At 34.8% G+C, this 72,089-nt stretch overlaps 2 protein-coding genes across 6 annotated transcripts in view; both read left to right on the top strand.

Moving 5' to 3' along the window:
* LOC106063875 (BCL2/adenovirus E1B 19 kDa protein-interacting protein 3-like) overlaps positions 1-9,244 on the top strand; it is a 27,955-nt gene extending 18,711 nt beyond the window's left edge. The window contains exons 2-6 of the mRNA XM_013222352.2: positions 3,012-3,198; positions 5,016-5,076; positions 6,953-7,011; positions 7,209-7,373; positions 8,218-9,244. Coding sequence (XP_013077806.2) covers positions 3,012-3,198; positions 5,016-5,076; positions 6,953-7,011; positions 7,209-7,373; positions 8,218-8,281 — 536 coding nt within the window. The 3' untranslated portion in view covers positions 8,282-9,244. The remainder of the gene's footprint in view (positions 1-3,011; positions 3,199-5,015; positions 5,077-6,952; positions 7,012-7,208; positions 7,374-8,217) is intronic.
* Positions 9,245-17,056: 7,812 nt separating this feature from the next.
* LOC106063876 (galactocerebrosidase-like) lies at positions 17,057-42,879 on the top strand. 5 transcript variants are annotated; one of them, XM_056037262.1, is made up of 20 exons: positions 17,370-17,578; positions 19,441-19,543; positions 23,973-24,151; positions 24,277-24,345; positions 24,981-25,044; positions 25,521-25,609; positions 26,343-26,507; positions 26,815-26,853; positions 29,742-29,869; positions 29,961-30,078; positions 30,350-30,387; positions 31,187-31,311; positions 32,280-32,419; positions 33,072-33,161; positions 33,349-33,441; positions 34,569-34,710; positions 37,050-37,230; positions 38,484-38,653; positions 39,293-39,372; positions 39,733-42,879. In XM_056037262.1, the coding sequence occupies exons 3-20, from the start codon at positions 24,026-24,028 to the stop codon at positions 39,931-39,933; spliced, it is 2,058 nt and encodes a 685-aa protein (XP_055893237.1). In that variant the 5' UTR covers positions 17,370-17,578; positions 19,441-19,543; positions 23,973-24,025; the 3' UTR covers positions 39,934-42,879. The 5 variants fall into 5 exon arrangements, with proteins under 5 accessions (XP_055893228.1, XP_055893242.1, XP_055893254.1 ...); XM_056037253.1 differs by lacking the exons at positions 17,370-17,578; positions 19,441-19,543 and adding an exon at positions 17,057-17,209; XM_056037267.1 differs by lacking the exons at positions 17,370-17,578; positions 19,441-19,543 and adding an exon at positions 17,060-17,182.
* The last annotated feature ends 29,210 nt before the right edge of the window (positions 42,880-72,089 follow it).

Consider the following 72,089-nt stretch of genomic DNA (forward strand, 5'->3'; position numbering starts at 1 on the left):
TGATATCTGACTTTTATTTATCTCTATTTTATGACATCTGAATGGTGATTTCTCTCTATTTATATCTGACTGTTATTTCTCTCTATTTTATGATATCTGCATGTTGATTTCTCTCTTTTTTATGATATCTGACTGGTGATTTCTCTTTATTTTATGATATCTGCATGTTGATTTCTCTCTATTTTATGATATCTGACTGGTGATTTCTCTTTATTTTATGACATCTGACTGGTGATTTTTCTGTTTTATGACATCTGACTGGTGGTTTCTCTCTTTTTTATGACATCTTGTGATTTCTCTCTATTTTATGACATCTGATTGTTTTTTCTCTCTATTTTATGATATCTGACTTGTTTTCTCTCTATTTTATGATATCTGACTGTTTATTTCTCTCTATTTTATGATATCTGACTTTTATTTCTCTCTATTTTATGACATCTGATTGGTGATTTCTCTCTATTTTATATCTGACTGTTATTTCTCTCTATTTTATGACATCTGACTGGTGGTTTCTCTCTATTTTATGACATCTTGTGTTTTCTCTCTATTTTATGATATCTGCCTGTTTATTTCTCTCTATTTTATGACATCTGATTGGTGATTTCTCTCTATTTATATCTGACTGTTGACATCTGACTGGTGGTTTCTCTCTATTTTATGACATCTTGTGTTTTCTCTCTATTTTATGATATCTGCCTGTATATTTCTCTCTATTTTATGACATCTGACTGGTGGTTTCTCTCTATTTTATGACATCTTTTGTTTTCTCTCTATTTTATGATATCTGCATGTTGATTTCTCTCTATTTTATGATATCTGACTGGTGATTTCTCTTTATTTAATGATATCTGCATGTTGATTTCTCTCTATTTTATGATATCTGACTGGTGATTTCTCTTTATTTAATGATATCTGCATGTTGATTTCTCTCTATTTTATAATATCTGACTTGTGATTTCTCTTTATTTTATGACATCTGACTGGTGATTTTTCTGTTTTATGACATCTGATTGGTGGTTTCTCTCTTTTTTATGACATCTTGTGATTTCTCTCTATTTTATGACATCTGACTGTTTTTTCTCTCTATTTTATGATATCTGACTTGTTTTCTCTCTATTTTATGATATTGTTACGTATTTCTGAATCTTCTGGCTAGATGTATTAGTTGGCACACAAATAAAAACACTGCAAAGAACTTGACGACTAAACTTTCAGTTTCATATAACTTTAATGACTATTAACTCTAACAATTCGTTACTGTAACATGTAGCGTAGAAGACTGTACAATATCTGTCTGTTTACAGTTAGCTATACTTCGTTGCAATTCATCTCTTCACTTCGTTGCAATTCATCTCTTCTCAACTTTCCTCGAGCCGTATTCCACAGAACAGACCAACGACACACTTCCCAGTGTCGCTCCAGGTCTCCCAAAGCTGAACCAAGTCGTACTCAAGTCTACCGAATCAGAGCCGCACACGTCTTACATCGACTGTATCGACTGTAACGGCTCAAGTCCACTGCAGTTCGCTGTATAGACTTTAACGACAGTAGTCCACTCCAGTTAACTCTACCCTAGTTAACTTGCATCGAGTCGTACACATTTCTCTTCCACAGAGCCGCACACGTCTTACATAGTCTGTCTCGACTGTAACGGCTCACTCACGACTCCATACGACTGACTTTCACATTAACTCTCTGGCTTATAAAGAGTCCCTAATCGCTTGTCCAAAGTTGCACAAACACTCCTAGTATCCTCTGGAATAACATGTCAGGAAACGTCACATCCTGTCTTTATTTATACATGTAGATTCCAGAAAACACTCGCTGCAGTGTCATCAAGTCGGGGTCACACGTAGTGACCTTTATCTGTCACTGTTCATTAGTAACTGTCCCCCCTACTTAGATCTGTTCGTCCCCTGGAACAACACGTGTGGACACGTCACATCCTGTCTTTGTTTGTACATGTAGATCCCAGGGAACACTAGCTGCTGTGTCATCTCGCCGGGGTCATACGTTGACCTCTACCTATCACTGTTCATTTGTAACAATATCTGCCTGTCTGCCTGTTTATTTCTCTTTATTTTATGATATCTGCATGTTGATTTCTCTCTATTTTATGATATCTGACTGGTGATTTCTCTTTATTTTATGATATCTGCATGTTGATTTCTCTCTATTTTATGATATCTGACTGGTGATTTCTCTTTATTTTATGATATCTGCCTGTTGATTTCTCTCTATTGTATGACTTCGTCACCAAACTTGTTTCTATTGAAAATGAAAGGTTTAAAAATCACAGTCAATGTATCACTGTATTAACCAATGGAAACAAAATGGCTGGCACAAATCCAATGCATATTTGTCTGATTACAATTCCCATATTTAAAAAAACAAACTTGAAAAAGAAAATGATTTCTGATGGATCTAACATTTATGTATAGACAAATATAATATAATCCATGAGTTTATTGTTTGATTGCATGCATTTTGTGTTGTGTTTAGATTATTAGATTATTAGAGGTAGTCAATATAACAAATAATGTAAGACACCAGCTGGTTTATTTTTTGTCTTTTCCCTTATATTATTCTACTATGCACATGCATATATATATATATATATATATATATATATATATATATATATATATATATATATATATATATATATATATATATATGTGTGTGTGTGTGCGTGCGCGTTATAAGCCTATCCCATCTATCATGTATCTCTATGTGGTAGCCCAGTGAAAACTGCACCTCTTCTGTCATATATCTTTGTGTGGTAATTCACTGAACTTAGGTTTAACTCCATCTATTGTGGTGTGATGGTCCTGTGAATTGTAAAAATACTAAGAGAAAAAATTCGCTGTAATCCACAGCATGGGTAAAAAGATAAATGAGGGACTTTCCAATATTTCCCACAATGCACCAAGACTTTTTTTCTTTTCTACTTTGTAGTGCAGTTAAAATTTTTAAATATTCCAATTTTTTTCCTTTAATTTTAATTTCAGACTCATGGGTTGAACTTCATTATGTGAATCAAGATAGATATCAACCCATGGAATCCTCAGCATCGACCAGCACAGACCCTGTTGTTGCTACCTACATGAGCACCATGGAGAAACTGTTGATAGATGCACAGAGGGAGTCACGTACACCATCTAGACCCAACAGCAAGGAATCTTCCTATCGAGGGAGGTAATCATATTTGTCTGTTTATCGTTTTAACTTAAATGTTGATATTTTTGCTATTTAATTTAATCAAACTGAAATATGACTTACTGGGCTGTGAATGCTTATTATTGTGATCCATAATTATTGTATTATTTTACCCTAGAAATAAAACACAAGAATCACAATTTACAAATCCTTTTTAACACACATCTCTCTTTACCAACTTCCTCATACTAATGAAAAGATTTTTGATTATTATCTTCTTTAAAGTAATTTATTTTGAACCTTTCATATTATTAATTATACCTGACTTCTATCAAGCTATCTGTCACTCATACAAGGGTAGTGACCTTTGATATCCTAGTATCCAGCTGGTTTTAACAAGTTAACCAAATTTGGCTGACTCTTATTCTCAACCAAGGATTGACAACTTCTATTGTTTTGCTATTCTAATTGTATGCTAATTCTGTAGCTTGAATTATCCATTGTTCTCTCCCCGGAAACATTGCCAGATTAATCATTGCTTTATTTGAGTTAGCAACATCTCTAAAGATTATATTTGTCATCCACATTATTCTGAAAAGCATTAGGGTTGCAGTGCTGTATATGTCTTTTTCATTAGTATCAAGAAAACAAAGAAACATAATTTACTTGCTGAGTCCAGTGGAAGACTCTTACAAATATACTTAAAAGTTTTCCTGTTTATTACTCTTACTTGATCTGCATGTGTTAGAAGCTATGTTTTTATTTATTTTCATTTGATGTACTTGAAATAAAGCAAGAACAAAATTATCACCTTTAAATACTCCTTTGGTACCAATCAATAATTTTTGTGTGTGTTTTGATGACCTGCTGTTTATTATTATGTTTATTTGTGTTTGGTTTTGGTTCAGTAACTAAATCCTGTTATATCACAGTGAATGCTATCTTTGTTTTTTAAGCCTGGTGCTAATTTGTTCTCTCTTTGTTTTATAAGCCTAGTGTAACAGTCATGTGTTCTTCTGCTCTACTTACATCTTTACTTAGTGTGTGTGTGTGCAGAAGTCTTTTTTTTTTTTTATTCTTCTATTCAGCGTCCAAATTCATGGGTGGAACCAGGTTTGGTAGGTGAAACCTGGGTGGACACGGTTCTTGAAAATGACTCTAGATATTCCTAGATATTTGACAGTTGATGTATATCTTTGGGAAAAGAATGACCAGCTGATTGGCCACACTGGAAAAAACTTTAGTTTGACTGTTATAATTTTTCAAAGTATAGTAAAAAAAAAACGATTAAATTTGGATTGAGGTCTAGACAATCTTTATCATGAACAGACATATGTCAGCAGTAAGCCCAATTCATTAAATAGTTTGACAAATAAATAGATGTTCAAGATATTGTGCATTATGTCTTCTATACATTTGCTTAGCCAGGATTATTTGTGTGGGTAAGGGGAATTGGAGTGGGATAAAAAAAATGTTCCATTTGGTTTAAAGGTATCAGTGTCAAATAATCACTCTTACCAAACAGTCATCAGATTAAAAAAGGAGAATATTGTCTTTTTAAAAACACTTTTGTTTCTGTTCTCTCGATGTGTTTCTTCTATTTTATGAATATAATTTTTTTTAGTTACATGCAATTTAAAGTGATCCCAAACTTTAAGTGTGAAAATAAATATTAATATATCTAATTTGTTTAACATATTTTAATTTGGGAGTTATAATGTTCAAATTAAAAACAAACAAACAGTAATTTGTTTTAAGTTACAAGCTTGCTGCCAATGATGTAATAATAATAATAATAATAATCTTTATTGTCCATGAGGAAATTTGTCTTAATGTATCTTTATCTCCCCTAACAGTCCTAATGGGCCTGCAAGTCCTAACACAGAGTGGACAAACCAAGAGTGGAAACCCAAACAGGTCAGTCAATATTTAAAATCATTCTATTTTTAGTTTTATTCCCATCCGTCTGCACAATTTTTTTTTTATCATTTGAGACAAGATTTTAATTTCATGTCCACAAATATCTTTTTACTGACTAGAAAAATCAATTCGTCAGAAAATTTCTCTGGCTTTTTCCTGTTAGTTCTCAGCTGACTTGTGTGACAGTACTTTTGCTCATTCAGACATGTGATTCCATTGGTCGCCCACTTTTCTCTATGTATCCTATTTCAGCTGTTATTGATTACTTTTTTCAGGGCTGGCTTCTTTATATCATTCTTAATTTTTTTTTTTGTAACAGTCATGTGTTCTTCTGCTCTACTTACATCTTTACTTAGTGCGTGTGTGTGTGCAGAAGTCATTTTTCTGCCAATGCATTGAACACCTGTTAGTTTCATTAAAACCAAATTGATTTTAAAATCTGTTGCTGCTAACACACACCTGGATTATGTGTTGCCGCTTATGGAGATTTAGGCTTAGCTTACTTTCTTCAAAATTATTTTTGCTTAGTGCCTTATACTTCTCAATAACATGGTGATTACTTGTGCTTCATCCCTCTTTTAGCTCATAACACAAACTCTCTTTGTATCTTTTTTTTATCATTGCTATTCTCTTGTTCCCCTTTAAAAATATCCATTGGCTTTGAGAGTATCCATCTCTCTCTCTCTCTCTCTCTCTTTTTATGGCAAGTTTCCTACAAATAAATATTTCATTACTACCTAAAATCAAATTTGATTTTCTAGTTCAATTATGGAAAAAAAAAATCTCTGAAGAAATTCAATACTTACACTTTTTATCTCCCTTAACATTGATCTATTCAACATCCTACAGCAGCTTATGCTTATAAATTATTCATCTAGTAATATTACTTTTTCTGAACTGAATTTCTCTTTGATATAATGGTTATACACTACAAATAAGACTTTGAGCATTGACATCTCTTCTAGGAATAGAGAGAAATTATGCAGAGCCTACATGGGTTAGAACAGATTCTTTTGAGTAATAGCTTTAAGAAGTGTTTGGTCTCCTTAAAATACTTGATTCTGCTTCTAATCTCAAATATGTATAATGCTCATCCATTGAATTCCATGATAATCAATTTTGTTATCCAAACGGCAAAGGGCTTGACTCTGCATTTTTGATCCTCCGCATATGACTGGTGATGCCTATATGGGCCCAGAATGTTTTATAGCAAACTATTGTAGCTGGAGCCCATGTGAATTTCTATAAATTTCTGCTTGAATGCTTTTCTTCTGCCATGACTTTTATTTTGTCTTCAGCAATTTTTCTCTCCAGTGTTAAATAAAGCACATCTTCATGATGTTGTATTGTTTGCTCTTGTCTCCTAAGAGATACAGTTTATGTTGAAACCCTCTCTACGATGCTTCAAAGGTGTCATTGAATCATTCAATTTTTCTACCTTGGGCTATCTTTTCATTTGTTTGATGGGCGAAAAGGAGCCTATTAAGAATGTGGAATTCATTTCCTCTGCAGACATGGTCTTTCCATCATCATTGAGAGTGCATCAAGGTTGTGTCTGTTACACTTTAAAAATCCACTCTTTGAAAACTTTCTGTGTTTCTGGTATCTTCGTTGCCTTTTAATGTTTTGAGATATGTTTTGTACTGGATTCTGTTTGTACTGGATTCTGCTTTTAATTGTAATGTTCATTGTCTTTCTTTTCAATCTAATCCAATTTCTTTATGTTTTACATTAGAAGAAAATGATTTTATTTAATGTGTAAAAAATAGTTTTACTCAGTTTTAGTTTCCTGATACTTTGTCTTTGCTAGTTTCAATATTGTTGCTTAGTATTTATAAGTGATTAGTTTTTTAATGTATCATGTTTATTAAAGGAACCTAACACAGACTGGATATGGGATTGGTCAAGTAGACCGGAGCTACAGCAGTCTTTGTAAGTTAGGACCTTTCTCTTTGACTATTTTAACCCTATTACTGTTTATAGCATGTAAATTCTGAAAACATTTTGGAAAATTTAATTTTGACTATTTAAGCCAAAATTTAAAATGTTACTTAGTTAAAATAATGTATTAGGTGTTATTTAATTTAAATAATGAAGCACATTTAATGATTGTATTGTGTAATCCCCAGTGATAATTTAAGTGAAAAATTTCGTCATCCTGGCAGCAAAGTTGGACACACACCTCTCAGTGTACGAAATACACAAGTTATGAAAAAAACACGCCTGTTTTCCTGGGCTAACCTACCAACTTTACTTTTGACACATGCCTGCACATTTTTTTTGGGCGCTGCAGCGTAAGGAAACTTTACTATTCTTATTTGCTTTGTTCACCTTAGATTTTTTTGCTCATTTAACACAATAGCTCCTATTTCTGGATTGAAAAATCCTTCCTATACCCTATGCAAAGAGGGGTAACTCCAAAATGAAAAAATTTTTTAAAAATAAACATTTTGAAAAAATAAAATTTAAGATCTAATACTAATAAATAAATAAACAACTTAAATAAACAGAATGTTATGTCTAGTTTTAAAAAATATTTACTTTTAATACCTTTCCAAAATAGTCATTTTATAGACTGGGTCTATGGGCCTGTTCGTTTGAAAAATTCTTTTAAAAAATTATTAAAAAGTGATACACATCCAGTTTTCACTATATAAAAATAGCATGCTCTAGTTCTCTTTCTAAACGAGACCAGATGAGCTCTTTGTATAGAGAAGTTTAAAAACTATCGCTAGCGTCCCAACGCATTATCCTGCTGTAGGACTTATGTAAAAGACGCACTGTACTGCGGTAGGAGCTATTGGGTTAGGATTAATTATAAATAATTTTAGTCTTACTGATTTGAGTATTAATTAATGTAGACATTCCCTTTGCTAAATTTTCAACTACAAAATTGTACAATGCTCAGTATTCAAAAAGTTAGTCTCCAAAAATATTTGATATGAATTGATATTATTCTCAAATGTATTAATTACAAACCCTATTATTTATTTACTAAAAAAAACTTAAGTTTTTACGTTTTTACATTTTTGTAACTTAATTTCTATAAATTGTTAATTTTTAGCAAATAATGTGCTAAATATTTTTTCCTCTACCAAAAATAAACAATCTTCTTTATTTCTATTTTCTTTCTTTCAGTGTGTTTATTTACTTCAAAAAATTTTGCAACTTGACAACTATTGCCCAAATTACTCTAGATTAGTGGCACATGATGGAGTTACAAGAAACTTTTTAAGGTTGTTGATAATCATTAATGATTTGTATCCTAAACATAAAAGGAACTTGGTCATTGCCAAAAAAAAAAAGAAAAAAGACGATATTGCTAATTCAATGCCAGTGAACTTCCAGTTATTCAGTAAAACCAGACAAAGTTTATTGTTTTTTTTTCAAGCTTAGCTTTGGTGATAACATTAAATTTTTGTTTGGTTATGAATTTTTTGTTAGTGCTCTATTTAATTTTGTGGTGCATGGCAAACAATTGATTTCCTTGTTTTGTTTTGACATTATTGTTTTAAATAATCAGAATCACACACAGAAAAATTTGACACCAAATTAGTGGATCCATTTTTTTGTTCCTTATTCATGATTTTTAAAGCATATAAAAAAAACACATGTTTTTGTAGCATATTTTTTACATTATGTTGATCTCTCTGAGCCTTTGCAAAGAAAGTCTGAAATTAGCCAAACTCTTTTCTTTTTTCAAAACTTAATTTATTCTGCCAATAAGTTGTTTTCTTATTTTTCAGTTTTATTTATCAGAGGATTATTTTTCAATTTCTGACCTTTTTTAATGGGTCCATATTGTTCATAATTATTACCAGAGTCTCTCTTATTTTTATTTTTTTCACTAAGAAATTTATCTTTTACCATTTTACAAGTTTTGTCAGGCATTGTCACATACATTTTGTACACATGTTTGAAAGCCTAATAATAAAACTAGCTATTGACAGCATTCAATTGCATCAAGGTATGAAAAAAAAAAAGGTTCTATTAACTTTTTTTTTAAGCAATATGACCCAATTATAATTCTTATTGATCTGACTCACTAAGTAGCAAGTAGTAGGAAGAATTTTACACATTCTCATTTTTTAAGTTTTATAGATGCAGATATGCATATTTCTTATAGGTAGATAAAGAAAGCTAAAAAATATAATTTTTTTTTTTTTAGAAAAAAAAAAAGATCTTTTCCTAATTTTTAGATTATTTAAAGTCTTGAGACATTTAATAGTAAAAAATGCTTTTCAATGGGAAAATGATTTATGTGTAAGTCAAAGCAATAAATTGAATCACTTTGTATTAAAAGAGTTTTACACTATTTCTGTTCACTAGAAATTCATATTTTTTCTACAGAAACCAACGTTTATGTACTTTTTTTTGGGGGGGGGGGGGGGGGGGGGGGGGGGGATCAAAATAGTTGTAGGCTTTACTTTTCAATTAACTTTCAAAAACTAATTAATTTTTTTTTTCTAATTAAAAAAATGAATTTTTGACAAAGTTGTTTGTGTTTCAGTGAGAAAACTTATACAGTGCTCTTACAATATCCATTATAATGTCATTTTTTTAATTCTGTTATTTTATTTTTTTAAGGTTTGGAAAAAAGATTAGGCTAAAAAATGATAGATTTAAAAGTTAATAGTGTAAAATTTATTTTTAAAGATAACTTTTACTGATAGAGAAACTATTGTAAACCTATTATCAACAATTTTGTTTGTTTGTCTATAATTAATTAGAGTTAACCTTTCCTTCTTTACTTTTGTTCAGTATAAAATAGTTGTTTTGAAATCGAGAACCTTCAGTATTAAATACATTTTTAACTTTGATGTCACTGTTTAGTAGTTGATGTACTAATTAAGGTGGACAAAATGCTCCTAGTTTTGTGCTTCTAAACGTATATGGCCAACAGGAAGAAGTGTAACAGAAAAAGTGCTCAGAGATCATCAGATTCGAGATTCAAAATATACCATAATAAATTAAATTGTTTCTGTATTTCCATTCTCAATCAGATAATGTGTTTCTTGTTTCATATGCATATAATTAATTTGAAAGATGTTTAAAATGGGGCTTAATTCTAGATCTTACACTCAAGGAACTGCTTTGTTTATGAGTGTGTTCATTTGAGATTTGTAAAATAAGGTTCCAATGCCTTTGAGCAAATTTTTTTTATTAACAGAAATGAAAGATGGTGAGAGAAAACAATATGTTTGTTTTGGGTCTTGGTTGAGCCTTAAATTTGTTTGGCATCTAACATTCAAGTTAATAAACAAAGAAAGAATGCAATTTGAATGCAGTAAAGTAAAATAATTTTCAACTAGTTTCTCTTTTTTTTTTGTCTTTGTATGCAGTATATTGGGTAGTTCATTGTAATGTTGGTTTTCACCAAACAAGCTAAAAAGACTATTTCAAAATGCTCACAAAAGATGTGAAGTTTTTTTTTTCTTTATCTGATGTAAACATTTTAAATCTTAATAATGCACCATATAAATTTTATTTTATCATTTGGTTCATAATTATAGTTATTGTAAAAATATTTTGTTAAAGAAAATAATTACAGAATTAAATTTGAAATAGTTTTCAATTATTTTAAAAATTCATTTTTTACTATTTTAAGATATAGACATAGTTTTTGTATTTGTATTTTGTATAACTATTTGTATCATTTGTAGACATTTCTTTAACTTTTTTTTTTTTGTTTTTTGTTTGTTTTAGTGATTAGTGCAAAAAAATAAATTAGGAATTTAATGAGGCTAGTGGGTCAAATTTTTTGTCTGTTTTTTAGTTTAAAAAAATGTGAAGTGAATCAAACTATAAAAAAGAAATTTTAATTTTAATATTTTTAAATTGAACTTCAGTTTTTTTTTTAATCATAATTTGTTTCCCCTCAGGCATTTAACTTTTGCTTTCACTTATTTTATGAATTTTGTTGCTAATTTTATTTATCGTCTGAATTTTTTTCAAAATTTGACACAGCATACTGATTTTATAAATAATAATAAATTACAAATAATTATTTATATACATAGCTGTTGCCAGTAACATTATTTCAAATGTAATTATGAAATCACCCTTTGCAATACAAAACAAGAGTGTTCCAATTTCTGTGTGTTGGCTCTTTTTTTAATCTTCTGTAATACAGTGCAATGGAACAGAATTATTAGGCAAAGCTCTGGTTCTATACTTCAACACAAAAAAGAAAAGGACAGTGTTACTATGTGAAAGGCAAGTCACTAAGGGAATGGGTGCAAGCTATTTCTTTATTACAAATTTATTTCTCAAGTCGATAGAGCTAATGTTTTGTTTACATTGCTTTAAATTGTCATTTATTTGACATACCTAAATATTTTACAATATTATTATTTGAAACTTACAAAATAATTTACTATTGGATATATATTTATTTGATGAATAAAAATGTATAAACCTCTATGTATAATACTGTTAAAAAAAAGCATCTAACCGTTGCATATACTTTATAAAAAACAATAATTGACATATTGGATCATTTTGTTTTTTAATTTGTTTTTATTCAGAAGTGTTTGTAATAAACAACAAGTTTGGGCCTATACATATTTATTATAATGTAACTTTTAATGTTTTTCATTTTTCACTTCAAATATTTCTGTAAATACTTCACTTCGTTTTTAGACTCATTTGCTATTTTTTTGAAAAGAAAAGTTTGTCTTATTAAACACTAATCCTAAAAACTAAAATACAGTAGAATACTGATTATCTGGACAAGTTTATTAAGCAGTCAAAAAAACTAAATACAGTGGGGAATCAATACAAGTAAAATGTCTGTTGTTAAAGATTCATTCTTTAAAAATATTTGAACTGTCAAAACAAATATTAAGAATAACAACTATTCATTGTACTTTGGACAGGCTTTATTATTTTATTACATGGTAAAAATCTTAAAACATTTATAGATGTTTTCATTAAAGTGAAATATTTAACGATGTTTACTCAACTTGTCACAGTACATTGAAACTAGTTTCCATTTTTATTAGCATTTTATTTCAAATTCTGCTTCACTTGTTCTATTGCTATTTTTGGCTTTTTTTAAATTTTGGCTTGGTTTTCCAATTTGTTAATATAAAAATGTGATATATATATTTGGTTATTTTTGCTGTTGTGTCTGTCACCATCCTGAGATTAATGTACACCTAATCCATACACAAGTGTCACATGTTGAGCTACACAAATATTTTTTTTTCAAGCCATAGATTAATTGATAATCAGTGTTCTACTGTTAGTGGTAGCCCAACATACCATATAGGTCAAGGCACTTGCTCCCTATTTTTTGGGGATTCTTACAAATTTTGTTCCCTATCATTTAGATATTTATTTTTATGCTGTGTTCTTTTGAGGTCAAAATTAAAATTTCAAATGTTAACCTTTTTTTTAAACAGGAAAAAAAATGGCAGAGGAGGGAAATTGTAAAAAAAAAATAAAAAAAATAGGTAAATGAGTCTATAAAATATGTTAATGAAAATGTTATTCCAACATTGCATTTTTTTTCTCTTTTGACATATCCAAGGCTATAGTTCACAACATCCCAAGACATGTCAAGGCTAAATAGCCTGCTACATCTTTTTAATCTTATCTACAGGCTCAGACTTCATTAATACTACCCATTGTTTGTTGGCTTTGGCATTCATGTTTTAATTATATTTGCTAATTTATCAAATCAGATTCATGATAAATGATTTTTGTTAAATCACATAATTATCTTATGCTTCATAAGCTTGACTTTGTCCTACTTGATTGGTCAATTTTAATGTTTGTTTGGCACATTAACCAATGAAAGGCTCCAAAGGAGCAACCAATGATCTTGTTTTTCATGTACAGTTTATTGTAAACATGCATAAATGTCATTAAAAAATGGTGTATTAAAAATTGTCTGCGTAATGCTATTTTTACATTATTTGTTTGTCAGAAAAAAAAAGTGATCCATTAATACATATATACCTTGAATGTGTTTTGCACTTCAGTATCAGCCTTTTCTACCCTTATTTGTCCTGTCTGTAGTGTATATAGCCAACGTGAATAGCGTGATTTTGTGCATTTTTATGGTAGACAAAGAAATTAATGGGAACCTTGAAGTCCTGGTGAGTGTCTACTACTTAAGGTAGTGATTAAATGATCAAGTTAAATGGGATTTCCATAGCGTGGGATGGGGGGAGGGACAAACATGGGTAACACAGCAAGAATATATTTTACATTTCTTTCGCTACGTTCTTTAACGTCATTTACATTATTTGCAACTTGGTATTGCTTACGCAATAATTACACTATTGGGAGATGGGGTGGGGGCCCACTGACACCCTAGGTAGGCCTACATCGTTGGTCATAAGCTACGTGTAATCATATACCAATCTAGTTGTGCTTGTTCATTAAATCTTTGGTTTTGCTGGCTAATTCAGCCTAAGCTACAGGTTCCATGCTCTAATGCAGTGTTTCTTAAAATTTTACCCCCCCCCCCCCATTAATTAAAACAATGTCGTTCACGCCCCCCCCCTTTTAATCCAGCTGGAGACCGGGAGGAACACTGCAGACTCCCACAGTAGGGTCGGGTAGGTTTTAGAAAAGTAATTTTAGTAAGTTTAGAAACGCATATATAATACTATAAGATAATTTGTAAGCTTTTTTTTTTTTGTATACTATAGAAAGTTCTTACTGGAATTAGTATTGGAGATGCAGCAAGTGGCCTGGGGGAGCGCTGTAAGCTCCACCTAGTGGTAATCAGGGGAGAGCCAAGAGCTTTTTTTTTTTTGCAATCTGAGCATCAGAAAATTTTTCTCCTGGCGTCTATATAGTGCCTTTTTATAATGTTTATATCAACTCACTTTGGTATAAATTTTGAACACGCTATTTCCCCCTTACCCATTCTTGGATCAAGTTGAAACTTTACACAATTATTTATTGTACCTAACAAAACATGAAGCAATAAAAAAAATTAACCAATTAGTCAAAAATTTACTGATAATTAATTATTTTGTTTGATACCAAATCTGGAAGCTAATCCTTCATTATTATTAAGATATATGGCTAAATATTTGGGGGTTTCTCCCCTTATATTATTACGCACGTTATTTCTCCCAGACCTGCATTGTCGGACAAGTTGAAACTTTACACAATTATTTATTTATCGCTCTCTTCAATTACTACAACTCTTCAGTGGAATTGAGGACAGCTTCCCAGAAAGCTTATATCAATTGACTCCGTCTGTCTATTTTGAATATGTTATTTCTCCCACACCCATTCTTGGATCAAGTTGAAAAACTTAACCACTTATTTACTGCACCTAACAAAACATTTATCTATTTTAAAAAAATTAACCAATTAGTCAATTAATTATTGGTAATTTATTCTTTTATTTGATATAGAAAAGGGTAATTAATTCTATTTTATTGAAAGACTTAGTTGTATATATGAAGCTATTGCCCTTTAATAAGCTTTGTTTTTATTTTTTAAAACCGAAAGCAGAATGAATTTTAAAAGATCTTAATCCTAGATGAAACAATACATCTTACATAAAATATAGTTGATTTTAAAGTCATTGTATTTGATTAATATTTAAACGTGGATTAATAGGTTATTTTTTTTTAAAATGTGCATCTTGAAAAATAAATTTACCGGCTTCGCCCACTGCTCCCCCTACTTTTTTTTTGTTTTTTTTTGTTTAGGACGATACGCCCCAGAATTTGAGAAACGCTGCTCTAATGGCACTAGGAAAGAAAGAGCACATATGCTGCACATGTAAGAATTTGTCCTAGCATATTGAATTAGATAGGCCTATGTGTTTTTGTAGGTACCTATTTGTAAATTATATGGTTCAGTGATTATGTAGGGTAAGTTATATATGAAATGCTACTTTTTATAGTCGTCTGTCCTAGCTAGTGTTTTAAGTTTATTTATTTAATATAGATATAGATTTTTTTCTACTATTGGTTTTACTTGACTAGTCAATTTATATGTGCACCGCTTACGCCTATTTATTTTTTATGATAGATTAAATCTGTTACCCCAGGGCTCTATTTTGTCACATTTTTGCGTCTGTTCTTTTTCTTATAGGTCTAGTCCAGTGGTTCCCAAACTTTTTTGTCTCGTAGACCCCTTGCCATGTTTTCTGGCTTTCGGTAGACCCCCAACTTAACTTGTATTGCATTTTTGCCAATTCATCAAAACATTTTTTAAAAACAAATTTCTAACTGTAGTAAGTTGAAGAGTGAAAAGTAATTTAAAGCTACAAATCAAGTTACAGAGATCTATTTTTTTAGTGATAACATTCAAATTTAAACAAATCCAAATAGCAATATTTATAACTGGAATAACCAAACACACTGGAAATGTTTTGTTGTTGTTTTTTTTTTTGAAAGTTTTCGCAAAGAGCAGTTTCTTGTGTATTTATTGATCTTTCACGTAAGGCACAAATATTGGATGCGCAGAACTGTTTTCACTAACAGCAGAAGGGGCCAAGGTGAGTAACTTGCGCCTAAACCAGTAACTTCTAGCAGGAAGGGCTCATCAGCCTTGGCTTACAGCCTACCTAGCAGAAGGAAAACTGAATTCAAACCTCTGCTGGGAACATGGGAAAGAATTGGTGGGTCAACCCTGTTAAAAATAAAAGCCAGCGACCCTTAGGCAGTTTGCAGCACTCAACACTACACCTCGCCAGAGCCTGCGACGACAATGACCCCAAATTGTATATATGTCGTTTGCAAAGAATTACATAAGAAGCTATTAATTTTATAACTCATGCCACAGATGTACCCTTGAACTGTATTGTTTCTAAAAGAAATTCTTTTAATAATATCAGATGTAGGTTTTTGTAAAACAGTTTTTAAAACTTCAACGGCTGATAAAATCAATGTTTTATCTATAGTGTTTGCTGTTTTCCGTAATTTGTTATAAGTAAAGAGATATTGTAAGACGCTCACAAACTGTCATCTTCTCTATATTATGTCGAAGAGATATTTTGTGAGTCTATTTTGAACTTTTGAGTGTTCGAAAGTTTTTCAAATCTTTATCTATTTTGTCAGGGTGGCATCGTCTCAAATGATCCTACAGAGTAATTGGTTTCATATCGTCATAAAAAGGCACTAAGAGTTTGTTTGACAAGGAAGAAATGAATTCCAATTTTAAATAATCAACGCTGTGCAGTCTACATTTCTTTTTGTTAAACATTAGTTGTAAACAAAATTAAGATTACAAATTTTCATTTGAATAGCAGGATAAATATTTAAAGGATTAACTCAGGTACAAATCATATATTAGTGTATGAAAGATTACATTATTAGGATGTAAAAATTAAAGTCACAACCAGCTTAAATGAAATCTAATCGTAGACCCCCTAGACATCTCATAGACCCCCAATTTATTATTTCCCTTTCATAGACCCCTTAGAAGTCTTCGTAGACCCCTGGGGGTCTATATAAACCACTTTGGGAATCACTGGTCTAGTCAGTCTAGTCCAGTGGTTCCCAAACTTTTTTGTCTCGTAGACCCCTTGCCATGTTTTCTGGCTTTCGGTAGACCCCCAACTTAACCCTCTACTTAAAATGTGAGCTACATTATATCTAGCTTAACTGTCTCTTTTTGGCAACTAAATTCAATCCTATAATCTCTAGGCGTGGTTTAACAATATTTATTCGCGACTCAATTCAAGTATGCTGCCATATTTGTTTGTTGTTGTTTTTTTAAACAGCCATACTTTCTTTACAAATCAAATACATTGGCTTATTATCATGTTCCACAAAAAAAGTAAAGATCCGTTCACTTTTCCTGTTAGATTTTATATATACATCTAGTCCTATTTCATAAACACAATGTTAAAGGTCATGGTACCAATTCATCAGAGAAAAAGTAAGGGCGCTAATGTATGTAAAAATAACTTTATCGACCCTTTGAAGAGGGGATTTTCTACACTTTGTGCGGTCGTTTCGGCGGGCCGGATGGAACCACTCCGCGGGCCGGATCTGGCCCGCGGGCCGTATTTTGGGCATTACTGGTCTATGGTCTAGATATATAATGTGGTGGACCTAGTTCCTGGGCTACAAATTTGCGGAAATATCCGATAACAGCTATTCAATCAAATGATCTATAAGTAAGATGTATGAAAAAAAAAATCAAGGTAGATCTTTAATACGGTGTAGTTGGTAGACTAACACCGTATCCGTAACTAATATATATAGATCTATATAGGCCTATTTTAAGTAACTGGTGTAATTACTGTAATATTGCGTTTAGACATCTAAATTATCAGACTAGATCTATAATAATCTATATTAATATTATAATTATAGTTAATATAATATATAGTTAATATAGATCTAGACTAAGTCACTAAACCAGACTGATATTATACTAATTATAGTCTACAATAGGTCCTATTTTGTGCATCCACTGAGTTAAACCAAACTAAATCTAGATCTGTTTTTGCTTTGATTTTGATTTTCTCACATATCATACTCATAGGAACTCTCCAGTTAATTATTAATTGGTGAATAAAATGGAAATAATTGAAAATCATTTAGATCTATATTAACTTAAAATATATGATTCTCAACTATTTCCACGGGGTATGCCATTAAATGTCACAAAGTCATAAGCTCTTACATTTAAACCTTAACATCAACAACAAGGAAACTGTTCTTCAATGGATTCCAGCACACATTGAATAAGAAGGCAGTGAAAAAGCAGACATACTGGCCAAAGATGGAAGAATGAATAAACAAATGAAAATTCCTCTTTATCCAGAAAAAAATGATATAGAGTAGAATAAATGAGAACTGAACCAACTCACATCCCTATTACAAGAAAAAGGACACCTATTACAAACTATTCCAACACATTCAGAACCAGACAAAACAGAATGAGACAACATATGTTCCAGAAGCCAAAAGTCATGACTATAGAAACTTGCCCTTGTAGAGCATCACCTGAGAATGCTGAAAAATTCCTTCAATGCTGCCTGAACAAGACTGCTGGCCCAGAAACCCTCCTATAGAAGAAAAACTATATGGAGAACTTCCTGATCTAGAAATCGCATTGCGTGGTTCATCTCAGATTTATGATTACTGATCTGAATCTTCCAACATGAAAAATGAGAATGAAGAAGAAAAGAAAAAGGTTGAGTGCTTGTATTTCTGTTACCATGGCTACATGATTTCCAGTGGTGTGCTACTTAAATTGATAAGGCCATCAATAGCATGATAGCTAAGGGAGTGGGCACCATGTGATGGTTGCAGAAAAAGAGTGTGGGACTCTATCAATCCTATTGGCTGAGCACTGTGCTATATGGCATTCAAATATGGCCCACCTACTCTTGGCAGGAAAAGAAGTTCTATATTTTTCACCTGAGATGTTTAGGGCAGATTATGAAAATAAGGTAACAAGATAAAATCACCTGCAAAGAACAGGGTGTCAGGACATCTGTAGTGTTATCAGCAGTAGACATTTGGCTGGCTTTAAATTGTACACAGAATGCCACAGGGTTGACTTCCACAAGTCATACTGTGTTCTAAAAGAGGGCAGGAGATCCTCTAGATATACTTTCAAGAAGTCCATCAGGCAATGGGTGCCAAAGGTGCCATTATCCGTATTGGTTAGAAAGTATTTTATCCAATGACCACTCAAGGACCAGAAGCTCTTCATCTCAATTCCCGTCTGAGGGTGCTACAATCACAGCGACATTTGTGGTTTAAACTGTTTTAAACATATATGTAGCTCATGCTCCTTGATCCAGTTCACTTGCTATAATCGGCTAAAGACTGCACTAACCACTGTGAATTTCCTCATATTTCTATACTTTGACCTTTACTATACCTAGGGAGAATCACCATACCAGCTTGCCCATTATCAATGATCACTTTGTTCACTACCTGTTATTTGCCAATCTAGTTTCCACTACTAGACATTTCCATTAAGACACCACTTTGAGACTACGGTAGCTGAAATCCTCAGATTAAGATACACTTGTTTTTGAAAGAGTGACATGAAGCTCTTTAATTAAGATTGACACCCGGAGTAGAGCAAAGAAAAAGGCACAAGCTGGAGGGCAAGCTTTAAGGAGTATAATTGTCTGAATGAAAACTTTGGAGCATGATTACAAATGCCCAACCTGAGACCATGGATGTGTATTAAGGTTTAGTTTAAGAGATTTCATAGACTTCTAAAATGTTTAAATTACAACTGACTGCACCAATCACAAAGCTGTGAGCTTCATTAATTATAAAAATCTTTATTATCCATAAATTTGTTTTACATTTTTGTATTATACATAACAATACATTATATAAGATGACGTCTTTCTGACCTTGGCTTATGGCCAGGCATTTATCTCATTTCTCTGATATGATCCAGTCACTTTGCATCTGAAAGAGGCCACACATAATAAGAACTAAGAATTGAAATGAAAGCATACAAAATTTACGTTCATACCACAGTTTCTCTTAAAGATAGCAATGTAAGCTACATTTTGTTCAATGATTTAATTGTTAAAGGAACAAAAGAGTTCTTGTATCTGTTTGTTTTTGTGATCAGTAATTTTGTAGCTCCTTTATGGTGGTAAAATGTTAAAATCCTGAACCAGAGGGTGTTTTTTTATGCTTAAAATCTTTATAGCTCTCTTAGCAAAGTTTATCTCAAAAAGTGCCCCAGTGGGGTTTGCAACAGCATATGAAATATGCCTATCAGACTCTAACTACATAAAATCTAGGTAAAAGTTTGGGTTATTGCTTCAGCGATATATTTTATTGTGTCCTAGTCCAAACCTCCTCCAGGATGGCTGGGGATGACCATGCTCAGAGTTCGAACAATTGTGATGGCAGCACAAAATGCCCACTCCAAGGCCAGTCAGCCCATCCTACCAGGCAGCTACTACAAGTGTATTGTATTAATATAAAGCACCTAAAAGTTTGTGTGAACATTTAGTGTATAAATAGCCAGTCTGTTTGTGTGGAGATAGAAAAGCATATTCAATAAAAAAAATAAATAATTAAAATTACTGTTGTGATGGGGATCTATGTAATTACTATTAAGAAACAAACTAAATGTAGGCTGAAGGTGCTTTGAGAACATAATATTAAACAATCAAAATATAAAATACTTTTTTTTTAAACAAAACTTAGGTAAGGAAAGGAAATGCACATTTACAGCCATATCTCTCAATACTGTAAGCTTTATTTCCCCCTTTCTATATCAAACAAAATTAATTAAGTACGGTACCACTAATTAATTAATTAATTGGATATTTTTAGCGGCCCCCGTAAGGGGAAAAAGCCGCTATTAGGTTTGTGCAAAATGTCCGTCTGTCACACTCAGATCTCGAAAACTAGAAGAGATATGAAAAATATTATTTCATCATTAAATCCGGCTTGAAAAGTTTAGGTGCAACGGCTACTTTTGGTTTTCTAAAAGCAAACCGTTTAATTTATAAAATTAATTATGCAAGCGATTTTTTCATAAAAATACACCAATTCTAAAACAATTACGTAAATGTAAGGGAGGCAATGTTACAATATGCTAACAAAGATGGACAATTTTTGTGTATTTTCAGTATCACTAAGTCAAATATATTTTTAAAATGTACAGGAAATGTTTACAACAAATACAAATAATAGTTAAAGACGTTTTTTCTGGTCAACTAGCTGCTAAAATTAAAAGAAAACATTTCTGTTTGTTTATAAAGGCTAATAATGCACTTTGTATGTAAATATCACGCACATTTTTTTAAATGGACTTTTTATGCAGCGATTTTCGTGCAGTAGCGTAACGTCGCAACATGATCAGGTGCTAAACCAATTCCTTAAACTTTTTTTAAAAATCAGATTTTATTTATTTTTTGTTTAGTGCCCCCATCCGAATAAAAGAAGCTTATTTTTGTGCGTTTTGTCTGTTGGTCGGTCTGTCCGTCACGATTAGATTTAAAAAAATAGAACTCTAAAAGCTATTGAAAATCTGATTTACCCTTTAATGTTCCTCCCATAAAATCTCAATAGTTTTAAGAATCTAAAATTGATTGTTCCGGATTTTTTTGTGCAAAACTAATCAACGCCAACAAATGTTTGTTTGCTCTTCTAACTTATATTACATTCAATTTCCATGCTTAAACGTTGCAAAAACACATTATCAATAATATGTTGTTCCGTTTTTTATGTAAATAGCATATTAATGCTAAATCATAATCTCTATACTGACTTATATTTCATTAATTGTAAAAATGTTCCGGAAATTGTTTTATAAAACATGAATTATGCGTAATGATTGTTTGAAATCGCATAAGGCTTTTAAAAAAAGTAATTTACTAGAATTGATTACTGAAAATTACTTTTTAGACATTTAATTTTCTTGTAAAACATAACATAGAAGTTTTGTAATCGATAAAGAAAGTTCCGGATTTTGTTTCTTACAAATCGTCGCCAGAAATTTCCGAATTTATTTAAAAATCTACTAACGCCAAATAATTGTTTGAACTCCCTCTTCTAATTAATAAACAAATAATCTTCTCATTTACGAAATAATGTTTTTACGGATTTTTATGAAAAATATTTTAACTCACTACTCTCTTACAGTACATTTAACTTTCTACCTAAAACATTAAAAAATCTAATTATCGTTAATATTATGTTCCGATTTTTAAGGAAAACAGAATCCAAACACCAAAGTAAGGTATGAAAATCTCTCCACGTGGCTGTAGTACATCTAATTTTTATACGAGACCATCCAAAAAATTTAATTAACGGTATTACATTTATCTGAAATTCTCTTTTTCTTTTACTATTTATACAAACATCCGGAACAATCTATTATATAAACTTTTCAATTGTGTTCATACCTAAAAATTATTGCGATGTTTTGAAACGTAAAATAAAGGTTAATCAATTTTTAATAACTTTTAGTTGTTTTTTTTATATCAAGATAACGGACAGACCGACTGACAGACAAAACGCAAAAACAATGTGGCTTTGATCCTTTTTAAATAATATCTATTATAACTCAGTGCACCAATGTCTATGAACCCTCGTTAAATATCTCGTGTAAATAAAGACATTTTTTTTAATGGTACCGGTACTAGCCTATTGTGAGGTAATGGAATTTTTTTTCTTTGAATGGACTCTTTAAATGTAATGTTAAAAGAACGCACTCGGTGCACCAATGTCTATTAACCCTCGAAAAAATTGCTTGTATTAATGAAAACATATTTTAGTCTAACTAAGCCGTGTGACGTAGTGTTTTTTTTCCTTTGACGTCACATGGAATGAATTCTTTAAATGAAATGCTAAAAGAACGCACTCGGTGCACCAATGTCTATGAACACTCGAGAAATGGCTCGTGTTGATAAAGGTGATTTTTAGTCTAGCTAGGCCTTGTGACGTAGTGTTTTTTTTTCCTTTGACGTCATATGGAATGAATTCTTTAAATGAAACGCTAAAAGAACGCACTCGGTGCACCAATGTCTATGAACACTCGATAAAAGGCTCGTAATGATGAAGGCGATTTTTATTCTAGCTAGGCCGTGTGACGTAGTGTTTTTTTTTCCTTTGACGTCATATGGAATGAATTCTTTAAATGAAATGCTTAAAGAACGCACTCGGTGCACCAAAGTCTATGAACACTCGATAAATGGCTCTTATAGATGAAGGCGATTTTTAGTCTAGCTAGGCCGTGTGACGTAGTGTTTTTTTTCCCTCTGACGTTATATGGAATTAATTCTTCAAATGAAAAAAGAACTCGGTATAGTAATGTTTATTAAGCCTCGTTATGTGACTCGAGTTTAAAAAAGGAATGATATCTTGATTTAGATCTAATCTAGATTTTTTAAACTAGATCTAGATTTTTATTACAGTATATCTAGATCTGGATTTATATTCTAATTAAAATTATTTTAGAGTCTAGATCTAGAATTTCTAGATCTAGTTTAGACTAAAATAGACTAGATTAAGATGTAGAATTTCAATTTCTAAACTTAAAGTGTAAAAAAAAAGTGTAGATTTTCATTTCCAAACGTTTTAATCAATATTGTAATGTTTTAATATACTAAAACTAATCTACTATTTTTTTATTAAATTTAAATTTAAATTTACGGCAAATGAATCTTTGAAACATTATTACTTTTGACCATCGGATGGCTGCCTGGTCGTGCGGTTTGCGCGCTGGACTGTCGTTCAGATTTATGGATGGCCCAGGGTTCAAACCCTGCCCGCTCCCATCCCCCGTCGTCCTGCAGGAGGTTTGGACTAGGAAGTAATTATCTTCAACTCTGAAGGAACATCCGAAACGTGTAAAACATTTTACATCAAAATTAAATCACCTCTTGAATATTATTTGCGAATATGCAGATCCGACAGGGATCCGACTTCGACGTGGGCCGCCTCTGAGTTTGTGTAACACAAACTCTCTTTGTAATCTTGTTTTTAATGGCTTCATGTTTTGTTTAGAACAATGAAAAATTTTATTAAGTTTCAAATTGATCCAAGAAAAGGAAGTTGGACAGAATAATTTGTATAAATTTTGTACTAGACAGAGTGAGTTGATGTAAGCTTTGTAAAAAACAATATATAAAATGTATATCAACTTGTCAAGTATATTTTAAAAGTAAAGATGTAATGTTATTGATTTATATAGTGAAAAAAATGATCTGGTCTCTAGAAGCCTATGACCTGATCTCTATCTTGAAAGTGTTCTAAACGTTTGGTCTATATGCCAAACAGTATGAGAGAATGTGCAGTGCAGTTACAAGAGTTGAGACCAGAAGTACTAGGATCTCTGATTTACATAGGAGCTAATCATCTGAGACAAAAATGTGATAAGGGATACAAACACAGTTTCTGAATACATTCAAAGCTCTGAATGCCAATGATATTATTAAAATTTATTTGTTTTTCATTGTACAGATATAGTGTAACAGTCTCAAGTGTAAAAGTCTCTAGTGTAACAGTCTAGAAGAATGGGTGTATATTTTTTCTTCTTACTGGAGCTGATTATGGCCAAAATTATCAGTGGTTATATTGTAGATGATTCAAATGGTCTGGGGCGAACTTTTGATGGCATTGGTGGTCTCAGTGGTGGTTCCGTAAGTAGTTTTTCGTTTGATAAACTCTATTAATTTATTGGGGGGGTGGGTGGGTGGATGAAAGGGGCTCAAATAAAAAAAAATACACTCACTATTTAAAGCCTTTTATTTTTTTCCATTCAAAGGCCACATCTAAATTGTTGATTGGTTATCCACAACAGCAGAGAGATGAAGTCTTGGACTATTTATTCAAAGTATGTATTTACATTGCTATTGTAGAACAGCATATCATTATAAAACAAGTTCAATAAAAAAAAAACTTTTTAAAAAACTTGTCTTCTATTGAGTGAAATTGCATCAATTATTTTGAATCAATCATGTCATTAATTTTTAATAAATCAACCTTTTTGAGTGTGTTCAGATAGCACTATTAGATTTAGTTAAATCATTGAATGTATTTTGTCAACTTACTGGTAATTTTGGTTGACCTTTATTTTGGATAGAACTTGTTGAACTTTTTAGGAAAATCATTAAAGACGTTTTTGAAATACCTGTTTCCACCCTGAATCTATGAAGAGTTTGAAGCTTATAGAAGAAATTGTAAAAAAAAATAACTGTAGGGCAGGACAAACAGCTCAATTCAATGTGACAGGATATGTGCATAAAAATAAAAAATCTTGGTTTGCAAAGTTGATAGTTAATACTTGTTATTACCTCTTTGACTTTAAATTATATAACTAAAATAAAACTTCTCAGCTTTATTAACATTATTTTCTTGTGTGTGCTAGATATGTAAACACTAGTGCATGTCTAAAATAGTGTATGTTTTCATGAAGGAAATGAAGACCAGTATCAAAGTGTTTAAGAGTCTCAACTTGTTTTTTTCCAGCCCAATTTTGCTGCATCTCTGCAAATATTAAAAGTTGAAATTGGTGGGGATGCTCAAGCTTCAGGTATGCATTGGGAAAAAAAAAGCTTTATTTAATAAATATAGAACTAATTAATTTTATAACAAGTGTTATTTTTTATTTCTTATTATTTCTTATTTATTTTATTCTCCAACAGCAAAGTAAAATCTGAACTCATTTTAACATCTTCAGCTTTTATGATGACCAGTGCATTTAGTGTGTAGTACATTCTTCTTTCTCTCTCTCCAAATCTAAAAACACTCTGTTCCAAGTCTCATGTCTTTATATACATGAGACCTTTCATTAGCACAGTTCTCCATTCAATTAACAGCCAGGTACATTCACAACATTTTGTTAACAATGTTAGTCTTGCTAACAGTGTGTTACACTGGTCCTTTAAGGTACTCCAGCATACATACACATGATAATAGACATCCTATCTCTATCTGACTTAATTAACTTTCACCCACTTCTCAAATCTCCACAATATGACTTCAAGTTGGCTTTCTTTTTCTTTCTAGATGCAACTGAGGCTTCTCATATGCATGTGGAGTGGGAGGAAGATTACAACCGAGGCTATGAATGGTGGTTGATGAAAGAAGCTAAGTTGGTAAATAGTTATTTCCCTTGAACATATTTTCAGTTACAGAGCTTTTAACAAAAATTTCTGTTGGTGTAAAATTTGATAAGTATGAGTAGCAGTAATTACCATGCAGGATCTGAATATAAAGTATGATCTTCTCTTAACTAGTTGCCTTGCTGATAGTGCTCTTCAGCCTTGATAATGGAACCTATCTGGAAGAAGAAAAATGACTTCAAACCGGTTTTTGTGGGTATCAGGGTCTTGTCCACTTGCATTTTGATAAGGCAAATAATAGTAGACTCTCTCCCTCCCTAGGGGCTTTTGACAGAGGTCTGGATTGCACTATTCCAGACAGAGGTCTATGTCTTACTACTGTCTAAAATATGATGTAAAACTCATCATGATTATTTTTGGACCTGGTAAATGGGATAGCATGTAGGGACCTGGATCCAGGATGTGACAATTCGACAGGGCATGCCTAGGGCACAGTCCACATTTATTAACCTTCATACTGCAGCTCACTTGGAGAGCTCTATGGATGGCAGTGAATGGACTAACCCTAACCTTGTCCCATTGATATTCCAGTCACAGCTAGAGTCAGATCTCCTTTAACTTCTTAGAGCAACATGCATGACTGAAAAGTTCCTTAAAATGGGGGGGGGGGGGGAATTATATACTTTAAGTCTATGGAAACCCCCAGCCTACACTTTAATGCCTGGGGGAAAAAAAGCAGCAGTAATTAAATTTTTTTTTTTTTCAGCGAAACCCGAATATTAAATTGTATGGTCTCCCCTGGGCTTTTCCTGGTTGGCTTGGCAACGGGACACAGAGTCCTTATATTGATAACCAGAAACTTGCTAACTACATCTACAAGTGGATCCGAGGTGCTGAAGTATATCACAATCTACATATTGATATAATTGGGGTAAATATACTTTACAAGCTATTCTCTTATTAACCTCATTTTTTTATTTTATGCAACTGTCTTAAAATGGATCCAATGGTTATGCTTTTAAGTTTGATCTAAAAATGTTTAGAACACTTGGACATTTTTTGTGAATGATTCCACCACTCTGTGAGGTGCCAAAAGATTAAAGCTTTCTAAAATTGTTTTGACATTACAGTTGGCAATTAACTCTTGTTTCAAATATTTTCTAATTGCCTCTATGATTTGTTTATGGTGTGAACTTCTAACTCAAACCATATGGAAATTTATTTTTTTTTATCCTTAGATATGGAATGAGCGTTGGTGTGATGCTGAATATGTTAAGGTAAACAACAGCGCTATCTTAATATCAATCAAATTAATTCATTTATTTAGTTTGAAGAACTTTCTAATGCCTGTTTTCTGTGTACTTAAGGTGGTTTAAAATCTGACCTGATTAGTAAAAGCTGATTATATCCTTGTTATTAGGTAACAACTTGTTTTTTACAAAGTTTATTTCAAATCACTCTGATGATATTTCATAAATAACTAAAACTGGTTAGATCTATTTAGACTTATTCCAATGTACCATAAAATAAAATGAAAGAAAGGGCCATAACCACATCTTAACATGCCATCACTTATCACATCTCACTGTGACAAGAGGGACAATAAGGGTGGCTACCTTTATTTTTTTTATTAGAGTTAGCCCCCTTTATTACTTGATTTAAGTCCCTGTCAATTGTTTACGATTGCCACTCTCTCTTGAGCCTTTCAACTGACCAGTGTATTTTGAATTAAATCTATATACTGTTTAACTCATCCTTGTGTTGTACTATTGTTGTGTTACTCAAGAGGAGTGTGCCACTGTTGTGGGAAGAGTATTTCAATAATGAGCTAAGTAGATTTTATCAATTTGTTAGTACTAAATTGATTTATGTAAATGGTATAGGTCTACTTAGTCTCTTATCCTCTTCTGTATGTTTTTTTTTGAAAGACATATTTTGTTTAGATACGAGACAGTAGTGTGTCTCATGAATGACGTCATTTCATAGTTAATGTATGTATGATATTATTGTAAACTAATGTAAACCCTCGCTTTTTCCTCTCCTTTGGATTAGAAGTGTTGTATAGACAAAGGATGATACTATTGAGCTGATGTAATTTTTGGGTTTGGAAAAAACTGTATTCTTTGTAAACAAGTTGAATGCCTTGTGCATCATATAATTTCCCCACAAGAGCATTTTTAAGGGGGGAGGTGTGACAAGAGGGACAATAAGGGTGGCTACCTTTATTGTCCCTCTTGTCACACTCACCACTTCTTTTCACCACTTTTTTCACCATTTATTACACCCAACCACTTGGTTTCACCACTTAACACACCTCACCACTTCTTTTCACCACTTATTACACCCAACCACATGGTTTCACCACTTAACACACCTCACCACTTATTTTTACCACTTATTACACCCTACCACTTGGTTTCACCAACTGAACACACCTCATCTTTTCTTTTCACCACTTCTTTTCACCACTTAACACACCTCACCACTTATTACACCCAACCACTTAGTTTCACCACTTAACACACCTCGTTGCTTCTTTTCACCATTTAACACACCTCATCGCTTCTTTTCACCATTTAACACACCTCACCACGTCTTTTTTCCACTTATTACACCCAACCACTTGGTATCACCATTTAACACACCTCATTGCTTCTTTTCACCATTTAACACACCTCATCGCTTCTTTTCACCAATTTACACACCTCGCCATTTCATTTCACCACTCAACACACCTCACCATTTCATTTCACGACTTTACACACCTCACCATTTCATTTCACCACTTTACACATCTCACCATTTCATTTCATCACTTAACACACCTCACCATTTCATTTCACCACTTTACACACCTCTACATTTCATTTCACCACTTTACACACCTTAACATTTCATTTCACCACTTTACACTCCTCACCATTTCATTTCACCAATTTACATACCTCACCATTTCATTTCACCACTTTACACATCTCACCATTTCATTTCACTACTTATCACACCTCACCATTTCATTTCACCACTTTACACATCTCACCATTTCATTTCACCACTTAACACACCTCACCACTTCTTTTTACCACTTATTACACCCAACCACTTGGTATCACCATTTAACACACCTCATCGCTTCTTTTCACCATTTAACACACCTCATCGCTTCTTTTCACCATTTAACACACCTCATCTCTTCTTTTCACCATTTAACATACCTCATCGCTTCTTTTCACCACTTTACACACCTCACCATTTCATTTCACCACTTTACACACCTCACCATTTCATTTCACCAATTTACACACCTCACCATTTCATTTCACCACTTTACACATCTCACCATTTCATTTCACCACTTATCACACCTCACCATTTCATTTCACCACTTTGCACATCTCACCTTTCATTTCATCTCTTAGCACACCTCACCATTTCATTTCACCACTTAACACACCTCACCATTTCATTTCACCACTTTACACACCTCACCATTTCATTTCACCACTTTACACACCTCACCATTTCATTTCTCCACTTTACACACCTCACCATTTCATTTCACCACTTTACACACCTCACCATTTCATTTCACCACTTAACACACTCTGATCACTCTATTCACTTCCTACTTCAACTCTTCAGTAAAACTGTGGACAGCTTCCCAGAATTGAGAAAGAACATTCCTTTATTACAAAGCGTATATCAATTCATTGTGTCTGTCTGATACACATTGTCTCCCACACCCATTCTTGGATCAAGTTGAAACCTTAGCCAATTTGTATTGTAACTAACAAAACATAAATCAATAGAAAAAAAAAACTCACCTATTCAGTCTTACTGCTACTAACAGATGATACATTAATGTTTTTTTAAAATATATTGTGGAATATTATGCTCAAAAGTCGTCACCTTGTTTTTCTCAATCCTCTCTTATACAAAATTGCATCTATAATTTTTGCAAGTAGTGCATATATATCTGTACCTAGTGTTTTTAAAGATGTTGATGTAGTCAAGTTTAGAAGAGCTTTAAGAAAATTAAATTAAGTCTTTAAACTTGCCTTATGGCTAACCATACTAAGAAAATTAACATGTACTATTTTTGTATCAGATATATTGTTTATTCTTATATTTTCACACCTTTTTACATTATTGTCATATCTACTAGGTGCTTCGAAAAACTTTGGACCAAAATGGCTACAGTAATGTTAAGATAGTGGCTTCTGATCTTGATTTTGGAATTGTGGATTTCATCAAAGCAGACCAAGAATTTGCAGCCGTTGTTGATTATATTGGGTTTGTTATACATTGGACTTAACTACTTATAAATACAGAGTAATATACAGCATTGATTCTTTCTTGCATTCGGATCTATTTAATCTTCCAGAGCTCACTATCCAGGAGTGGTGTCCCCTGATGATGCTAAGCAGACTGGCATTCCACTTTGGTCATCAGAAGATTTTAGCACTTTCAATGATGATGTAGGAGGGGGCTGTTGGGCAAGGGTAAGAACTCTCGACACACACACAAATAAAAAGTTGAGCTCTTTCTTTCTGGTAAACAAATGTGCCCAGCTCAATCCCAAACTCCCTTTAATTTAGACTAGTTTGTTGCATCTTCTTGTTTTGAGATATTAGTTGTTGACAAACATTTTACTAAGATGAGCAAGCTAATATACAATAAAAATGCACTCTGAAATTGTTTTAAGTTGTAGGTATTTGGTTATTGATTAGCAAAAAGATGCAAGTGTAATTTAAATTGTTTCCCTTTTACTAGATACTCAACCAAAATTATGTTCAAGGCTTAATGACAAGGTTAGTTAAATTTTACCAGATTTATATGAGTTGAGTTACTATAAGTTACTTTTTAATTATATACATACACATGGTTAGAGTTTTATGTAAGTAACTTAATTTCAGTTACATTTACAGTATCAAGCTTTTTCATCAAATATAACACAAAGAAAATTAGAATTCAATGAACATACTAATAACTAATAAGGATTGTCTTTGATTCCAAAGAATAAGGAGGATTGCAGTATTTCACATGACCATGCAAACCCAGTTGTGACTTGCATATTTTTCCACATCAAAAGCAGATAAGCCATTGTCCACCAGGCTAATCTGTGCCTGTCTTTGACAAGGGCCCTTCTTTGGGTCTCTAAAATGTGTGTCCCCCAATCTTCATGAGAACTCAGCAGCTGTCTCTGCCAGCTGCTTTCCTCTATGCCAGTGAAGGCAAAACAGTGCCTCATTATATGTTATATTAACAAATAAAAAACTTATTTTGATTAGTCAAATAATTTGATATCATGGCTACTAAAATCAAATTTAATTTAAAAATTTCATTAAATTTGTCATAGAAGCTCTCTTCACTTTACAGTTACATACTCAGAGATTTAGTAAAGCCTAGCTTTAGATTTTGTACAAAATGAGAGTCTAAATTTAGATTTTGTACACAATGAGAGTCTAAATTTAGATTTTGTACACAATGAGTCTAAATTTAGATTTTGTACACAATGAGTCTAAATTTAGATTTTGTACACAATCAGAGTCTTAACATTGGAATTTGTAGTCAATCAGAGTCTAACTTAATTATTTTCTTTTGCTGCAGCACTATTTCCTGGAATCTAATTGACAGTTTCTTTCAAGGACTACCATGGGACAGAACATCTCTAATGACTGCTAGAGAGCCCTGGAGTGGAAACTATAATGTTGAGAGTCCAATTTGGATGTCAGGTACAAGACCTTTCTCTTTTTTTTTTACTGATACATTTACTGCTTTTACTTTTTGGCGTTCTGATATTGATGCAGAATTAAATTCATAAATGAGGTGAATAAAGATGCAATTAAAAAAACAGAAAAAAAAAATGTATCTAAATAACTAATTTGCATCTTAATTAAGAGAGATTTTTCTTCTTAAACAAATATTTTACTTGGAGATGCTATCTTAAAATGAAAAACAAAAGATATACAGCAAGCATATTATGAATTGTTATGTTACATGCAAAGCATGTTTGGACTGAGCCATCTTGAAAAGTAAGATTATCGAGTATTAAAATATTTTTTTTTTTTTCTTGTACTGCTTTTATTGTATAAAAACAGCTCTGAAATAAAATTTAAATATAAAATTAGGAACTTTCTCAATTAATGTTTTTTCTTCTGAATTTAATATTTTTATTCAATATTAAATAATGTAAATATAGACTGTTAGTAGTGTAATGTCAGCCATCATAGTATACAAGTATGTTCTACAACAAAAGTTGCTTTCTTTATGTACATATGTGGTTAGATGATGTTGCATAATTCATTCATTTTTTAATAGACTAACATGAGAGAAATGGAGAGTTTGAGTGCTGGCCCTAAATGTTAATTTTCATATGTACAGAGAGTCTCAAGCTAGAAGTATACATGATATCTTACTATTAGCCCCATTCCATCCCACTTGTTACTAGTGCTTTAAAATTATGTTACATAATATACTTTTTAAGATAGTATTTTCACAGCTAGGTATAAACAGAGTATTCTCACAGCTAGGTATATTCAAATTATTCTCACAATTAGGTATAATCAGAGTATTCTCACAGCTAGGTATATTCAAATTATTCTCACAGCTAGGTATAATCAAATTATTCTCTCTGCTAGGTATAATCAGAGAATTCTCACAGCTAGGTATAATCAGAGACCTGACTTTGTGTTTTTCTCAGCCCATACCACACAGTTTACTGAAGTTGGCTGGAGTTACCTTCCCCATGGCCATGGAGTGGGCATGCTGAAAGGTGGGGGTAGCTATGTAGCACTAACTAATGCAGATCATACACAGCTGACTATTGTCATGGAAACGATGGTAAATGGAATTTACTTTTTTAACATTGTTTGCTTGTGTATCAAAATTTTCTAAGGAAACCAGTGAAGGCGCGGTGGCTAAGTCATAAAGCACTGGCTTCCGAACTGCAAGGTTCCAGGTTTGAATCCTGGTGAAGACCGGGATTTTTTATTTCTGGATCTTTAGGGCACCTCTCAAGTCCACCCAGCTCTAACAGATACCTGACACAAGTTAGGGAAAAGCAAAGGCAGTTGGTCATTTTTGCTGGCTACATATTAACCCAGGGCCATGGAATCAGATGACCTTTACATTACATTCTAAGAGGGATCAATGTGGCATGTGAATGTAAATGAAGATAATGTCACAAAGATAATAAGATATAAACTTCATTCATTTATACCTTTAGTTCATTGAGAATGAGAATGTACTTCTTACTTACCTCTCAGGTAGTGAGCTTAATAGTTCAGTTGTGTTTCTATGTATATCTGTGATTATTTTAACTTCTTTTATTATTTGCCACCTAACATTTGTAATGGCAAGAAATAAAACAATTCTGAAGAAAACGGAAGTAGTATTGGTGACATTTTTCTTACATTCTTTCCTTTCATTCTTAAAGGGATGATACTGGAAATGGTTAATTACATTTTTGTTGTCATTTTTCTTTTCATTTTAGAGCCGTGAGCATTCAGTGTGTATAAGACCCTTCCTACCTGTCTATGTTGTGGTACCTCAGAATGTTACATTTCAACTCGCTGGAAGCTTCGTAAGTCATGTTTGAAATTTTGTTGTCTACATATTTATATAATCTTTGTCATAATATACAACTTATCCATGATTTAATCAACTTGTACTAATAATCTACAAATCTTACAACGAATCAATGACATATGTCACTTGACAACAATATGAAGTATTTTTGGGTTTGGAAAAAAAAATGTATTTACTTTCAGGCTAATGTAGATTTTCTCTATGTGTGGCGGAGTAAACTGAGGTTTGCAGCCAATGAGAACTCAGTTTATTTTATATTCCTGGCTCTTGTTCCTGTAAGTTTTTTTTTTTTTTTTTTTTTGTTGGTTTCTAAGTTCTTTGAATATTTTGTTTTTATTTCTGATGAATACAATATTTATTTGTTTTGTTTTTACTTCTGATGAATACCATATTTATTTGTTTTGTTTTTTTCTACTTTATAAAATTGAAATTTAAAGTATATCCTTTTTTTTTTAGTAACATAATTAGATATATTAAACATACTATATGATTAACTACAAAACAAACTGGACTTCTTTTTAAATTTTGCTTATAGCTAGAAATAAGCTTTAACAACTTCATTATTCTATAGGTCATCATGAATGTGTATGAATGTTTGGAATGAAACAAACAACATAGAAAAGTTAGGATAAAAAGAGTTGTCTAACCTGAGCTTATTTTTTTTTTAAGGATTTTCAATGTGTGTATATAGCATTGAAACAAATATTTCATTAGTCTTATAGTAGCTACTAAAAGTATGAAAATTGAGAATAGGGATAATTTAAATTTTACCAAGAACATTTTTTGTACAATGGAAATGTTATCAAGCAACATCTATCTATTATTTTTAATGTCAGGAGAATTACTAGTTGGTCTTTTAACTTTTGTGAGATTTTCCTCTCATAGTCTTACATGAATGGCTGCTTGATCATGTGGTAGGTGTTTAGGGCTGTCATCAGGATGATACTGAGTGTGAACCCTGCCTACCTGCTGCCTTCCCACGCAAGGGATTGGGGGGGGGGGGGGGGGTTAGGACATAATATAATTAACTGCAATTCTGAAGGAATATCCAAAACTTTGTATAACAAAAACAAACTTACATTCCATGAAACACTCCCATCCATGTTCATCTTTTATTCATGAAACCTAAGTTTTATGTGTTATATGCACATGGGTTTTCATTTTCACCAGCTGCTTGAACAGGGTTAGAACATGGGTCAAAATCTTTTTTTTTTTTCAATAATTATAACAAAATAATAATGCTTTAAATATTTATTAGATACATTTTTTCTTGCACTAAAAATAAATGTTTACTGGTATAATTTTTTAAAATATCAATATCTATACGTCTATAGAAATATGGTATTACTAATTGTTAGGTTTATGCAGGTAATGACTTTATTTTATGTACTGTCACATGAAGGTTGTGAATGGTTCCATAAGTCTTTGGCTGGATGTTGATGAGATCTACACCTTGACCACAGTCAACACCGGCAACCATGGGAAACACCCACCACCTCCTGATTCAGCTCCTTTCCCTCTGCCATTCAAAGAAGATTTTGAGAGTCAGTCTCATTTTCTTACTAGAGTTTTTTACAAATATTTGTTTTAAGATATGATTCATTGAAGTATTTCTTTTTTTCAAACAGAAATAGAATTGTACACCTACAGGAGACTGATTATCAAAGATGTGATACTGAATTATAATATACTAATCGACCCACGGCGTAGCATACGCCGTTATTTTGCAGGGCCAGCCTAAGACCAATCCAACCTATGCTACCGCAGTGGGCCCCACACTTTCAAAGGACCTGCGCTAATTCTAGGAATAAATTATTAAATTATACCATTTTATAACTTATAACAGAATTCCCGCAGCCTTCTGTCGTTTTACCAGGAGCTCCTGGAAATCTCCTGAAATAGCAAATTATACGAAAAAGTAATGGAAATCTCCGAAAATTATTAAAATCTTTTGAAAACTAAAAAAAAATTTCCTGAAATATATAGACACAAAATGGTCATTTTAGGGTTAGGGTCAAAATGGAAAACGCCAATCCTATGCGCGATGAAGAAAAAATGGCATTATACAATACCCGTAATTGTGGAATCTGGTGAAAGAATCATCTCGCACCTCAAACTAATGAAGAATTACTTGAGGTCAACAATTCTCGAAGATAGATTGAAACATTTGGTAATTCTTGCTATTGAGCGTGATCTATTTAGGAAATAAAATTTTTATGATATACTGTATGGCTTCGCCATACGCAAAGCTCGTAAAGTAATTCTGTAGGTAGTAAAGAATGAATAAAATGCAAAGACGAATTTATTTTCTAATACAAATTCTTAATTTTCACTTATTATCAGTATCCCTACCCAAACTTGGCCCCGCCAAATCCGTTTTGCATAGAGCCCCACAAAGGTTGATTCCGGCTCTGCTATTTAGTGACGGGTAAATACAGAGTAGATTACTTGTTCTCCCCTCCCCTCTTTTTTTTTCGCCCCTAAGTTATGTGGGTTAACTCTAGTCCGACTTGCAGAAATAAAAGAATGATCTTCCCTTTACTTTTTTTTTGTCCAAACTGTTGAGCCATGAAGAGAATTATATATATATAGTCAACCCACGGTGTAGCAGACGCAGCTATTTTGCACTTTCATAGGACCCGCACTTTCATAGGACTCGCGCTAATTCAAGGTGTATAGATTATTAAATTAAACCATTTTATAACTTAAAAACAGATTTCCCACGCACTCCTGTCGATTTACCAGGAGCTCCTAGAAATCTCCAGAAATTGCAAAATATACGAAATAGTCCTTAAAATATACGGAAATATATAGACAAAAATTGTCATTATGGGATGTCTTTCAATATGGAAAATGCCAATCCTACGTGCGACAAAATAAAAACGGCATTATGCATTAGCTGTAATTATGTAATCTTGTGAAAGAAGCGTCTCGCGCCACAAACTAATGAAGAATTACTTGAGGTCAACAATTCTCAAAGATTGATTGAAATGTTTGGTAATTCTTGCTATTGAGCGTGATCTATTTAGGAAACAGAATTATTATGATATACTGTATGACTTTGCTACACGCAAGGCTCGTAGTAAAGAATGAATAAAATGCAAAGACGAATTTATTTTCTAATACAAATTCTTAAATTTCACTTATTATCCGCTTCCCTACCCAAACTTGGCCCCGCAAAATTCGTTTCTTATAGGGCCCCACAATTGTTAAGTCCGGCCCTGCTATTTAGTGACCTGTAAATATATATAGTAGATTACTTGTTCTCTTTCCATGACTTCTTGGTCACAATGGTTAAGTCCGGCCCTGCTAATTAGTGTTTATAAAATCTTTTACATGTTTCGGATGTTCCTTCAAAGTTGACGATAGTTTACTTCCAAGTCCAAACCTCCCGCAGGACGAAGGGGGATGGGAGCAGGCAGGGTTTGACAGTCCAGCGCGCAGCCATCCATAGCGAGCTGTGAAAACGTGCCCCCACCCCCTCTTGTTTTTCTCGTGGGATGACTATCCGCAGAAATAAGAGAGTGATCTTTCCTTTACGTCTTCTCCTCCAAACTCTTGAGGGAAGAAGAGAATCATATATATAGATATTTTAAAAAATAAAAGTGAGTAAAAAGGAAAATCAAAAGTAACCAGGAACAACATCTAAATAGCTATGCTAAAACAACTGTTTCTAATTAGCAAGCATTGTTTTGCAAGCTATTGACCCCTGCAGTAATAAATGAGATTTCTCTGGTAGGAGGTAGTGGGCAGTACGTTTGAATTTTACAAAAGTCTAGAATTTGAAATACAGGAATAAAATCAAATAAGTGTGAGATACTAGCAAATATGTAAATGTAGGACCATTTTGAGTGAGATCTTTATCTGTCCATTTGTTTGTCAGGTTACCCGCTCTCAGCCGAGCCCTACATCCTGGCACCACAACAAGGATCCTTTGATGTGGTGTCAGTGGGTGATCAGCATGGACAAGTCATGAGACAGATGGTACTACAGACTCCAATAGCATGGTGCCAGGAGACTCTCTATTTGAATGCTTCTCTGAATCTTCTTGGAAGATTTAATTGGTAGGAGTAATAATAATCACTTGAAACTACTTGATTTATTGTGTGTGATCTGTTACTTCATTTGTGATTTATTTCATTTGTTACTTGTTACTTTATTTGTTGTTGATTGTTATATTTTCTTTCATTATTTGTAATCTATTAGCTTCATTCATTGCAATCCATTACATCATTTATATTATGCTATCTGTTATACCATTTGTTTTTGGGAGCTACTTTCTTTATTTGTGATCTGTTACTTATTCAGAGTTTGAAAAATATGATTCAATGACTTTTTGACTTTTTGCTCAATAGTGGAATTAAAACTTTCCCCAAATTTCACAGATTATGGAGCAAGCATTGAAATGTTTCTGTTTCTTCAGCCAATGGTTAATGAAGGTATCATGTGGCCAGCACAACAACTCACTATTTTCTTTTTCAAAATCTCATGTCCCCATCACAGCTGTGTAAACTTGGTGAACTAAAGAATGGTTATAGCTGTGTAAACTTGGTGAACTGAAGAACTTCACTTCATCATAGCTACTTTTATTTTATTTGACAAAAGTGTGCCTGCTGTTATGTTTTTGTTTTGTAAAACTGGATCTCAAATAAAAAACATAACTTGCATAATGAAATGATATTCGCGAATTATCAGAATCTGAAATACTTTCCTCTCTAGATAAAATCTAAAGTCTTTGAAGCAATATATACATTTTCAAATCAACATAGAACCTTGGCGACTTTATAAACTTTACTTGTGTAATGAATGTGAGACAGTTTTTACTTCAACACTTTTTTGGGCTGTTTTCATATATTACAATGTTTATACTATCTTATCTTATAAAATACAGACATTACTTCAAAAAAGAAGATGATTACTATTTTGCAGAAACAAAACAGAAAGTATTTTGAAACATTAAAAATTATAATCCTTTACATGAAACAAATAAAGTGCTAACCTTAAAGAATAAAGCATGGTGGCTGAGTGTTAAAGCACATAAATTTTGAACTGAGTATTCCTGGGTTTGAATCCTGGGGAAGACTGATATTTTAAATTTGGGTATCTTTAGGGCACTTCTGAGTCCACCTAGCTGTAATAGGTACCTGAAATTAGTTGGGGAAAATTAAAAATGGTTGGTCATTATGCTGGCTACATGACACTCTTGTTAACCCTGGGCCACAGAAACAGATTACCTTTACATTTTCTGCCCCAAGGTTTGAAAGGAGAACTTTACCACTTTACATAAAGAATGGTTATATTTTCTAATCCTTGGCAGGACGGATGTCAAACTGACATCAGACGTTCAAGTTGGAGCTGTCAATGGGTCAAATGGAGTCTTCATTGGTGTACGCATTGATAATGGAGGCTGTAGCACTTATGCTGCTAAAGGAATTTTCTTCTTTATTGTCCCGAATGCTCAAAGCTTGAAAGTTACCACTGACATCAGTAAGTGATCTTTGAAACAAATTTCAGTTGTTTACTGTCAAATCCGATTTATGGGACCACATTGGAATACAATTAATTTGGTCCTAATAACTACCTGATCCTATTAACAGGATTTGACTCTATAATAGGATTAGTTTCCGAACTTTAGGATTTGGTCTGAGTAAGCAGCTGGTCTGATTTTTTTGGTAGTTTTATTAATTGGACTCTACTCCATTTATAAAATGGAATAGATTTGTACTTCTAGCTGACAGTTACTGTAGACATGCTGATTACACCTGCCACATCTATAACATAATGGGACACTTCTACCTTTAATATTCAGTTTTCCTTTTTAAAAGTGTGTTTTACATTACAAGAATTTACCATATTTTTCTGAGTATTAGACATACTGAAGGTTTTAAATAGAAAAGTCTACATTACAATATTATTAATTGATGTCATATAGATTATTTATTTCCAGGGGACATCAAGCGCTTTTGTGATTCTTTATATTTTGGTTATCTCCCCTAGAACATCTTTCTTTTAATTATCTTTTTTTTTTTTTTTTTTTTCAACAAGTGTTTGAATATCTTGTTTTTACTAAGTTCTTTAGCAATTTGAATGACTAAAACTTAGACTAAACTTTTTTTGTTACACTAGAGGGTAAAAATGTTTTGTATCAAGACAAGTCAGTATCTGCAATAACATCTGGCTGGAACACACTGTCTCTCGCAGTTAAGGTTAGTGTTTAGTTTAAGGTAAGATATGGAGAATGATGTGAGTAAACAGACATTTTTAGCATGACCCTAGGGACCCTATGTACAGATGAATTGATTTAAGGGAAAAAAAAGACATTACTAGCACACTAATTATTTGCATAACTTAATGCAAACTGATGAATTAGATAAGCTCACATTAAATATATGAATTGAATGAGCACACTTAAAATACATGACTTTGATGGGTATACTTTGAAAATTTGAATTTAAATAGAAATTCAAAAGATGTTAAGGAATTGGCTAAAACAATTAATACTAAGATAGCACACTACATTTATTGGATATAATGATAGAAGTAAAACACATGTGTTCTGTGATCAGGGTCAGAATGCCGTAGGTTGGTGTAATGGTGTCCAACTCTTCAATGTCTCAGTTCCAGCCAGTCCCGCCAATGGCTTTGTGGGAGTCGGCACTGACACTTATGGCTATGCAGATTTTGACAATTTGTACATAGATGGAAGCATGATTAAAGAAACTAACCAGGGCAAGCCTTTACATTTCATTGGGGAAAGTTTTCTTTAATGTTGTATCTATTTATTTATTTTTGTTTTGTTTTAATGTTTTTATTTTGTACATAGATAAGTGCTCAACATGAAAACTGAATTGTTTATTTTTTATAACAAAAGAGAAAACTTCTTGAAGTATTTTTATGAAATAAAGAAATCCAATGCTGTTAAAATTTTGTTTTAGTAGTACAGTAGATCTAAGATTTAAAAAAGAAACATTGTTTTCTGAACTATTGTGATGTGAAGTATCAAAATGTTTTTTTTAAGCTTGCTGTTATCTACCAGCTTTGCTTGGTACTCATCCAGCTATATTACTCAATGATATGAATGGCAGTGTATGAATATTTAACCACATTGATATTGACTGAAATTTTTGATATTTTATCTTTTTATGGTTATAATGCAGAAAAAAGTGTGTAATTGATACTTACTATTTATTCCTAAATGGTGTAATTCATACTTACTATTTAGTCCTAAATTTTAGTGATAGAAAATGTTTAAGAACAAAAATTAGAATGGCCCATACACAAATTTGTCACACATTATATTTACATTTATATGTTTTGTTTTTATTACTTCACTTCTAATGTGTGGGTATATACAACTATATTGGTGCAGCATTTTTCAATGTGTGTTAATGTTACATGGTTGTGCTGTGTGTGCTCTAGACTGTCTTTCAGTCATGTCAATGGTCCATGGTTCATACCCTGCCTGCTGCCATCCTCCTGTTAACCCTCAGGAGGTTTGGACTAAGAATAGATTATCTTCAATTCTGAAGGAACATCCAAAATATGTAAAACAGCAATCTCTCTCAAAAACACTTGTCAACCTGCAAGCAAAATATATAATTAAAAAGATGGATAATTTGATTGCAGAATAATTCATAGCATTGGTTTGGTGATTGGGTAACTCATTTAGGAAATGCCTGAGACGGGTCTAAGGCTGTAACAAATGATATAAAATTAGGTGAGCCTACATCTGGATATAGCAGTTCTTATTGGATAAGTTGACCAATACTTTTCAATCATTTCTGACCATGTTGCCCAAACATATCTTTACTTCAGTTCAGACTTTAATTAGATTGAGTTAAATTAGATTAAGATTGACTGAGTTAGAAATTTTATCTTCCAAATAAATTTGGATCACATTTTTAAAAACATTTTAATGTTTAGTCATTCTCATTCAGAAATTTTTTTAAAAACTTTTTTTTATTGCTAAGCTTGTGCAGTTTGCCCAGTGTTTGTTATTGTTACTCTAAAGACTAAAATATATTTCTTTTTCTATTTTGCTGAACTATTTTTTTTTCTTAAGTAAATGTTTTTGAACTATTTTTATCATGCTTGTTTTAAAATTACCAGTTGTGTTTTTTTCTGTGATATTTATCAGAGTCAGTGACAGTAAATAACTGCCTTAATTTTAAAATGGCATTGTCTCACATACTAGCTGTTTTGTATATATATATATATATATATATATATATATATATATATATATATATATATATATATATATATATATAGTTAAATATTTCAAAGCAAAGCACTGTATAAGTTAATACCTAGACACATTATTGTGTCCATCTCAGAAAAAACAACCTAGATATCCAACTATTGGTCTTAGTTAATTTTGTGTACCACTAAGTTGTGAAAGGTTTAGTAGTGTGCTGAACCCTGTTTTTTTTTAATAAGGCTTAATGTCTTTCTGCCAAACCTAGGGTCTTTAGTTGTAATTTAATAGTGGTCTGGGATTTTATTTGGGATTTGAGAATGTCCTCCAATCTGCTTAGCCTGGATATCTGACATTTGGAGGGATAAAGTGACTTAGTTTAATCATTGAACACCCTAACACTGTCACATCCATGAACATTCCTAAGAAGACATGTAGCTATAAATCACTCAATTTGTTACTCCATCTCTGTGATAATTGTTTGAAATGACTTTGTCACAAGTAAAGTATATTTTTATTGCTTCAAATGTATACATTCAAAATGAACACAAAGTTCAAATCTTGGGTTTTATATTCTTTGTATCTTTTACATTCCTCCTATTTTTTTTCTTCTTGTTTTGGCTTTGTTCATTTGATTACGGCTGCTCAATGTTCATTTGATTATGGCTGCTCTGCATAATATTGAATTATCATGTGAACATTCATATAAAAAGTTGGATGCATAATGAAATAAAACAATAATAATTATTCTTGCCAATCACTAAAGCAGTCATCTGATAAATCAGCAGAGTTGTCTAATCACTCTGATAAATTAGCAGAGTTGTCTACTCCCACTGATAAATTAGCTGAGTTATCTAGTCCCTCTTATAAAGTAGCAGAGTTGTCTAGTCCCTACAATAAAATAGAGTTGTCTAAACACTGATAAATTAGCAGTTGTCTTGTCCTACTGATAAATTAGCAGAGTTGTCTAGTCACACTTGACAAACTAGCTGATTTGTCTAAGCCCATTGTCTTCTTGGTAACCAGATAATGAAAGTGACATATAATAGTTTGGTTTGTCTGCTAGATTCATGGGAAGCAACTTATTTTATTTTCCACAATGCCAGACAGACAATCAGTGATCCTATAAATTGAATTTTTGTGACTTACATATAAATGTGTACAGTTGTACAGCCAAATCAAGAATGTATGTAGCTTCTGATCTCCAGAGTACAGGTATGCTTCACTATTATAGTTGAGCTGATTCTTGGTTTTATAACCATGACTACAATATGAGGAAAAAAATGATTTTACATATTTTGTGATAGGGTATTTTATAATTGCTTGAACTTTAGATAGCTGTAAATTTATATATATAGATACTGTTATATGTATTTTCACATTTTTCAATTAATGCTTTTTGTTCTTGCTCTTATTTGTATAATGACATTGCATACTTGTTATATGAAAGTGCTTTTTGCTCATTTTAAACCAAAGATTTAAAATAAAATATTTTCTTTACAAATCTAAAAAGTTATTTAATAGGTTGTTGCTTTCATTCTTTTTGCTGTTTCTTCTGGTGGAAGTTGCTCTTGTTGCTAGGCCTGTGATATAATCAAGACAAAACTGGTTTACAAAAGATTGGATGTTGTTTTGGTTTAGATGTGTCTTTCCAAATCTATTACTCAAGGTTATAATGATAGTGTGTGTAAGAATACAAACTCAATCAGCCCCCAAATCTGTCTACTCGACCAGGTAAAAAGGCAGGTTTCAATATTTTCATCATGAATATCAGAAACTATGAACTACATACTATGAACCTAAACCCTAGCTCCACCAATAGACAGAGACATTTACATATCAAAAGTTTAACCTTTATCATTGTAATGTTTGATGACATGATACCACAGGGTATAGAGATATATTAATTTTATTATTCATATTCATATGAACTGATTGTTTTTGAAAATATGGTTCATTGTGAACCTGGCCTAATTGATAATATGAAATGATCATCTCCATTATATTATTTATTCAGCACTTGTATAATATTGAACACTGCTTATAAAATGCTGTTTTAAAATATATTTGACATACATATGTGGTGGGTTTGGCACAGAACAAACTAAAGGACAAGGCGACTCGTAGGGCGATTCAAAACTGTTTATTATACATTAAAGACCTGCAGCCATACATAAACACATGGTGTAGAACCAGACACAAACAGGGAGTGGAGACGACGTAGGTCCAGTAACATACGGACACTACAGCGACAAGAGATGCCGGTCGAATGGACAGTGCCCACGTTGGTCTGCCTTTTTATGCGCGGATAAGGTGCCATCTAGGCGGAAGGGTCACGTGGATATCGGGGTGGCCGGTGTTTCCTGAAAAGGTATTCACTCCACTACAGAGCCCCTAGCTTGAAACGACCCGTCCCGGGGCGTTCAGCCTAGTAGGTTTCTGAAAACTGAAACAATTGTTTCTTGTCAGTGTCTTCTGGAACGACAAACCTCTTTCCAGTTTGTAACGTGCTGGTTCCATCGGCCACACAAAGTGGTCTGTCTTCCTCTAAACATAATGTCTGGGAAGCTGTAGAAAGTGTGATAGGGAGCAGTGAGCGAAATCGTCTTTGTGGCTGGTTAAAATGCTTGTAGTTTCTTTTTTGTCTATCTGGCCTCCGGACTCTGTTATGCCTGTTCTTGTTTGGCTGCCCAGAGTTAAAGTTTCTATTTCTCGATGTTTGAATTGAGTGACTTGCATCTGTATTGTACATAGCATCAGCTGGTTGCTCACTGGTTCGTTGTTCTACTTGGTGGGTTGGCTGTGAAACAATGGGTTCACTATTGCTCACAGATTGAACCTCAGCTGTGAGTTGTGGTGATTGCTGACAGTGACGCCTTACATGTCCAACTTCCCAGCACTGGGTACAGACTGGTGATCCATCATCAGTGTATGGGAAGAATCCTTTCTTCGTCCTTGACCACACAAGACCCGGCGGTGCTGTTGGTCGAATTCTGTTTTGGTTGCTATGTTTCGTGTGTCTTTGTGTTGGTCTGCGTTGACTTTGTGGTTGACTAGAGAGTGGGTTAGTTGAACTTGGCAGACTGTTATAGCCTGACCCCTTTATCTCTTCAAGTTGCTTCTCTAACTTGGCCAATTTCGCTAAGAGAACCTCAGACCACTGCTCTTGGGCTCGAGCTGCATCTTTGTTCTGGTTCTCCAACTTGAACGCATTGTTTCGTAGCGTTTGAAAGCTTGTCTGGGGATGTTGCACTATGAACTTAAACAGCTCTCTACGTAGGTCAGGATCACTGATTCCATAGGCATATTGGTCCCTCAATCTTTCCTCTTTGAAACATTCTATGCCTTCTCTTTGTTCTTGTCGGATAGCCGTTGTGAACTCCTTAAATAGTCGGTGAGAAAATTCAAGAAGTGACTCACGTCTTCCCTGCTGCGACATCAGAAATGTAATCTCTGCCTCTCGCACAGGTATGATTACTTCAAACGCAGAGGTAAGTGCACCAAGCAGCGCTTCTGGATTATTTCTGATATGAGGTGGCTGAAGATCTACTTCTACTCGAGCTGGACCACTTATGTTCGCAAGAATGGTTGCTGTCTTCTCTTGAGGCGAGAGGTAAGGCCGAAGTTCCCATAAATCTCTTATTTCTCTGACGAAATCTTCAACTGAAACCTCAACATTTCTGCCATCCCCACTGAACTGTCTCATTTTTCTAGCAGGTTCTATGATGTAATGAGGGCGCTGACAGGCCAGCTTCAATGCCTCAAGTTCAGCTTGTAGTCGAGTCAACATCCCCTTAGTGACACATTCCATTCCCTCCGGCTCTCCTCCACTGCACGTGGGACCCACGTCTCTTCCCTTCACTGAACTAGGTTCCACCATATTTCTCTCCATCTGGCTGCAGGTCTTAAGAAACTCTAACAATAATAGTAACCTAATAACTAAATCTATCTCAACTGAAACAATTTTCAAGCTAAGTAAAATCACAATTTAAGAAAATATAAGCAAATTACCTTAAAAACTAACTAAAACTAAATCTAACTACCCTGAAACAAAAAGAAGAAAACAAAAATAGAAAATATTTGAAAGTACAGAAACGGGAAAAAACTAACTGTTACTTGTAGACATCTACGTCTGGTTGTCACTTTCTTAGTTTCGGTTGTCAGGAAGCAGATTCTGAGACGTCTTCTGATCCCACAGTGTAGTCTCTCTTCCTGACCCCACTCGTGCTACCAAGTTTCTGTGGTGGGTTTGGCACAGAACAAACTAAAGGACAAGGCGACTCGTAGGGCGATTCAAAACTGTTTATTATACATTAAGGACCTGCAGCCATACTTAAACACATGGTGTAGAACCAGACACAAACAGGGAGTGGAGACGACGTAGGTCCAGTAACATACGGACACTACAGCGACAAGAGATGCCGGTCGAATGGACAGTGCCCACGTTGGTCTGCCTTTTTATGCGCGGATAAGGTGCCATCTAGGCGGAAGGGTCACGTGGATATCGGGGTGGCCGGTGTTTCCTGAAAAGGTATTCACTCCACTACACATACACATACTAAATGCATTCTTTCTCTTTTAAGACAAATATCAGCTATTCCTTTAAAATGTTAGAAGCTTGTAAAACAGAAAACACTTCATTTAGTAATACAAATATATTTTATAACATTTTAGACAAGAAAAAAGCCCTTTGAGTAAATATTTAAAAATATTTTGAATAAGAATTATTTCATAATTTATGATACAGTCTCCCCTATTTTTTTATACTATTAATTTAATAATGAAAAGTTGTAAAAATGGTGTATTTCTATGAAAAAACTGCTTGCATATTTAATTTAAAGAAAAAAATTAATGTTTGCTTTTAGACAAAACAATCAAAATATAATCAATAATTAAAAAAAAAAATAATCTGAGTAGAAGAAATCCACATTTACATTCATATATCAATGCTGCAAGATTCATTTCCCTTTTTTTAGGTATCAGACAAAATTAATTAATTACCACTATTTTAAATTGTTCAATTTGGATTGGTTCCTATTTTGTTAGAAACAATGAACAGAGTTTCCACTTGATCAAGGAAATGGAAGTGGGAGAACTAAAGTGTTTAGAATTTGTACCAGACAGAAGGAGTTGATAACTAAAGTGTTTAGAATTTGTACCAGACAGAAGGAGTTGATAAAGTGTTTAGAATTTGTACCAGACAGAAGGAGTTGATAACTAAAGTGTTTAGAATTTGTACCAGACAGAAGGAGTTGATAACTAAAGTGTTTAGAATTTGTACCAGACAGAAGGAGTTGATAAAGTGTTTAGAATTTGTACCAGACAGAAGGAGTTCATAACTAAAGTGTTTAGAATTTGTACCAGACAGAAGGAGTTGATAACTAAAGTGTTTAGAATTTGTACTAGACAGAAGGAGTTGATAACTAAAGTGTTTAGAATTTGTACCAGACAGAAAAAAGGAGTTGATAAATAAAGTGTTTAGAATTTGTACCAGACAGAAGGAGTTGATAAATAAAGTGTTTAGAATTTGTACAAGACAGAAGGAGTTGATAAAGTGTTTAGAATTTGTCCCAGACAGATGGAGTTGATAAATAAAGTGTTTAGAATTCGTACCAGACAGAATGATTTGATAAATAAAGTGTTTAGAATTTGTAACAGACAGAAGGAGTTGATAAATAAAGTGTTTAGAATTCGTACCAGACAGAAGGAGTTGATAAATAAAATGTTTAGAATTTGTACCAGACAGAATGATTTGATAAATAAAGTTTTTAGAATTCGTACCAGACAGAAGGAGTTGATAAATAAAGTGTTTAGAATTCGTACCAGACAGAAGGAGTTGATAGAAGCTTTGTTAAAAGTAGCCATTGCACCGGAACTTTTCAATGTCTAAAATATATCGGATTTTCAATTTCTTTTTTACGTTTTTGTGATTTAAAGCCAGACCACACAAACCTAATGACAGCTATCCTCAATTCCAGGCGAGGGGCAGTAAGTGGTGAAAACAAGTGACGAGGTGAAGTAAGTGGTAAAAAGAAGTGAAGTAAGTGGCGAAAAGAAGTGACGAGCTGAAGTAAGTGGTGAAAAGAAGTGATGAGATGAAGGAAGTGGTGAAACGAAGTGATGAGATGAAGTAAATGGTAAAAAGAAGTGACGAGATGAAGTAAGTAGTGAAACGAAGTGACGAGATAAAGTAAGTGGTGAAAAGAAGTGATGAGATGAAGTAAGTGGTAAAAAGAAGTGATGAGATGCAGTAAGTGGTGAAAAGAAGTGATGAGATGAAGTAAGTGGTGAAAAGAAGTGATGAGATGAAGTAAGTGGTAAAAAGAAGTAATGAGATGAAGTAAATGGTGAAAAAAGTGACGAGATGAAGTAAGTGGTGAAAAGAAGTGACAAGGTGAAGTAAGTGGTGAAAAGAAGTGATGAGATGCAGTAAGTGGTGAAAAGAAGTGATGAGGTGAAGTAAGTGGTAAAAAGAAGTAATGAGATGAAGTAAATGGTGAAAAAAGTGACGAGATGAAGTAAGTGGTGGAAAGAAGTGATGAGATGCAGTAAGTGGTGAAAAGAAGTGATGAGATGAAGTAAGTGGTGAAAAGAAGTGATGAGATGAAGTAAATGGTGAAAAGAAGTGACGAGATGAAGTAAGTGGTGAAAAGAAGTAATGAGATTAAGTAAGTGGTGAAAAGAAGTGATGCGATGAAGTAAGTGGCGAAAAGAAGTGACGAGATGAAGTAAGTGGTGGAAAGAAGTGAAGAGGCTTGATAAGTGATGGTGATGAATGATAACAAGTAGTAACGACCCTTACTTTCTTTTTTTTTTTTTACCATATAAGTCAAATAGGTCTAAAAGTAAGTAAAACTCTCTTTCAACAGTCCATCAATGTTGTGCGCTGAATAGTGCGCTAGCCATAAGCGCCGGTGCAGGGTATAGTTATTACTACACCATCATTACAGATGTTGTTTTTTTCAGTACTAAAATAATGACTTGATGTTCAGGTCTAGAAGTTAAATAATGATGTTATGTTTAGTTCTAGAAGTTAAATGATGATGTTATGTTTAGTTCTAGAAGTTAAATGATGATGTTTTGTTCAGTTCTAGAAGTTGAATGATGATGTTATGTTTAGTTTTATAAGTTAAAGGATATGTTATGTTAAGTTCTAGAAGTTTAATGATGATGTTATGTTTAGTTCTAGAAGCTAAATGATGATGTTATGTTTAGTTCTAGAAGTTAAATGATGATGTTATGTTCAGTTCTAGAAGTTAAATGATGATGTTTTGTTCAGTTCTAGAAGTTAAATGATGATGTTATGTTTAGTTCTAGAAGTTAAATGATGATGTTATGTTTAGTTCTAGAAGTTAAACGATGATGTTTTGTTCAGTTCTAGAAGTTAAATGATGATATTATGTTCTGTTCTAGAAGTTAAATAATGATGTTATGTTCAGTTCTAGGTGTAACATCTGCATGATTCTTTTGATTTAATTTCTTACTATTTAAAATAAAAATTAGGAGTTACAGTCAAAATTGCCCAATCCTCAATATAAACTCCACCACTCTTTTTTTTTTTTTTAAATTGGGATACTGTAAATGAAAGAGGAGTGAACTCAGGAACATCGGTAACTTTTCATAAGTGCCGACTATTTCCTGATCTTGAATTTTCGCGCCTTGTTTGTAATATTTGTTTCGAGTCGAATAGCCCACCCTGTAAGTAGATCTAGAAATTAGAAAGTCAATTTTAAAACATTGTCACATTTTACATCGAATTGAAAGGTGGGGGGGGGGGGGGGACGCAACTTCCTGACAAAAAGAGGTGTTATAGAGTGTGTGTGTTTCCTAGGCGGAGGTAAGAAGAGGTTCAGCGATTGATTGGTGGTTATGCATTTAAGATGATGAAATTTGCATAGTGCAAATGTAAAACGTCAGACAGTCTTGAGATGAAAGAGTGTAGACGTTATTTTGTGGTGAGCTAGATTTCGTTTAAATATCAGTAAATTTCATTAATATTAGATCTCTATCTCAAATTAAATCTGTGAAAATTGTAATAACAGTTATATTGTTTTTTGTTTACATAAGAAGTTTGTTGAAGTTATTTAAAGCTTATTTAGTACAAATATAAAACGCCTTCATTGGTTCACTTGAACTAGCTGTTTGTAGTGACAAGTCAACGACCATCTAACAACAATGAGAGGTTAGGGTTTTATTTTCAGTGTAATTTATATGTAAATTAGTAAAATTACATGTTCAAAAATTAAAATATCTTAAGTAGGAGACGGTGTTTTATCTTCTAATAAGATCGTTTTAAATGTGGACCGCTTTTTGCGAGGCGCGTGTGCAACAATATTGGTCAAAACGTTTTCAAGAAAACATTTTAGTGTGATTTTTCTGAATTTATTTTTTTTTGTCTCAGAATAGTCAAATTTCTATTGCACTTTATAATAGTGGCGACTTCTGTGTAACAAAAAACGTCCTCGACAGAGACGTCTTACTTAACACGAAGAATATTGTTAAAAAGATCACACCCATTACAGACGTACGTGGCAATATATAGGCCTACCTAGAATGTAGCTAGCATAATAGGCCTAATATGGGCCAGGGCTACCTCTTTATTATTAGATTTAATATGGCCCTCTACTTTTTTAATTAGCATGAATAGTGCGCTCTGATAGAAAACATATCAATATTAGCCATTTTAAAATTCTCTCTTCTTACTAAGAGAAAATGCCAGAAGACGCTTAACGCCGAGTCCCGCCCGGAATCAAAACCCTTACCGACTTGAGCTAAAACCTGTCGCATCTTCAATTCTCTCCATGAAGAAACTTTTACAACGCTTACAATTTATGTAGGCAACACTATTTTGGAAAACAAAAACTGACTCATTTTAGTGAAATTTCATTCCCTAAATTTGGATTCAATACATAGTGTTAAAAATATGAATGAAAAATAAAACCTAAAAAGTGTGTTATAATTAAGACTAAGTTTCCTTTCTTTTTCATTAGGCCCTACATTCTTTAAAAAAAATGCAAAGTTAAAATAGAAAATAAAACATTTTAGAGGGAATGGGGATATGACAACGATGCGAATATGAAAAGAAAAAGGAATGGTACAAAAATAGATTGAAATCAAAGAGCACTTTAGGTCATAGTGTCCAGCTCAGTCTTCATGAATTTGTTTTTTCTAATAAAGGGAGGGGGGGCGGCATTTTTTTTTATTTCGCACTCAGACGGCCACAACCCTCGCGGCGGCCCTGGCCCTACTCTCTTATCTTATTAATATACAGAAGTTTCCTTTAAAGAAAAAGACTTTTATGCCTATCTAAGTGTTGGTTGAGTCTTTCATGTTTTGGTTATAACCCTCTATTGTTGACATGTATGGTCTGACTCTAGTTGAAACATTGTGTGCTCTAGTTCGCTGTACGTTCTTTATAACAAGTAACTTTTTGATGGCAGATTCTGCGGAAGTTAGTAACACTAAAAGCCATTAAATCTTACTTAACATACATATAGCCTAGCCTCACAGCTTCTAACTTAACATACATATAGACAAGCCTCACAGCTTCTAACTTAACATACATATAGACAAGCCTCACAGCTTCTAACTTAACATACATATAGACAAGCCTCACAGCTTCTAACTTAACATACATATAGACAAGCCTCACAGCTTCTAACTTAACATACATATAGACAAGCCTCACAGCTTCTAACTTAACATACATATAGACAAGCCTCACAGCTTCTAACTTAACATACATATAGACAAGCCTCACAGCTTCTAACTCAACATACATATAGCCTAGTCTGACAGCTTCTAACTTAACATACATATAGCCTAGTCTGACAGCTTCTAACTTAACATACATATAGACAAGCCTCACAGCTTCTAACTTAACATACATATAGACAAGCCTCACAGCTTCTAACTTAACATACATATAGACAAGCCTCACAGCTTCTAACTTAACATACATATAGACAAGCCTCACAGCTTCTAACTTAACATACATATAGACAAGCCTCACAGCTTCTAACTTAACATACATATAGCCTAGTCTGACAGCTTCTAACTTAACATACATATAGCCTAGTCTGACAGCTTCTAACTTAACATACATATAGACAAGCCTCACAGCTTCTAACTTAACATACATATAGACAAGCCTCACAGCTTCTAACTCAACATACATATAGACAAGCCTCACAGCTTCTAACTTAACATACATATAGACAAGCCTCACAGCTTCTAACTTAACATACATATAGACAAGCCTCACAGCTTCTAACTTAACATACATATAGACAAGCCTCACAGCTTCTAACTTAACATACATATAGACAAGCCTCACAGCTTCTAACTCAACATACATATAGACAAGCCTCACAGCTTCTAACTTAACATACATATAGACAAGCCTCACAGCTTCTAACTCAACATACATATAGACAAGCCTCACAGCTTCTAACTTAACATACATATAGACAAGCCTCACAGCTTCTAACTTAACATACATATAGACAAGCCTCACAGCTTCTAACTTAACATACATATAGACAAGCCTCACAGCTTCTAACTTAACATACATATAGCCTAGTCTGACAGCTTCTAACTTAACATAGATATAGACAAGCCTCACAGCTTCTAACTTAACATACATATAGCCTAGTCTAACAGCTTCTAACTTAACATACATATAGACAAGCCTCACAGCTTCTAACTTAACATACATATAGACAAGCCTCACAGCTTCTAACTTAACATACATATAGACAAGCCTCACAGCTTCTAACTTAACATACATATAGACAAGCCTCACAGCTTCTAACTTAACATACATATAGACAAGCCTCACAGCTTCTAACTCAACATACATATAGACAAGCCTCACAGCTTCTAACTTAACATACATATAGACAAGCCTCACAGCTTCTAACTTAACATACATATAGACAAGCCTCACAGCTTCTAACTTAACATACATATAGCCTAGTCTGACAGCTTCTAACTTAACATACATATAGACAAGCCTCACAGCTTCTAACTTAACATACATATAGACAAGCCTCACAGCTTCTAACTTAACATACATATAGACAAGCCTCACAGCTTCTAACTTAACATACATATAGACAAGCCTCACAGCTTCTAACTTAACATACATATAGACAAGCCTCACAGCTTCTAACTTAACATACATATAGCCTAGTCTGACAGCTTCTAACTTAACATACATATAGACAAGCCTCACAGCTTCTAACTTAACATACATATAGACAAGCCTCACAGCTTCTAACTTAACATACATATAGACAAGCCTCACAGCTTCTAACTTAACATACATATAGACAAGCCTCACAGCTTCTAACTTAACATACATATAGACAAGCCTCACAGCTTCTAACTTAACATACATATAGACAAGCCTCACAGCTTCTAACTTAACATACATATAGACAAGCCTCACAGCTTCTAACTTAACATACATATAGACAAGCCTCACAGCTTCTAACTTAACATACATATAGACAAGCCTCACAGCTTCTAACTTAACATACATATAGACGAGCCTCACAGCTTCTAACTCAACATACATATAGACGAGCCTCACAGCTTCTAACTTAACATACATATAGACAAGCTTCACAGCTTCTAACTTAACATACATATAGACAAGCTTCACAGCTTCTAACTTAACATACATATAGACAAGCTTCACAGCTTCTAACTTAACATACATATAGACAAGCTTCACAGCTTCTAACTTAACATACATATAGACAAGCCTCACAGCTTCTAACTTAACATACATATAGCCTAGTCTCACAGCTTCTAACTCAACATACATATAGACAAGCCTCACAGCTTCTAACTCAACATACATATAGCCTAGTCTGACAGCTTCTAACTCAACATACATATAGCCTAGTCTCACAGCTTCTAACTCAACATACATATAGCCTAGTCTGACAGCTTCTAACTCAACATACATATAGACAAGCCTCACAGCTTCTAACTTAACATACATATAGCCTAGTCTGACAGCTTCTAACTTAACATACATATAGACAAGCCTCACAGCTTCTAACTTAACATACATATAGACAAGCCTCACAGCTTCTAACTCAACATACATATAGACAAGCCTCACAGCTTCTAACTCAACATACATATAGACAAGCCTCACAGCTTCTAACTTAACATACATATAGACAAGCCTCACAGCTTCTAACTCAACATACATATAGACAAGCCTCACAGCTTCTAACTTAACATACATATAGACAAGCCTCACAGCTTCTAACTCAACATACATATAGCCTAGTCTGACAGCTTCTAACTCAACATACATATAGCCTAGTCTGACAGCTTCTAACTCAACATACATATAGACAAGCCTCACAGCTTCTAACTCAACATACATATAGCCTAGTCTGACAGCTTCTAACTTAACATACATATAGACAAGCCTCACAGCTTCTAACTCAACATACATATAGACTAGTCTGACAGCTTCTAACTCAACATACATATAGCCTAGTCTGACAGCTTCTAACTCAACATACATATAGACAAGCCTCACAGCTTCTAACTCAACATACATATAGCCTAGTCTGACAGCTTCTAACTCAACATACATATAGCCTAGTCTGACAGCTTCTAACTCAACATACATATAGACAAGCCTCACAGCTTCTAACTCAACATACATATAGACAAGCCTCACAGCTTCTAACTCAACATACATATAGCCTAGTCTGACAGCTTCTAACTTAACATACATATAGACAAGCCTCACAGCTTCTAACTCAACATACATATAGCCTAGTCTGACAGCTTCTAACTTAACATACATATAGACAAGCCTCACAGCTTCTAACTCAACATACATATAGCCTAGTCTGACAGCTTCTAACTTAACATACATATAGACAAGCCTCACAGCTTCTAACTCAACATACATATAGCCTAGTCTGACAGCTTCTAACTTAACATACATATAGACAAGCCTCACAGCTTCTAACTCAACATACATATAGCCTAGTCTGACAGCTTCTAACTTAACATACATATAGACAAGCCTCACAGCTTCTAACTCAACATACATATAGCCTAGTCTGACAGCTTCTAACTTAACATACATATAGCCTAGTCTGACAGCTTCTAGCGACTCTGGAAATACAGAACAAACACAGTCAGTGAGGCCAGAAAAAAAAAAAGAAACAATTTTTTTGTCAATTTTTTTTTCGTCACTTAAAGCTGCGATAATATTAACACCGAGAGGGTCGTTAAAACTTCTCCCAGCAAACGAGCTAATATAAAGATGTGTATGGGGGGGGGGGCGAAGGTGTGGTGGGGGGCGTTAAAGGAACTCGAGGGGTAACGTCACTGATTTGTTGATAGCATCCGAATTATTCGATTCACTCCATGCTGATTGGTCAGGGGAATGCTGGGATACCCGCCCAAAGTGGCACACGATCAGAAGATTACTCAAAGGGAAACAACCAAACATCGATACTGTAAAATGCCTAGCATGTAATCGTTTCTAACACGTAATCTAATTACGTGACGCCGAGACTGATGGACATGTCCCGCGACTCCCCCCCCCCCCCACGTTGGATGGTGCTAAAGCACTCCCAATTAGTTCTATATCCATCGCTCTTTTGGAGGTAGCATCTTGTAAACTTCTACTTTTATTAACAAGTGTTGTCTCCCTTTGATTACCTCACATGAAAAGAAACAAAAAAAAAAGGCTCATCACCATGCAGCATCACATTCGTCTAAGTCTTCACGAGAACTTGGGATTGAACGCGTCAACATTTCTTTTTCACCTCACTGGGTGTGTGTGTGTGTGTGTGTTCAAAATTGATCAACCCCGCTATTCCCACCACTTCCCTGGTTCTTCATCTCTCTGCTGTTTTTAATCAAATTTGTTCTAAGACTTCCTGACGTCTGCAGCTTACAGATCACATTAAAAAACAGAAAAGCCTAGTGGAAATACACGATTCAAATGTTAGCCTAAATTAATACTAAAAGGACGAATATAATGATTTGAAGGTATGGTGGAGCAGAGAAATGAATTCACTAATATCGACATATAGTCTAGATCAAAAAGTTTTCTTTAGTATTGATTCGGTGGGTTGATTTCATATGTCTTGAATTAAATTGTACACTTTAGCTTTGCATTTACGTGGCAGCAGTCATTGTTTAATAAAGTGTCCTTGACATTGTTTAGTTCGTGTATTTTAGGTTCCATAAAATGTAAGCAAAGAGCAAAAACAGTCACTAGATAAACTTTACTATGAAACTCTGCAATAAGTAGATGCCTTAATTATGGGCTACAAAATCAGTTTTCACGCAATCCTTCAGAATGATCGTAACATTAAGAAACCATCATTTAGATCTAGTTCACTGGGCCAACTTAAACTATTGTTAACGAGAAATCAGTATGTCAGACACAGGGTCACACAGGAATCATTGGGTTAGTTTTGTTTGCAAAAGTCCTTTTTTCTTAGATGGCCAATAGAAAGGAGTCTAGTGCTATTGAGGTCAAATCTTGCTGAAGTCAAATGTTACAGAATTCTATAGAAATATTTCCAACTCTTTCCAAAAAATAATTTCTTTGAATGACTAAATTTAAAAGAAAAAGTAAAAACGGGTTCGCACGGAATTTCATAAACAGGATATTGACAAATTCGCAGCCGCCAGAAAAACTCAATCTTTATATTAAACCTTTGTATTTTTTTTTTTTTTTTTGTATTTCCCAAAAGGAAATATATACAAAGCTTAAATACAAATAACACATCAAATGAGAATTCAGTATTTTGAAAACGTATTTCCTTAGATTGTTATGTATTAATCACAGAACTTAATATTCACGCTAATTCATGAAATAAATTCATTTCCTGTTAGTTTCCATTAAGGAGATGCGAATAGCACCCCAGATCGAAATAATTCGTCTATTGATTTTAGTCATCTTATGTACATTTAAATAGATTGATTGCCTACATCTTTTTAGATTATGTATCTAAAAATTGCAAAATAATAATTATGAGACGAGAGTGCTCTTATTTTCAATGTTCAATTACTAGATCTAGATCTAAAGATTAAATTATATGTTACATGTTACAGTTGAAAATATAATATATATACGTCTGTGGTCAGTAGTCTGAAAGCTACGAGAACAAATGTAATATCTTTGTTTTGTAACAGTGGAATGAAATTAAAATATTTGGCGTCAGAAAGAATTAAAATCAGAGCTGCAATTTAGTTTATTTAAAGCTCCACGAGTTATGCCTAATTAGTTGTTTTTTTTTACTTTCTTGCATGTATATAAACATTTACTCATAAATAGGCCTATACTCAAACATATATATATATATATATACATTTATTTTTTGGCACATATACATACATTAGCACACTAGCACATTAGCACACTAGCACACTAAAAATCTTTACTTGGTGATTTTCACGAAAAACTAACCAATGTCAAGGTTGCTAATTTGAACTTCAATGTTGGCTGGGCGGGAAAATGAGCTACGAATGGAAGACCTTAGAAACAATAATTCTCTGGTTTGAACAAATAAAACAAAAAAAAAGTCATCAATTCTTAGAACTTCTAGAAAACAGAAAGTATCACCACTTCCTTAATGTCGTACACAGGAGCCATCAAAAATCTTTTTTTTTTTGGTTCTTTTTTTTTCCCGCAGGAAATGAAGATCTCTAATTTAAAAAAAAGACAGGTAAATACTTTTGAGTTAAGTGACAAGTTTTCGAAAATGTTTATGTCACCACCTCAAAGTTGGTGCCATAGAGTAGAAACCCTAATTCTGTATTGTGTATGTTAATTCCATATTGTGAATCTTATTCACAACCCATGTTGCACTAAGGTGAACACTTTTGACCTTAGGTGAACCAGAGAGTTAAAGGCAGTCAGTCCACATAGAGATCTTGTAGCAAGCACTTGTATTGAGTCACTTAATATATAAGCAGTAGAGTTAGATGTTTAAAGTAGTTGGTTATGGAATAAGTACTAAGTTGTGATATTCGTATATTACTGTTGGATTAATACTGACCATTCCTGGGTCGAGTTGTATGGTGTATTCACTATGTGGTGTTATATTAAACTTATTGTGTCTGCTACACCCAGCGTCATTTCATTATTCTGTGATTTGTAACAAGAACCCAATGTCACCACCACGCCTACATTGATAACCACAGCCACATTCATAACATATAAAATAACTCGGTGACAGTTTATTTCAGCAGAGAGTTTTTTAACATAAAGACTGGCAGCTATCAAATTAAAATGTTGATGAGAATGAACAGCAAGTCTGGTGGTGACTCTTATTGTCTTTCATTAAGTTCACGCTAAACGACATGTTCCATTACAGTACAAATAACAAATAAATGGATCCTCTAACTCTCTAAACGCCAAATAAATGGATCCTCTAACTCTCTAAACACCAAATAAATGAATCCTCTAACTTTCTAAACGCCAAATGTTTCCGTCTGCGACTGGATAGACTAACTTTAGTTCCTATCGAATGTGATATGCCTCGTTTGTGCTCAAATTGACCTCGTTGTGAAAGCAAGTCACGTGTTTAGCTTATGCGTGTTTATAAAAAAAAATGTCTGGACTAAGAACATAATTCACCTATGACCTATGCTTTAGCCTCGATGTGGATAATGACCATGATTTAAATGTTGTTTGCTCTAGTTAGACCTACTTGACAGAAGGCTGTGCAACATTCTGGGCTTCAGGTTTGGGACTTGAGTGTCTGTCGTGCCAAAGTCTTTTGTGAGCGAGAGCTAGATTTCAATGAAATCTATCTAGTATTTAACCCATTGCCTGCTGCATATCTAGATCTTAGATTCTCTTGTTGAATGTGTAGGCTGTTAGCTGTAAGCTAAACTTGTGTCGTGTCTGTTTTCATCTCCTAGCATCAAGACAATCTTAGTTCGGTTCTCTTGAACTTCTCTGTCTGTCTGGTATACTTGACCCATAGTCTGTCCATCCAGATTGTTCTAATTTGTAAAACCAGACATTGAAAGACTTGTACGGTATGTCAGGGAGAGGTATGGCGAGAATGAATGTTAGTTTGATATTTTGGTATGATTGTTATATCCCCTTGTTATGAATGCGAAGTGTTGCACGTGTTGTGAACTGAGTGATTAAGTCTTCGTTGAATGTGTGAGAGAATGTGTTAGTCAGTAAGGTCTTGCTCCCGGTCCAGGAAGGTTGGACGTTTACTTCCTGGACTGGTATTTATGTATTTATAAGTTGATGGACTGGTGTTTTGTGTATTACTATTTCATAAGAGTGATATAATTGTGCGCGTTATCAAGTATTAAAGTATTGTTGATATTCATGAATATAAGGAGTTAGAGTTGATGTATATTAAGTGTTCGTATTTGAGTTAAGCAAGTATTAACAAGTGTAATTGAGTATTCATACCCCTAGCGAGCCTAGTCAACAAGAACAAGAGACAAGCAGAGCATAGCAGCAGTATATATATATATATAATAAAGAACCCCTGACACGGTATAGAAACTATACATGTAAATACATTTGGTAATTACAGGAATCGATGAACAGTAGAAAAAAACAACATTGCAACCCCAATCACCTTGCAAAATTCTGGTCTTCAGGACTTATACTGATCTCTCTGTACGTAATTAATGATTATTAGAAAGTTTTAAACGTGGCCTTCTTCTCTAAAGTGATTTGTTCAGGTCCGCTGCTTGATCTGACATTTTAGACGCTCTTAAATTGTTACTATTATTTAGTTTTGGAAAAGTTCATATATCTAGTCGTTGTGCTAGTCACATAATACTCTCCTTAAACATTAACTCTCAAAACTCAGTCTTATTGCCCTTTGAACTTTGAACTTTGGTATCTTGAAATGGAACATACGATGTAAATGTTTTCATCATTATTCGACCAATCAGATGTGCCGACCATATTCACCTCGGCCTCCATAATCTCTCCTTCACTGTTGAGATAATTACCCAGGGTACCTAGAGTCTAGATCACAATGCAAACACTTTTGGCAAGGAGACGATACCGCGAAGCAAAAAAACAATTTAGAACGGTTCTCACACAGTGAAGAGCCTTCTTGTGAAAATAGTTTGGGGGGCCTGTTGATCAAAGCGGGCTAATTACAATGTATTTGTTGAGCGTGCCCGGAATGAAGCCCAGGCCATGTCAAGTTGTAAAGGTCAAATAGCCGCCATGCTGAAGATGAGACTGAACACAAAGGTTTATTTGGACAGAACTCATCTTACACTGACCACTCAAAGACAACCGATGGGTTGGTTATTTTTTGGACTACTGGAAGACAACCACTGGGTTGGTAGTTTCTGAGCAAGTGGCTCAGATCTTAAGATTTTGACTTGATAACTGAGAAGGATATGGTGGTATCAGAAAAACAAAGAACATTTTGTTTCGCTTTAGTTGAACTAAAGAAACGCTTGATGAATAAAATTGAGATACTGGAGCTCTTCAACTGTTGTATATTAAGTGTACAGATTACAGAATATAGGAAGTGTGATTACTCTATATATTTTGAACAATGCTGTATGGCGCTTGTGTTGTCACTACAAAATAAAATTTCTAAGATTTTTTCACTCGTAGCCGTAATAATGTTTGTTATGTTTAGGTGACAACAGTGTGACCTTTCACCCATGGCCTTCTTGACATTGTTTAGTTTGTCTATATATTTGAAAATTTGTATCCACTCGCGAATCCAGGGGGGGGGGGGCGGTAAGGACGAATCATTTTATTTTTATAATGATTTAATTTGAAATTAAATTGTGTTGTGACATAATATCAGAGATGCCTACATACCAAAATGGGAATGCGTATTCCAACACCTGGAAATGCGTATTTTCCTAAATATCAAGAAATATACCCAGGAAAGACTCAAATTAAATCATTCAAGCACATAACATACATGAAAGGAAGCTATCCTAAAGTTAACAGAGCATAAAGTTACATAAGTCAAAATATTTACACTTTCAGTCTTTGTCTTAGACTTTTCTAGACTATGTTAGAATGATAACGTTCTTGTCACTTGGCGATAATCTTATGATCCTAATGCCTCTTGTGTACTTCACATTCCATAATAAAGGCAACAGAACATTTAGCTGGATCAGTGACATCTAGTTTTATAGAAGTGGGGCTATCTACGAAGATGTGATTTCTGAATTTGTGAACATGCACTATTTACATTAGATTTTTACCAAATATTTAAATTTTTACTACCTTTACTATTTTAACTGTGAATAGACCTTGATTTTAATTATATGACTGTATAGAATCTGGCCCTTGTTGTTTAGAGAGAGAGTAGTCCTTAAGGGACTGCAGGCACGACATGGCCTAAATTGTGCCGATGTGCCTCAAATCAAAAAAAAAAAAAAAAAAAAATCTAGTTTTATTAAAGTAATTTTGTTTATAGGCAATTTCTTTACAAGGTATCCAGCCACTGGAAATATTTTATATCACTCAGATTTTCTTCTTCCAGGCCTTTTTTGCAGAGTTAGCAATGAAAGTTTTGGCATCCTCTACAATCACTAATAACAAACATTTTAATTTGTGTTTTTTTCATGCAAATAATTTTAATAAGTGTTATCTTATCTTATATAACACAGACGTAACTTCAAAAAAGAAGATGATTACGTCCTACGCGTCATGCATTCAGTCATGCATATTAACCAATAACCTAAATTCTGCCAACGCCCAGTAAACCCTAACCATATGCATAAACGCGCGAACAGCATATATATATACACACATGTGAATAAAATAAGAAAGTTGTGTTTCTCAACCTTCGGCGAAAAAAATAATAAAAAATACAGCCGTGTTGAGGCCAGCTCATTCACCCTACTAAAAAAGGACCTTTTGAATAATGTTGTATTTGAAAATAAAACCGATTAGTTCCTTGAAAAGATAAGATACCCCACATATTTAGATTAAGGCATTGAGGGTCGCCGCCGAAAAAAAAATATTATTCAAAAAATGATATTTTTTAAAAAAGCTCATTGTGTAAGTGATACATTTTGTTCAATAGGCATGTTTGTTACAGAACTATAATTCAAAGCACTAAACAAAAGACTTCGGAAGTGGGAGGAGAAATTAAGTGGACCAATTAGATTCTACTCTAGTATGTTTTGCATTTTTAGTATTCAAGCATATATTGTGAGTTATAGTCCCAAATTTATTTATACAATAGAAAAATATCAGATTGAGTAAAGGTTGGAAAAAGGTGACCAGGAAAATAATACTTGGGCTCAGAACTCATCTCAATTGTTACTCTTACACTAAAAATTTAGTATGAATTCAAAATTTTCCAAAACAAAGTCTTTCTAAAAAATAATTATGTAAATCATGTGCAATTACATAAACTCTGTCGCCATATTTGCATATTGTGTTTTAAAACGTCATGTTTTCGTCTGGAAAGGGGAGAGGGCGGTAGAGTAAAAACGATTAATCCTCATTCCTTTTTATAATTTCTGCTAATGATTGCATTTGACATTAAAGAAAAGGGTGGGGCGACTCGATATAAGAATTTAATTTATAGCATATATAAATTATATAAGTGATAATTTATTTTTTATTTTGTAATTTCTTAACTAAAATAGAAGAAGAAAAAAGTATTTGGTTTGTCCGATGAGTGGAGGGAGATAGCATGTATCGCGGCTCCCACCTGGTAGTCTGGTACAACCCTTTTTTTATTTTATATTTACTAATGATACAATTTGAGAGTGTATGTGCGACATAATATACAACTGGGTTCAAATATAAAAAAAATATTAAAATGTATCTTATATTATATAGATATTCAACAAATAGATGAAACATATTGAAGAAATTCTAAGGCACAGAGCACGTTGTGGCTTGACTTGATGTTCTTTCCAATGAGCCAAAACTATAGAAATGGACATGCCGGTACTGATTTTGGACTTTGCTAATCATAAGGACAGAAAAATGAACTTTTTGTAAATAAGTGTGATCTCTATTTACTGTTAACTGATTTACACAGAACTAGGCAATTGTTGCTATCAATGTTTAATAGTTTGGCACACATTTTTTTTTCTGCAGTCGTATGTTTATAATGGGCAAAAAAAAAAAAACACAACAATAAACATGTGTTTTAAACTTATAATTGAAGTTATTTTTTAATCATTAAAATTTATTCAAACATTGAGTTTTAAGACACTATTACTTGAACAGAGTCAGAACTGAATCAAACGTAATGACTTTATTAAATGGAAAATGTACCGAAGCATACATACTACACGATATTTTACGCCGCACACTAAATTTGTCTTATTGGAAAGAGGGGGGGGCACCACATATTCTTGAATCCGGGCCCACGAGTACCTTGCTACGCCACTGATGCCAATATGAGCTAAAAGAAAATTCTTTGAAATGTGTAACGTGCCAATACAAGACTATAGGAGTTCCCATTATTGGCTTCTTATTTAGCATTACCGTATTTCAAAACAAAACAAAAACAAGGTTACAAAGACAGTTTGTGTTGAAACACAAACTCAAAATCGGCCCCCGAAGGGATCCACCCACGCAGGCTTCAATATTTTCAGAAAGAACATCCAAATGAAATTATATCAAAGACAAATGAGAGATAAGAATGGAGAAAGAAGGTTGACAGATCTTGTGTAGTGCCCCAACGGTACAGTAGATCAAAGGATAGGTGCAAGTGAATGCAAAGCTAGATGTGAATCTGGCCTAACTAGTTCCCCTTTCAGACCTTGTGGTCTATAGGTTAACGAGGTTATCATGTAGCCAGCACAACGACCAACCGCCTTTACTTTTCCCCAACTAATATAAGGTACCCATTGGAGCTGGGTGGACTCAGAGGCGCCTAAGGATTCCGAAGTTGAAAATACCAGTCTTCACCAGGATTCGAACCCGGGGCCCCCGGTTCGGAAGCCAAGCGCTTTACCGCTCAGCTACCGCGCCTCTCCTGGCCTAACTTAAAAAAAAAAAAAAAAAAAAAAAAAAAAAAAAAAAACTTCCGCATAAAATAAATGCACGAAAATGACATTTACAAGATTACTATTCGTGTCAATTTAGGTCTAACTTATAATGCATACTAATTAGCGTTTTCTCTTTTAAAAAAATGCTTGCATAACTGATTTTAAAAATTAGATTTTTCGCTTTCAGAAAAAAAGTAGCCGTTGCATCAGAACTTTGAATGATCTAAAATATTGTGATGTCGGATTTTCAATATCTTTTCTAGTTTACGAGATCTAAACGGGACGGACGGACAGACGGAAAGACGGTCAGACGGACAGACGAACAGACATTTGGCACAAAACTAATAGCGTCTTTTCCCCTTTCGGGGGCCGCTAAAAATCCTCTTTTAGGCTTGGAGCCCAATTCGGTTTCACACTTTTCGCATGCTTTAATAAGGGACCGGAAGTTCATAGACGTTCATAACCTCTCTTTTTAAAATGTATAAATTATAATTTCAGGAAATGTCATAAACTTTGACACCGACATGACACACCAAGACGTTGCTAGCATGACATCGACATTACACACCAACAGGCTGCTAGCATGACATCGACATGACACACCAACAGGCTGCTAGCATGACATCGAAATGACACACCTAGACGTTGCTAGCATGACATAGACATGACACACCAACACGTTGCGAGCATGACACCGACATGACACACCAACACGTTGCTAGCATGACATCGACATGACACACTAACAGGCTGCTAGCATGACATCAACATGACACACCAACAGGCTGCTAGCATGACATCGACATGACACACCAACACGCTGCTAGCATGACATCGACATGACACACCAACACGCTGCTAGCATAACATAGACATGACACACCAACACGCTGCTAGCATGACACCGACATGACACACCAACACACTGCTAGCATGACATCGACATGACAAACCAACAGGCTGCTAGCATGACATAGACATGACACACCAACACGCTGCTAGCATGACATCGACATGACACACCAGCACGTTGCTAGCATGACATCGACATGACACACCAGCACGTTGCCAGTATGACATCGACATGACACACCAGCATGTTGCCAGCATGACATCGACATGACACACCAAGACGCTGCTAGTATGACATCGACATAACACACCAACAGGCTGCTAGCATGACATTGATATGACACACCAAGACGCTGCTAGCATGACATAGACATGAATAACCAACACGCTGCTAGCATGACATCAACAAGACACACCAACACGCTGCTAGCATGACACCGACATGGCACACAACACACTGCTAGCATGACACCGACATGGCACACCGAGACGCTGCTAGCATGACACCGACATGACACACCAACACACTGCTAGCATGACACCGACATGACACACCAACACACTGCTAGCATGACACCGACATGACACACCAACACACTGCTAGCATGACACCGACATGACACACCAACACACTTCTAGCATGACACCTACATGTCACACCGAGACGCTGCTAGCATGACACCGACATGACACACCAACACACTGCTAGCATGACACCGACATGACACACCAACACACTGCTAGCATGACACCGACATGACACACCAACACGCTGCTAGTATGACATCGACATGACACACTAACACGCTGCTAGCATGACATCGACATGACACACCAACACGCTGCTAGCATGACACCGACATGACACACCAACACACTGCTAGCATGACATAGACATGACAAACCAACAGGCTGCTAGCATGACATAGACATGACACACCAACACGCTGCTAGCATGACATCGACATGACACACCAGCACGTTGCTAGCATGACATCGACATGACACACCAGCACGTTGCCAGTATGACATCGACATGACACACCAGCATGTTGCCAGCATGACATCGACATGACACACCAAGACGCTGCTAGTATGACATCGACATAACACACCAACAGGCTGCTAGCATGACATTGATATGACACACCAAGACGCTGCTAGCATGACATCGACATGACACACTAACACGCTGCTAGCATGACATCGACATGACACACCAACACGCTGCTAGCATGACACCGACATGACACACCAACACACTGCTAGCATGACATAGACATGACAAACCAACAGGCTGCTAGCATGACATCGACATGACACACCAGCATGTTGCCAGCATGACATCGACATGACACACCAAGACGCTGCTAGTATGACATCGACATAACACACCAACAGGCTGCTAGCATGACATTAATATGACACACCAAGACGCTGCTAGCATGACATAGACATGAATAACCAACACGCTGCTAGCATGACATCAACAAGACACACCAACACGCTGCTAGCATGACACCGACATGGCACACAACACACTGCTAGCATGACACCGACATGGCACACCGAGACGCTGCTAGCATGACACCGACATGACACACCAACACACTGCTAGCATGACACCGACATGACACACCAACACACTGCTAGCATGACACCGACATGACACACCAACACACTGCTAGCATGACACCGACATGACACACCAACACACTTCTAGCATGACACCTACATGTCACACCGAGACGCTGCTAGCATGACACCGACATGACACACCAACACACTGCTAGCATGACACCGACATGACACACCAACACACTGCTAGCATGACACCGACATGACACACCAACACGCTGCTAGTATGACATCGACATGACACACTAACACGCTGCTAGCATGACATCGACATGACACACCAACACGCTGCTAGCATGACACCGACATGACACACCGAGACGCTGCTTGCATGACACCGACATGACACATCAACACGCTGCTAGCATGACATCGACATGACACACCGAGACGCTGCTAGCATGACACCGATATGACACACCGAGACGCTGCTTGCATGACACCGACATGACACACCAACACGCTGCTAGCATGACACCGACATGGCACACCAACACGCTGCTAGCATGACACCGACATAACATACCAACAGGCTGCTAGCATGACACCGACATGGCACACCAACACGCTGCTAGCATGACACCGACATGACACACCGAGACGTTGCTTGCATGACACCAACATGACACACCAACACGCTGCTAGCATGACACCGACATGACACACCGAGACGTTGCTTGCATGACACCAACATGACACACCAACACGCTGCTTGCATGACACCGACATGACACACCAACACACTGCTAGCATGACACCGACATGACACACCAACACGTTGCTAGTATCTACTCAAAGTTTTACACAAATAGTCGTATTATGCTCTATTGGTATGAACATATTGACACCCAGTGACGTGTACACAGAAACAGATCATGCTCTCGCAGACGTCTGCCATGCCTGGGGATTGTCCAGAAAAGGTCAACAAAAATACCCGATAAGTTCAAACGTTGCCATTTGTTCTGTTTGTATTTTTATTTCCCAAAGTTGGCATCGATGCCAACTCTATAACAGAGAGAAGATGCCAACACTATAGCAGAGATAAAAGAAAAATTGTCATGGAATTCCCATATTAATGAAACTATTAAAACATCAAACAAAGCATCATGGATTATTAATAGAAATTTGTATAAGAACATTAAACTAAAATGTTATTTAACCTTGGTTTAGCCAATAATAGAATGTGTATCCTCTGTTTGGGATCCCTCAACTCAAGAAAACATTAAGAAACTGGAACAGACACAAAATAGAGCAATGAGATTTATAACAAATGAATATTCACATTTGACTAGAGTAACACCTTTAGTAAAATGTATTAACATAGAAAGCTCTCATGATAGAAGACTCAAAATTAAAGTAGCAATTAAACATAAAACACCGAATCATTATCTTCAAATACAAAAACACAATCTAATAAAATACTCAGAAAGACACAAAGATAAAGGCACATTCCTCGTTCCATATGCTAGGACAAATTTGTACAAATGCTCCTTCTTCCCTAGTGCTATTAGAGCATGGAATGGGTTGTATGAGCCAGCCAGGAAAACCAATGACTAGGCAGAATGTAAGTCATTAGTTAACAATTTAACATGCATGACTCGTAGGAAGTAATCATCTTCTTTTTTGAAGTATCGTCTCTATTGTATAAGATAAGAAGATAAGAGAAGATGCCAACTCTATAACAGAGAGAACATACCAACTCTCTATAATCAGAGAGAAGATACCAAAGTTGTCAAGGATAGATATACTACAGAGGTATGGGTGTACACAGAATTATAGACACACAGTATGTTCTTTTATGACCGACTTTACTAAAGTAACATCGAAATTTATTTCAATCTCCACTGTTGGTATTAAAATAGGTGAGGCCAAGTGTGAATATTAATGTTTTTCTTTTTTGTTTGTTTACCAGGGCTACATGAGAGATGGACTTGTAGACTAAGTTTCAAGAACATAATCCCTACATTAAAAACAAGATCTGAACAGTGAACTACAAGATTGAAAATTGTAATTAGGGGGCTGGACTTCAGGCTACACCTCTACACGGGTAACCAGACGATCGAAGATGGCATAGTTATGTATTGCTTGTTTCCTAATTTCTTTAAAGCGGCGACCTGTAAAGGGGACTAATTCAGCTTATACCACCACTTCAGTCAATTACAATTGCTTTCCCTTGTTCGATATACCAAACAAAATAATTAATTACCAATTGTTAATTAATTAGCTTGATAGGAGATTAGGTGTCTGAGAAATAACGTGTACAAACTTTTTACCAGACAGACAGACAAACATACAGAGTGCCTTGATATAGGCTTTGAAAAAAATCATATTGAGCACAATGTTTCACAAATAAAAAAAAAGTGTCCTAAATTTGGATCGAATCTAGGCAAAGATGCCGCGAGAGCGTAGGTTGTGAGGGGTAATCACTCTTGTCCTACTCCCCACCACACACACACACACATGCAAACACAACTTGATGGCCTTTCACGCTTGGGATTTATTTGTGTCAGTTTAGTTTGAATAAAAACTTTCTTGACAGGATTCGAAGAAAAAGAATCTATGAAAACAGTTCTAATTACTGAACTATTGATTCTACTGTCATAATCTCTCTCTGATCTGGGTGCTCTTTTTTAAGTCCGAGTAGATCTAAACTCACCCTCGAAAATCCTTTGTTTGGATTCTTCTTACAGTTAATCAGTTGCAGTAACACATTTTGAACTTTTTTTAAGAAACTAGCACACATCTATGTATGTATGTATGTATGTATGTATGTATGTATGTATGTATGTATGTATGTATGTATGTATGTATGTATGTATGTATGTATGGTTTCAAAGGTTGTCATGGCCAGGGGTGTCAATGGGGTTAAGCTCCCATTGTCTATAAAATACTCCTAATGGCATGCGTCTCAAATAGCCTCTGACAACTAAGTCCAGCACCTGGCCTGCTCGTGTGGCTTAGATATTAAGCCCGGCGAAACTGCTCTTACTAACAGGTGAAGGGGTGAAGGCGGATACCTGGCGCCACAAAACCGGGAGCTTCGGGCAGATGGAGCTCGTCAGCCTAGTAAGGCAGTTCATCTAGGAGAGGGGTACTCTGACTTCAAACCCCCGCTGCCTTGCGGTACTGAGGCTTCAGGAGACAACCTCGAGGAGAAATCAGGAGTGAAGCCCCTTAGGCGTTGGGAGTATCAGCTGCGAAATTCCCTCCGGCAGCTTCTGCAACTGAGTTGGTGCCAAATGTAATGCGATGCGTTCCTTTGGATCACATCAGCAAGGTCGAGAGAGGGATCATGACGCATGGGCCACCCATGACCCCTTTATCCAAGGCCCAGGAATGCGCCCCGGAGAGGAAACTCTGGTGCTGCTGCAAAGCGGCTAAAACAACACGGGAGACAACAGTTACGGGTTATAAGTCCAACTTGATTGGCGTAATGTATGGACGCCACGGGTTGTCTCTGACGGTGGGAGAGGTCTTCGCGCCTCACTGATCAGCTACCGCCCGCCTCAACCTGGGCAGCCCCCAGTCAGTTAGGTGCTGATCCGCCACAGCCTGCCTGCTCTAATGGGTGCTTAGAGCTTAGTTTAAAACGACAAGTAGGCTGGAAACTTGCACCAAGCAACAAAAGAAGAAAAATTAAACTGAAAAAGAAAATCCCTGTCATGCGACTGGCCACTTGGAATGTGAGGACAATGTGTCCTGGTCTCACTGATGATCTAAGGCAGATCGACGATGCAAGGAAGACGGCAGTTATAAACAACGAGCTAAAAAGGCTACATATCGACATTGCAGCCCTGCAAGAAACCCGACTGGCCGAAAACGGCATGCTCCGCGAGACTGACTACACTTTCTTTTGGAAAGGGAAAGCACAGGATGAGACTCGAATACATGGTGTGGGCTTTGCTGTCAAGAACAGTCTTCTTCCCATGATAGTCCCTCCAGTTGGTGGCTCGGAACGGCTACTAAGCATAAGTATGATGACAGCATCTGGAAAAGTCACTCTAATTAGTGCCTATGCCCCCACACTAAGCTCGCTTCAGGAGGACAAAGACAAGTTCTATGAAGACCTCAAAGAAGCGATTGCAAACATTCCTCAAAAAGAACATATGATCCTTCTAGGTGACTTCAATGCCAGAGTAGGATCAGATCACACTATCTGGCCAGACTGTCTTGGGCTTTTTGGAATCGGAAAGATGAATGAGAACGGACAAAGACTGCTTGAATTCTGCACATACCATAAGCTCTGCATTACCAACACATACTTCAGAACAAAACCACAGCACTGTGTCTCATGGAGACACCCTAGGTCTGGGCACTGGCACCAGCTGGATATGATACTGACACGAAAAAAGGACATTGGAAATATACTGCTGACACGTAGCTACCAAAGCGCGGATTGTGATACTGATCATACTTTAGTGTCCTGCCGGACAAGACTGTTGCCAACTAAGATCCACACATCACAGGGAAAAAGAAAATCACGCCTGAATACTACTAGCACAAAAAATCCTGATCTTTGCACCGAATTTGAGAACAAATTAGAGGAAGCTTTTAAAAACTTCTCTGTGACTGAGGTAGAAAAAAGCTGGACGTTTATGCGTGATACAATCTACCAAACATCATCACTGGTCTTTGGAAACAAAACCAAGAAAAGCGAAGACTGGTTTGAAGCTAGTCTACCAGAAATGGAAACTGCCACTACGAACAAGAGAGCAGCCATGCTAATCTACAAGAAGGATCCCACCCCAAGCAACTTAAAAAGGCTCAGAGCTGCACGCAACAATGCCCAAAGAGTAGCGAGACAATGTGCTAACAAATACTGGCAGGAGCTATGCGAAGATATTCAATCTTGTGCAGGCTGTGGTAACATAAGAGGACTATATGAGGGCATGAGAAAAGCCTTTGGACCTCACACCAGCAAGTGTGCTCCGCTCAAGTCAAAAGATGGCTCAATCATCAGCGATCGTGCGCTGCAAATGGAACGATGGGTTGAACACTATGCAGAACTCTACCAGATTAAAAACACCATCTCACCAAATGCTGTTTCCAACTTTCCATCACTTCCAGTTTTGACGGAATTAGACGAAACGCCCTCAGTAAAGGAGCTGAGCATTGCCATTGACATGCTTGCACATGGGAAAACACCCGGAGGAGATGGCATTCCTGCTGAAGTAATTCAGGCTGGAAAACATACCCTAATCAAACCACTCCATGAACTGCTAAGCTTGTGCTGGGAACAAGGAATGGTCCCCCAGGAATTGAAAGACTCCAACATTGTTACAATTTATAAAAATAAAGGCGACCGCTCTGATTGTAACAATTACAGAGGCATCTCACTGCTTAGCATAGTCGGAAAGGCTTTTGCTAGAGTATTACTAAAGCGATTACAGATCCTGGCAGATCGTGTTTATCCAGAGTCGCAGTGTGGCTTTAGGGCAGGTAGATCTACAACAGATATGATTTTCTCTCTTCGGCAGCTACAGGAGAAGAGCAGAGAACAAAAGCAGCCCCTCTTCATAGCATTTATTGATTTGACCAAGGCCTTTGACCTTGTTAGCAGAAGCGGTCTGTTTGCTGTACTAGAGAGAATCGGCTGCCCAAATAAGTTAAGAAAACTAGTGTCAGCTTTTCACGAAAATATGCAGGGCACCGTTCAGTTTGAAAGTTCTTCCTCCAGGCCATTCTCCATTAAGAGCGGTGTCAAACAAGGATGTGTACTGGCCCCTACACTATTTGGCATCTTCTTCTCAGTCGTACTATCCAGTGCTTTTAAATCCCTGGAAGACGGAATATACATCCATAGCAGATCTGATGGAATGCTCTTTAACCTGGCACGTCTTAAAGCCAAAACGAAAAGGCGTCGTATCTTGATAAGGGAGCTGCTGTTTGCCGATGACGCGGCACTCGTATCTCACTCACAAGGAGATCTACAGAAGCTAGTGAACGCCTTAGCAGCTGCTTGTCAAGAGTTTAGCCTTACTATAAGTCTCTCCAAGACCGAAATCCTGGCACAAGACGTCGCAGAAATACCTATAATACAAATTGGGAACCACACCCTTTCAGTGGTGCAGGAATTTACCTACTTGGGTTCAACAATTGTCAGTAACCTAGACTTAGACATCGAGCTGACAAAAAGGATAGGAAAAGCTACCACAGCATTGGCAAAACTCTCCAAGCGCGTCTGGGAAAATGGTAAATTGACCACAGCGACCAAAATCCTAGTCTACAACGCCTGTGTTGTGAGCA

Source organism: Biomphalaria glabrata, chromosome 1 (genome assembly GCF_947242115.1).
Source record: "Biomphalaria glabrata chromosome 1, xgBioGlab47.1, whole genome shotgun sequence".
Classification (NCBI taxonomy): Eukaryota; Metazoa; Mollusca; class Gastropoda; family Planorbidae; genus Biomphalaria; species Biomphalaria glabrata.

Coding starts and splice junctions, on each gene's coding strand:
- LOC106063876 (XM_056037253.1), top strand. CDS start 24,026: ATGGGTGTATATTTTTTCTTCTTACTGGAGCTGATTATGGCCAAAATT. Junction 24,152..24,276: donor GTGGTCTCAGTGGTGGTTCC/GTAAGTAGTTTT, acceptor TTCCATTCAAAG/GCCACATCTAAATTGTTGAT. Junction 30,079..30,349: donor GAGGGGGCTGTTGGGCAAGG/GTAAGAACTCTC, acceptor CCCTTTTACTAG/ATACTCAACCAAAATTATGT.